The following is a 72089-nucleotide window of genomic DNA, read 5'->3' as shown; positions in this document are numbered from 1 at the left end:
CAGCCCTGTCCATAAGAACTACAATCCACTGACTCTTAGCCCCCCCTACGCTCTTCATTGCCCCTTGTCCTTTGAGAAGGAACTATATCCAACCCCCTTGTCTCGTTCATCCACAGCCAACTACCTCCTTAGGTAAGTCTCAGCTGCCGGATCCTCAAACCTCGCTAGTAGTGACAGTAAGCACTGGCCCAATGGATTCGACGAGGGATCAGGCCTCAGGAGGTGATTCAACTGCAGATATCTGGTCTCGCTTAAGTGAGCAGGAGGCCACACAATCTCAAATTGTGCAGTTCATGCAGAATATGTCCGAACGTCTTGATTCTCTCTGTGTTGCCATGACGGCCCCTCAAGTGTCTACATCTGCTCCCACATTAGCACCTCCGGTCCCGCTTCCTCCTGTACCAGTACCTCTTCCACGGTTGCATTTGCCATCTCCCAGTAAGTTCGATGGGAATCCAAAACAATGCAGCGGGTTTCTTAACAGGGCGCTGTATTGCATAGACCCAGGAGCTAATTCCCATTGCTATTCAACTCTAAGAATTGAATTCTGTCTCTCCTGGAGGTCATGTTGGGAAGTATGCTCTAGGCTCTGGGACAGCGCTAGGGTCCTCTAGGGACCCTTGTGCCCAGAGCTACAGCGCCCAGCCTGCACCTCCTCCTCACCAGATACGCCCCTATGTATTGTTCAATATATGAACCAAAACCCCATTGTTTATTATGGTGAGTGCTGATCTCTGCGTTTTATATATACATTATATATATATGTATATATTATAATATAAAGCAGGTGCCTTCCATTTTGTAGGGTACAGGTATCCAGAAAGCGGTGACAGCGCATAAAAGGCGACACTCAGAGACTTGTGATATGAAAAACAATCCTGTTTAATCCAACGTTCCAGGCGTCAGTTTTTCCTATCACAAGTCTCTGAGTGTCGCCTTTCTCGTGCTTTTATTATAATATAAGTAATATGTATATATACTGTATGTAGCTCTGATATGTGAAAACTGTACTTCCTTTCTGTAACAGAAACCGAAGGGCACAATGAGCGTGTAAGAGAACAACATGAACAACAGAATTACATTATCCTGTCCGAGAGCCGTCGCGCAGATCATTTTTTATTTTCTGGAGCTACAGTATAAGTATTACAGAAAGCTTTCAAAGCATGAATAGATCCTGTGCTATGATCAATTTAAGACTAGACTATCTCGGCATGTTAATATAATTATGTGGAATTATATAACAGTTCGCATTACTTGGGTAAATCACCCGGCATCAAGTCGGACTGGCCGCTGTTTTGCAAATTAAAGATGTGTAAATCGGAGGTGCGCAGCTGTTATTATATGATATAATACAGGGAGATTAGTCTACGGTGGAGACCATATACTGTACAGGATTGGAATTATAGTTGAATCCAGTGATTGAAGTGTTAAACCATAGCCTACTGCCATTCAGGAAGAGAAGAACATTAATAGAAAATGCTCTGCATGTTAGCAATATGCGCTGCGCAGTTTCTAAGGCAGCATGGAACTATACTTGTGGTCACATCGGCTTAGTTAGCCATGGGTTCCTCAGACATTTGAGCCAGGCCCCATGGCTAGTAAACAAAGGGCACTCACCATTCTATATAGGAGTCATTCCGAGTTGATCGAACGCTAGCAACTTTTTGCAGCGCTGCGATCAGATAGTCGCAGCCTATGGGGGAGTGTATTTTCGCTTTGCAAGTGTGCGAACGCTGTTGCAGCTGACGGCACAAAAAAGTTTGTTGCCGTTTCTGAGTAGCTCTGGACTTACTCATCCGCAGTGATCACTTCAGACTTTCCGGTCCCGGAATTGATTTCAGACACCCGCCCTGCAAACGCCTGGACACGCCTGCGTTTTTCCAACCACTCCCAGAAAAGGTCAGTTGACACCCACAAACGCCCTCTTCCTGTCAATCTCCTTGCGATCAGCTGTGAGAATGGATTCTTCGTTAAATCCATCACCCAGCACCGATCCTCTTTGTACCCGTACGACGCGCCTGCACATTGTGGTGCATATCCATGCGCAGTTTTGCCGAGTTTTAACCTAATAGCAGCGCTGCAAAAAGTTGCTAGCGAGCGATCAACTCGGAATGACCCCCCCATAAAGCCAAAAAAAAAGCACATTCAGAAGTTGCAGACATGGGAGAGTCCCCTGGGTGACAGAATATCTATGGTATTAAAGTTGGGCCTACCTGCAATAACATTTCTTATACCCCTATCAGACCTAAGCCCTGACTTAAACCATCTCTTTCTGTACTTTTCTCCACTCACACATGGGTGATGACCCGGATTATTCCTGGACTGTCACCCTTAACACCGGACCTGGGTCTTCCGGCTTGCAGTGGGCACTTGACGATTATGTCATCTCCAAGCACTATTGTCCCATACCCTCCAACATGACCCATTCCATTAGGTACAAAGGGGTAAGTGTATTATAGACGCACGGGCCGCTATAGCTTGTGCTGATGTGCTGTGCCCGGGATCTTGCACATGCGCAGTGGAGCCGGCCGGGGGAGACGCAGCGGATCAGCATTGAGCTGATGCGTTGTGTGCTCTGCGGGGATCGCTGGAGGAGGGAGTTTACACTCCCCCGCTCCGGGAGACAAGATGTTAGTACACCTTGACGAAGTGTCTTCCTGCTGCGACTCGTTAATGAGGTACGATCCGTGCTGCTATAATACAGGTACCCCACCATGCTCTGTACCTTTGTGTTCAATTGTTCAGGGAAGTTCAGACAATTGTGACAGGTGTGCGTCCTCTTTATTCCCTGGCGGAGAGAGGTGAAGGCGACGCCATTACCCAATAACCTCGCTGGGTTATAGAAATACATTTATTTTTATTAGACTGCAATCTTTCTATAACACTATACAGGTTTGAAGCAAGATTAGCAGCTCAGCCAGGACTTATTACATTATCATCACCGATATTCCAGCATAACCATACAGGGGGATACTGTGTTCATACCCAGGGGCGTATCTATAGAGGATGAGGCCTGTGCGCTGGCTCTGCCTGGTCCCTCTCCTCTCTAGCCGGCAGCACTATAGAGCTCTGTGCGCTATGGCTCTTAGGGGACCCTAGCGCTGTCTCAGAGCCCAGAGCGTATGCACAGATCTCTGGGAAAATGGTGTGGCGGCCATTATCCCAGTGATTTTCCTGTTGCGCATGCACAAAACACCGGAAAAATGGCGCCGCAACATTTTCCTGGTAATTTCTGCAGCGCCGCTGTTGTGTGACATCACATGCAGCCGCTCCGAGAAGAAAAATGGCGCCAGACCGCCTGCCAGCGCAGGCAGGGGTCGTCCTCTAATTGATGTATCACGGGGCGGCACATTACACACGCTGGCTGGCCTTGCCCTGTGCTGGGTTATCTACTCAGCATGTGAGTAGACACTGACGCAGATCTTGTTGCGGAAACAAGATCTGAGCACATCGCTGAATAGCCCCCATAGTGTTTTATTTGCTGGATCTGAGGTACACAGTCTCTCTAGTGTAGGCCATCTCTGGAGCAAAGGCTTACAATGGACAGTAACAGAGCCATATTCTCCTCAGTCCGCCTCTCATATAATAAACTGCAGGTGGAGCGCTGTATTACAGTCACAGACCGTCCCTCTGTGGCAGTCCCTGCCTGTCACACTCTTCCTCAGCTGGGGCCAGCGCTGGCTGACTGTAACAGGCAGTAACTAATCCTCAGCGGCTTCTCTCTTACATAGGGGTCTATTCATGAAGCAGTGAAAAGTGTGCTGATGTGAGCCAGTGGGGAAGTTGCCCATGGCAACCAATCAGCTTCTACGTATAATTTAATAGAATGCATTTTTTTTAAATGTTACCTCAACACTGATTGGTTGCCATAGGCAACTTCTCCACTGGCTCACTTCTCCACACTTTTCACTGCTTCATGAATAGACTCCATAGTGTACATGTGACAGAGAGGAGGGCTATAACCGTAAATAGAGGTCTATATAATGATTTACATAGGAGGCATATATCTGCGTGCCTCTGCTACCTCAGCAGAGTCCTCCCTCTCAGTGCAGGCTCCGGTGCTCATCCCCCTCCTTCCCGCCTCCGCTGCGAGCCAGTTCCAGAACATTTCTCCCTCACAGACAGTCTTGCGGCTCCTCACCGCTCCCCCACAGCTGCAGCAGTTAAGGGGGCGGAGAAGGGGGAGGAGTCTAGCGTATAAATCCCCTGCCCCTCAGATAAACTGTTTATTATAAATGGGAATCTAGATGATGAAGTGATCATTTATCTAGAACACTCTAAAAATGACAGCTAGAACTGATTGGTTTCTATGGGCAACTACCTTTGTCTCTCTCAAAAGTTTAATACATCTCCCCTGAGTTGGATAGAGGTACAGTGGCCGGGGATAAAGTACCAACCAATTCCATGAAGAGCCGCTATTACTGACTGACATATCTCTTACAAAGAATGCCCCTGAAGACATAAAGTAATCCCAGCTCCTGTTCAGTCCCAGTATGGCCCTCATTCCGAGTTGTTCGCTCTGTAATTTTCTTCGCATCGCAGCGATTTTCCGCTAATTGCGCATGCGCAATGTTCGCACTGCGACTGCGCCAAGTAAATTTGCTAAGAAGTTTGGTACTTTACTCACGGCATTACAAGGTTTTTTCTTCGTTCTGGTGATCGTAGTGTGATTGACAGGAAGTGGGTGTTTCTGGGCGGAAACTGGCCGTTTTATGGGAGTGTGCGAAAAAACGCTGGCGTTTCTGGGAAAAACGCGGGAGTGGCTGGAGAAACGGGGGAGTGTCTGGGCGAACGCTGGGTGTGTTTGTGACGTCAAACCAGGAACGAAACTGACTGAACTGATCGCAGATGCTGAGTAAGTCTGGAGCTACTCAGAAACTGCTAAGAAGTGTCTATTCGCTATTCTGCTAATCTTTCGTTCGCAATTTTGCTAAGCTAAGATTCACTCCCAGTAGGCAGCGGCTTAGCGTGTGCAAAGCTGCTAAAAGCAGCTTGCGAGCGAACAACTCGGAATGACCCCCTATGTCTTGTCAACATTGCTTCGTGTCAGTGTTTTCTCACCATTCCGGGCCTAGTGGCTGAATCGGTTCTACCGCCATTGCAGTCTGTGTGTTCAGAAGATGGCTGCACACGTTACGATAGTGCTTCTGACTCCACCTCCTATCATATCGGATAATAATCCTATTGGTTTTTATATGGGACCATTACCTGGCATACTCCAGTCTTTTGCAGTAGCCGATACTGCCTGGTATCAGCTCCAGTACTGCGGCATGTGTGGCACACTTACGTGTTCTGTACATTTTATTGTCGCTGCACTGCCCGCCATAATCAGCAATGCTTTCATACGTATGCAGCACTCACCCCTTCATTAAATATCTCTACCTTACTTGATCTGGAAGCGGGTTCCTCCTTCCCGGCCAGCTCCATCTTCCCGGTGATATTTAGGAAGATGACGCTGTCCACTAGAGAACAAAGACGGTGGCACAGTGCCAGCGTCTTTGCTTTCTATGTGCGGCGCCATCTTCCTGAAGATATCACCGTACAGGTATACTGAGGGGGGGAGGTTTAGCAGACCCGGGCCCTTCCAGCAGCTCGGCTCATTTGTACCTGCTGCCCCTCTCACCTCATCGCCGCTGCACACCGTGTGCCGATAGTCTGGTCCCGCCTCAGAACCAGACGCATGATGTACAAAGCCGGTGACCAGTGTTTCGGTCAGTTTGGAAACCTTGGTCCTATGGTCCTAAATAACCCGGTAACTCTGTGCTGCAAACAAGGGCCCTCATTCCGAGTTGATCGGTCGCAAGGCGAATTTAGCAGAGTTACACACGCTAAGCCGCCGCCTACTGGGAGTGAATCTTAGCTTCTTAAAATTGCGACCGATCTATTCGCAATATTGCGATTACTAACTACTTAGCAGTTTCAGAGTAGCTCCAGACTTACTCTGCCTGTGCGATCAGTTCAGTGCTTGTCGTTCCTGGTTGACGTCACAAACACACCCAGCGTTCGCCCAGGCACTCCCACCGTTTCTCCGGCCACTCCTGCGTTTTTTCCGGAAACGGTAGCGTTTTCAGCCACACGCCCCTGAAACGCCGTGTTTCCGCCCAGTAACACCCATTTCCTGTCAATCACATTACGATCGCCGGAGCGAAGAAAAAGCCGTGAGTAAAAATACTTTCTTCATAGTAAAGTTACTTGGCGCAGTCGCAGTGCGAACTTTGCGCATGCGTACTAAGCGGATTTTCACTGCGATGCGATGAAAAAGAACGAGCGAACAACTCGGAATGAGGGCCAATGTGAAAGAAACAACAATATGGAATATTCCTGCACTCATTCAACCTTAAAGAACACTGATAGCTTTCTAGAATTGTAATATGATAACAAAAATATATTTCACAAGGTAAGTGTATCATTAATATCGGCGCAAAACAGTTACCATTAACGTGGAAAATGAGAATCTCCGAATGTTTGATTAAACCCTTTTTTTTTGTGTTACATTCAATATACATTAACAGGTACCATAGATTTTGTTACGGTTCACTTCTGCTGGGATCTAATTTGCGCTTTGTTGTTCATTTGAATTTCCAAATATCTAATGTTTGACGTTTGCTGCGGGAAATAAAACTTCCGCTGATGGACGTGTAGAACAGATTGCCGGCCGCTCCTGTTAAAAGGCAATTTGACAACAAATGGGCTTATTTTTAATTTTGACCATCTAGGCACCATAAAAAAAGCTATTTGAATAAAGATAAATGCGGCCATTGATATTTGTGGCAAATGTTTATCACTGTTGTCTTTCGCGGGGAACTGCCGGGCTGATGTCTTCCATGGAAAGTGGAGTACCAGCCACAGGGCATCCTGCCTTTTTAGTCTTCACAAATTGCTGCAATTGTGAACTGTAATGTTCTGCGTCCTCCTCGTAAAAAGTTTGGAGTGTTTACAAGAGATTTATTTTTTAAATGTCATTTTGCGTTGGTTTCGAGTACACTCCTCGAAGTATGGAGGGAATTCGCAGTAAAAAAGTTTTCATAGGTTTTCTTAGGTATTGAGGACGTCAGGGGCTAAAAATAAATCCCTATATATCGTCTTACTGATATTATTATGCAGAGCCGTAACTACATGTGTGCAAAGTGTGCACTGCGAACAGCGCACTTGTACTTGGATCACATTGTGCGCCTTTGTCCCCGATTGGCTACCCTTGAGATGACAGCAGGCAGCGCTGACTTCTAGTACCGCGCGTCCTGCCGGGGGAGAGGCTCACAGTGGGAGGTGTCTGTGTCCCGTGCAGTGCCGGGTATGAAATCGACGGTAGCTGCGTCCTGGCACTGGGCGAGGACGGCGGGGCAATGGGAGCAGCAGCAGCAGCGGGGTAATGTATATCTCTTGGTAGTGCCCTGTGTGACAGCAGCGCTCTCCCTCCCGCTGTACAGAGCTGACAGTCTCAGTCCCTGTCTCCCCGGTGATAGCCTGCTGTAATGTGTAAAAAGAGGGACTCTGCTGCCGTAATGTGCAAAAAGAGGGACTCTGCTGCCATAATGTGTAAAAAGAGGGACTCTGCCTGCTGTACTGTGTAAAAGGGAGCTCTACCTGGCGTAATGTGTGACAGGGGCTCTACCTGGCGTAATGTGTAAAAGGGGACTCTACCTGGCGTAATGTGTGTAAGTGGCGCTACTGTGCGCTGTCATTTGAATAATGCAGACTACTGTGCAGCGTAATATGAATTGGTATTATTTTGTGGCCACGCCCCTTCCCCATGAAGCCATGCCCCTATATTTGTGTCGCGCACACTGGCCCTATTTAAAATTTGGGGGGGGGGGTGGCGCTGATGAGGTTTCTTGCACACAGCGCAAAAATGTCTAGTTACAGCACTGTAATTATGAGATGCACTTTAAACCTGGCGTTGTATATTTCGTCGACATTAAAAATGTTGTAATGTTGACAGTGACCATGACGACGCTGATGAAGTGTCGACACAAATAGAATGTTGGCAACACATTCTGGTGGTGTAGCGGTGACTTATCTGGTACAAGGGGTCCGGCTGATCCAGCTGGGTCTTCCGGCCCAGTGTACAGTGGATCCGGTGGAGAGTCCCCCATAACTCGTCCCCCTATTGCCTAACCCTAACTCTCCTTGCTTCATCGTAACCCTCTAGTCAATGTTTACTGTTGACATTTCATATGCCAACATTTCAAACATGTTGACTTACTGCCGGTGCCGACATATTCAAAGTTTACATTTGATCAATGTCTACATCATAACTGATGATATTGTGGTGTCGACATTATGAATTTTGACATTTTTAATGTTGACATGACTACATCCCCTGCAAACCTAACATACCTCCTAATATAAGCTACACCTTCAAGTCATCTTGATCATACCCAGATCCACCTTGATTGTGTTACTAGACCTTTTGCCCATGATAAACACAGCAATTTCCCAAGAATCTGGGATTTAGCTATGGCCCTCATTCCGAGTTGTTCGCTCCCTAGCTGCTTTTAGCAGCATTGCATACGCTAAGCCGCCGCCTACTGGGAGTGAATCTTAGCATAGCAGAATTGCTAACGAAAGATTAGCAGAATTGCGAATAGAAATTTCTTAGCAGTTTCTGAGTAGCTCCAGACTAATAGGCCCTACACACATGCCGATCTTTCTGCACGATATGAACGATCTCGTTCATTAATGAACGAGATAACGTTCATATCGTGCAGTGTGGAGTCACCAGCGATTAACGATGCGCGGCCCCGCGCTCGTTCATCGCTGGGGACATGTCGGCTGTGCATGCAGGCCAATATGGACGAGATCGTCCATATTTGCCTGCAAGTCTACGGAGCCGGGTGACGGGGGGAGTGAAGAAACTTCACTCCCCCCGTCACTGCCCCCTCGCCGCCGGGTCGCCCGTCGGCCGTATCGGCCGTCGGGCACCTCGGCGGCACCTCGTTAAATGTGTAGGGCCCATTACTCCTACACTGCGATCAGTTCAGTCAGTTTCGTTCCTGGTTTGACGTCACAAACACGCCCTGCGTTCGCCCAGACACTCCCCCGTTTCTCCAGACACTCCGCGTTTTTCCCTGAAACGCCTGCGTTTTTCCGCACACTCCCATAAAACGGCCAGTTTCCGCCCAGAAACACCCACTTCCTGTCAATCACACTACGATCACCAGAACGATGAAAAATCTTTGTTGGGCCGTGAGTAAAACACCTAACTTTTGTGTTAATTTACTTGGCACAGGCGCACTGCGAACATTGCGCATGCGCAGTTTGTGACAAATCGCTCCGTTGCGAAAAAACCTAACGAGCGAACAACTCGGAATGACCCCCTAAATACGTTTCTGTACAAATAGTGTACATTGCAAGTGTAACACCCAATATAAAGTTACTTAAAAATGCGTTTGCCTGCCACGTGCAACCCATATGGTAGCTACTATATGAGCTGTGGGGTTGAGACCACCAATGTTTGGATTTGTGTGGAAGAGTTTATGAAAGACCCCCACTGGTACCTGGAAGATGGTGGTGGAAGATGTTGTTTCAGATGCCATACCAGAATAGAATAGAAGTGTTTGATTGGCTACTGATCTGCTGACTGAGAAGGCCTTGCTCATAAAACAGATGGCTGATCACAGGCGCTCTGGGACTTGGGACAATCAATGTCATTCTGGAATAAAGCATTCTTGTCAAGATAGAAATGTGGGGGTGTTCATTGGGTGAACATTGTTATTTGGAGCATCTTGGTCTTGTTCCAAAACATTCCCTCTTATGGGGTGATGGCTCAGAAACAGGTTTATGGCTGTACACTGAGAAGTAAATAGACAGGGGTTATAAGAGAGCCCAATAGCATGTAGGGAGATAAGTAAGAGCAGCGGTGGGCAACAGATCCTAGTTGCAAAAGAGAACCTCGTATGGGCTCAGATGATGGCCTCACACAAGGCCCCAGAAAGATTTATAGAGCTGAACTACAGAGGGAGCCAGGCGTTGAGTACTTCAGAAAGCAGCAGGTTCATTACAGCTAGTTTACTCCCTAGGTCAGAGTGTAGATGGCTGATTGTCGTTCCCCCAGAGAGATGGTGACAGAGGTTGGTGGCAGCAGCTATACTGTTAATGTTGGGGAAGGGCAGTGAGCTTGTACATCAGTGGGGTGATTGCCACCGGAGTCTAGTGATAGGAACAAGTTACTACCCCATGCAGAAAGCCCTTTTTCTTAAGTGTGGAAGGCCTGGTGAGAAGGAGCAAGTAGTTGGTCCTGACCTGACCAAAGAGTCACCACTAGTGATGAGAGCCTGCACAGTTGGGTGCCCATAATGCACTAGTAGATCATCAACTGATATGGGGAAAATCACAGATGACTGGAGACTGAGCCCTGCCATATATGCCGACCTGAACCCATGGCCACAGCAGCCTAAACCATAAGGTACTGTTCTTGTCTGACCATAGAGCGCCAGGCTAGATACTGTGTATACTGTCCAGGCCCTGGTGACACCAACATTCGAATTTTGCACAATGACACTACAACACGTGGACCTCAAAAGATACTGCTTGTAGATGGGGGTGTCCTACTGAGTTACTGAGCTTATTGACCACTCTGGAGTGCATGACGTTAATGTGGGACAGAGTTATGCCGCCTGCAGCGTCAGTGAGAGTGTTAAACCCCTTGTGCCTTACAGTGGTTCCAGCTGCTGCCTGCCATGGTTGATGCCGTGGTGGGTGAGGAACTGCCACGGGAAGGGGGAACAAAGGTGCAAAGTGTAACTACCTCCTGGCCGCGGGTGGCACTGTCGGGTGGTGCCCTTCCTCGGCTGGCGTCCCTGGCGAGTGCCATCCCGGCCAATAGGTAGATACATCTCTGCCCCCAAGTAGCTCCCGGACTGCACAGACTAGCTGCCCTGGCAGGAGGCTATTCACCATGTTCTGGGTTGCAGCGTCTGCGTGTGACGTCACGTAGCAGCTGCGGCCCGCCCCATCAACGGTCCAGACACACCTGCGTTGTGCGGACTGTGCCCCCCCCATTAACATTCGAACACCGTTGCCACGCCCCTTCCGCCCCGCAACCGCCTGTCAATCAGACAGAGGCGATCGCAGCAGTGAGATGCTTTCGCATCTCACTGTGTGCGCACAACCAAAAGGGCTCCGGGCTGCGATCGCTATAGCTGCAGCTATCGGCTCTGAATTAGGCGCATAGACTCCTTAGGGTTATTGTGAAAATGACATTGGGCGGGATGCAGAAATGCAGCAAATGCGGCCAAACCTCTGACAATGCCATTTATGGCCACTTACTGCAAATGCACCAGGCTCCGGAATGCGATCCATTTTGTAGATTGTAAGCGGTGGTAAACGCCAGCTGTAGATGGAATCACCCTATGGAAGCCTACTATCCGCCGAATCCCTCCCAGCGACCCCCACGGCTGCGTGCGTCACTTTGCGCATGCACAGAAGAACTCCCGGGTCCTAAACGTGGAAGTCCTTCTATGGCACAGGACGGCTCTTACCGGGAGAGCTGACCTTTGTAATTATTTTTCAAGTATACAGCGTAAGTGAACACTCGCGATGCGTCATGCGACCCACCTTTTAAGGTTGCCGAGATGGGACCAGTAGTAGTTACCGTTACATTGTGTACTCATAACACAGCTTCTTTCTGACTACAAAGAAACCATTTCAATTATTTCCTATTTCCTTCTCTAAGCAGTCCAAACATCACTGCAGCTTAATGGCAGCTTCCAGCACCTTTCCCTGTAAGTACGGCAGACGTCACTGGAGCCTGCGGACTGCTACCCTTATGTAAGGCCGGTCGGATCTGTTACTTACAGCCACCACAGATACACCAAGAGATGACGGACTCAGATAAAATGGTGACTACTCGCTGGCAGTCGTACAAACCGGGATGTATGGGGACATAAAGTGCGCCAAGCACTCTCGCCTCTCGCTGATGCATTTTTATAGCAGTGCTGCTCAGACGTTAAATTATTTTACATGGTAATTTGCAGGAAGCATACAAGGATATTGACTCTTTTAGCATCAATTAGGCAGAATATTTTTCAATGTAAAACTTGATATTCAGATACAGCTATGACTTGCAAGTGACTCTCTTGTAAGCCCAGCCATGAATCTTAATCAAGTAACACTCTAAAGGTGCGAACTGCATTACATAGTTAATCTCTGCCAATTGCTGTCACTGTTTATTAGTGGTCTGACTCGTGAAACTGGATTCCTGGGTCAAGCGACGTCTATTGGCCGCGTCCCGCAGGTCCGGGCTGGCTGGCGGCGGCGCAGATGCAGGGGTGGCGGGCTGCGTTATCCTGTGTGTATGGCTGCAGCATACGAACAAACACAAATCGCTTGGTATATCAGTGGTAGTAGTAAGAGGACAGGCAGCCGAAAACACTAATTCCAGGCAGGGTTTTATTATCTTGTACTTCATCTTAATGCCATAAGCAGAGGTTGGTGGAGCGCAGTCCCTGTGATAAATTTCCCCGTCCACTCCTGGTTTTTAGAGTTGCGGGTTTGTTACTGTATATTATTATTTATGAACAATTGCGTATATAGCGCCGTATATTCCATCGTGCTTTACAATTGGGACAAAACAGTAATAAAACAAGACTGGATAATAACAGACAGAAGAGGGGCCCTGCTCGCAAGCTTACAATCTATAGGGGACTAGGCATCTGATACACAAGGGTAATAAGTGCTGCGTATTGCATATCGGTTCCGCAAGATTGCAGAGGTTCTTGGTGAACTGTTATAGTCACACAGCTCCAGCCAACCAGTTCCTAATTGCGGTGTTAAGGAGCCTACACACTGGGCAAAGGTTTCGACCATCGATATCATCGACCAACGATATTATCGATGGTCAATTTCACCTACATACTGGACGATATCGATGGTCAATTTGGACAATATGAGAGTACTTACATCTATATCGTCCAAATTGACTGTCACGTATCAACGATGATCGATTGCGGGCATGTGCATCGTTCATCATTGATGCATCCACACGGAAAGATAAGAGCAATTTATCGTTAAAACGATATCGTTCCTATCTTTCAAGATATCGCCCAGTGTGTGTTTGAAAAATGACAGTTAGGAGCTGATTGGTTGGTATTTTATCTCTGTCCAGTTTATCTTTATCCAAGGCTTAGTAAATAGACCCTTAAGTATGTAGACTTGTAGCATTATATATTCTGTTACTGCCAGGAATCCAGCACCAGTCACACGGGAAGCGGCTAAAATACAACTATTCGGGATCCCGGCGGTCACCATGCCGGCGCGGAAATCCTGACTAGTGGTGAAATGCCGCCGCCGGAATACCGGGGACACAGGCTATTCTCCCCCTGTGGGTGTCCCCGACGTGGCGAGTGCAAGGGGCTTCCTATCACTCACCCCGCTGCCGGCATTACGGAATCATGACGCTATCGGGATCATGACAGGTGAGATCCCGCCACCGGCATTTCATACTGATCCCAGTCACACTATAACGAGGAACTCCGCAGTGTGGTGCCCCCTGTTGTACTGGGAAGAGGGATGCCAAGACTTGTGGCAGGCCTGGGTTCTGGGATTACGTGGCAGATGGAGGGGTGCGGCTATGATCATGTGACCCCTGGTATATATAACTATGGCGTGCACACCAGGTGGCATGATCACATGATCGCAGGGAGCGGGGGGGGGGGGGGAGGAGGGGGGTAATTTAGACTGCAGCAGCAGCAATCGCAGTCTGAATTACTTTGTGGAGTGCGCAGTGCAGCGGTGTGCACACCCCGGGAGCCAAGTGAGATGCTATCTGTGATCGCCTCTGCCTGATTGACAGGCAGAGGTGGTCGCGGGAGGGGGCGTACCACCTCTGGTGGGGCGTGGTCCGGACAATGGAGGTGTGTCTGGACCATTGGGGTCTGCAGCTGCGTGACGTCACCCAGGTAGCTCCCTGCACAGGTAGGGAGCTACTTGCCAGGTACTAAAGCATCGCCGCTGTGTGTGTGTGTGTGTGTGGGGGAGGGGGGGTGGTAGTAGGGTTAGACGTGCAGGGTGGACTAGCCCTGGCCTGGGCGTCCCCATGCATGTCAGAGTAAATGATCGTAGATGTGCACAACTCTGAATTACCCCCCTGGTTACGTCTTCCCTGCACTCCTGGAGCTCTGTATCTCCTGCTGGATAGGGCGGTCATTGTGTAGAATGTAGGGGAGCCATACAGTGTGATTCATCCCAGAGACTAGCAGTCGTAGCTTGCACAGAAAAGCCCAGGACCATGGGGGTCATTCCGAGTTGATCGCTCGCTAGCAGTTTTTAGCAGCCGTGCACATGCTATGCCGCCTCCCACTGGGAGTGTATCTTAGCTTAGTGCGAACGAAAGGATCGCAGAGCGGCTACAAAATAATTTTGTGCAGTTTCAGAGTAGCTTCAGACCTACTCAGCGCTTGCGATCACTTCAGACTGTTCAGTTCCGGATTTGACGTCACAAACCAGCCCAGCGTTCGCCCAGCCACGCCTGCGTTTTCCTGGCACGCCTGCCTTTTTCCGCACACTCCCTGAAAACGGTCAATTACCTCCCAGAAACGCCCCCTTCATGTCAACCACTCTGCGGCCAGCGGTGCGACTGAAATGCATCGCTAGATCCTGCCCAAAACTACATCGTTTGTTGTGCCTGTACGTCGCGCGCGCATTGCGCCGCATGTGAAGAACTGCCGTTTTTTAGCCTGATTGCTGCGAACAAATGCAGCTAGCGATCAACTTGGAATGATCCCCCCATGTGCTGTGGTCATAACTAAAAACGGACTGGGTCAATGTTGTTCCATTATAATGAAAGAAGATCATCGTGAGGTCCATCAGTTTATTACAGCAAAACATAAAATGCACAGAAACAATTTTTAAATATATATATTTTTTATTTAAATACAAATCTCCTCATTCGCCCCTTCATCCCCCCGTTACCTGGGTCTCGCTTTACAAACCTATAATGTTGGGAGGTAATATGCATTTATCAGAATGGGAGAAATCCCCCCTATTCCAGTATGAGAGACGTCTTCAGTGGATTTGCCATCACGCTTTGCTGATATCTGAGATCATACGTGGAGATAACATTATCCATATTAGTATATATCAGGGGTGGGCAATTATTTCAGCTGGGGGGCCGCTTAACACTTCCAGCGAATATTCGAGGGCCACACACAAAATACTCAAAAAGAGATCCCTTTTTACACATTATGGCAGACAGCGTCCCCTTTTTACACATTACGGCAGACAGCGCCCCCGTTTTTACACATTACGGCAGACAGCGTCCCCTTTTTACACATTATGGCAGACAGCGCCCCCGTTTTATACATTACAGCAGACAGTGCCCCCGTTTTTACACATTATGGCAGACAGCGCCCCCGTTTTAATACATTACGGCAGACAGCGCCCCCGTTTTATACATTACAGCAGACAGTGCCCCCGTTTTTACACATTACGGCAGACAGCGTCCCGTTTTTACACATTACGGCAGACAGCGCCCCCGTTTTTACACATTACGGCAGACAACGTCCCGTTTTTACACCTTACGGCAGACAGCGCCCCCGTTTTTACACATTACGGCAGACAGCGTCCCCTTTTTACACATTACGGCAGACAGTGCCCCCGTTTTTACACATTACGGCAGACAGCGTCCCCTTTTTACACATTACGGCAGACAGCGCCCCCTTTTTACACATTACGGCAGACAGTCCCTACCCCCTGTCCCCCCCTCCCCTAAACCCATATTGCAGTTTTTAACTCCCCTCCCTCCCCACCCCTAAACCTACATGGCAGCTTAAGCATTGATTCATGGGCTGGCTGGACAGGGGGTTTACCTGTTTGTCACAGTGGCAGACGATCCCTGCTGTCCGATGATCTGCGCTGCTGCCGGTCGGAGTCACTACTGATGTGGCCTCCCCTGCTCCCGCTCGCTGCCCGCCGCTTCCTCTCCTCACTGGCCGCCGCTTCTCGGCCGCCGCTCCTGCTCACTGCAGTGCCCGCCCCCGTGCCTCCCAGCGCATGATAACAGAGGAAATCCCGGTCAGCTGACCCTGTGACGTGACCGGGATTTCCTCAGCGGCGCCGCGTCTGAGAGCAGTGCAATGACAAGCGGCATGTCGGGCCGCTTGTCATTGCACTCTGGTGGGGCACAGTGGGCCAGGCAGGATCGGTCCGCGGGCCGCCTGTTGCCCACCCCTAGTATATATGCATACAGGCAAACGTCTGATATAAACACAAGACTGGGCAGGAAGCAATCAGGTGTCACACCTGTAATTACTCAGCCCCCTCCCTGCATAGCACAATATGGCAGGGCACAGCACAAGGTGAGGTTCTCTCTGTCTGCTCTCCATCTGGACAGTGTTCACATTGCATTACAGTCAGTGATCAGAACACTGGGATATAACGTCATAGAAGACTGGGGGCCAAATGTAATAGAGTGAGAGCTTCAGAAAGTGAGAGATTTGGTAAGGGTTTTCAGTTTTTCTTAAAGTGGCAATCATTTACACTGCAAAACCAGGCTGATCTTGCTGTGTAAATGATTGCCACTTTAAAAAAATACCTGCAAAACCTTACCAAGTCTCTCACTCTCTGAAACTCTCACTCTATTACATTTGGCCCTGGGTGTTGATCTTTCACCCTTGCACCAACACAATCGGTGCTGGTGTGGCCACATCCTTGTACCAGGTACCTGCAAGCCGGCAGAGGCTGGGGATCAGGGGAAGACTGCTTGTCTTCACACGTAGATGCGTTATAGGGCACAACAAAGACTATATAATGCGTAGGTATTGTATGTATGTATGTATATGTATGTGTGTATATATATATATATATATATATATATAGAGAGAGAGAGAGAGAGAGAATATGGTGTCACGGACGGCACTCCAGCATATAAATAAATCCAACAGAAGCCAGTAGTATTTATTAGGGATGAGCGGGTTCGGTTCCTCGGAATCCGAACCCGCCCGAACTTCATGTTTTTTTACACGGGTCCGAGCGACTCGGATCTTCCCGCCTTGCTCGGTTAACCCGAGCGCGCCCGAACGTCATCATCCCGCTGTCGGATTCTCGCGAGGCTCGGATTCTATCGCGAGACTCGGATTCTATATAAGGAGCCGCGCGTCGCCGCCATTTTCACACGTGCATTGAGATTCATAGGGAGAGGACGTGGCTGGCGTCCTCTCCGTTTATAGAGAAGAGAGTGAGACAGTAGAGAGAGACACAGTAGTAATTTTGGGGAGCATTAGGAGGAGTACTAGTTACTTGCTGAAGTGATAGATAGTGTGACTGTATATTATCTGACTTGTGGGGGAGACACTGACAGTGGGGAGCAGTTAGAGTCTGAGAGCAGGACTCAGGAGTACATATAACGTACAGTGCACACTTTTGCTGCCAGAGTGCCACACTGCCATTGTGACCACACTGACCACCAGTATAATATATATTGTGATTGTCTGCTTAGGAGTACTACTTGCAAGTTGCTGATAGTGTGACCAGTGACCTGACCACCAGTCACCACCAGTTTAATATATATATATATATATATATAATTGTATATAATATATATATAATATTGTATACCACCTACCCGTGGTTTTTTCTTTTCTTTCTTCTTTATACATACTACTATAGTAGCTTACTGTAGCAGTCTGCGGTGCTGCTGAGCTGACTGTGTCCAGCAGGTCCGTCATCAGTCATTACATAATAAATATATATACCTGTCCGGCTGCAGTACTAGTGATATTATATATATATATTGATTTCATCTCATTATCATCCAGTCTATATTAGCAGCAGACACAGTACGGTAGTCCACGGCTGTAGCTACCTCTGTGTCGGCAGTCGCTCGTCCATCCATAATTGTATACCACCTACCCGTGTTTTTTTTTTTTTTCTTTCTTCTTTATACATACTACTATAGTAGCTTACTGTAGCAGTCTGCGGTGCTGCTGAGCTGACAGTGTCCAGCAGGTCCGTCATCAGTCATTACATAATAAATATGTATACCTGTCCGGCTGCAGTACTAGTGATATTATATATATATATATATTGATTTCATCTCATTATCATCCAGTCTATATTAGCAGCAGACACAGTACGGTAGTCCACGGCTGTAGCTACCTCTGTGTCGGCAGTCGCTCGTCCATCCATAATTGTATACCACCTACCCGTGGTTTTTTTTTTTTCTTTCTTCATTATACATACTACTATAGTAGCTTACTGTAGCAGTCTGCGGTGCTGCTGAGCTGACAGTGTCCAGCAGGTCCGTCATCAGTCATTACATAATAAATAGATATACCTGTCCGGCTGCAGTACTAGTGATATTATATATATATATATATATTGATTTCATCTCATTATCATCCAGTCTATATTAGCAGCAGACACAGTATGGTAGTCCACGGCTGTAGCTACCTCTGTGTCGGCAGTCGCTCGTCCATCCATAATTGTATACCACCTACCCGTGGTTTTTTTTTTTCTTTCTTCTTTATACATACTACTATAGTAGCTTACTGTAGCAGTCTGCGGTGCTGCTGAGCTGACTGTGTCCAGCAGGTCCGTCATCAGTCATTACATAATAAATATATCTACCTGTCCGGCTGCAGTACTAGTGTGATATAATATATATTGATTTCATCTCATTATCATCCAGTCTATATTAGCAGCAGACACAGTACGGTAGTCCACGGCTGTAGCTACCTCTGTGTCGGCAGTCGCTCGTCCATCCATAAGTATACTAGTATCCATCCATCTCCATTGTTTACCTGAGGTGCCTTTTAGTTGTGCCTATTAAAATATGGAGAACAAAAATGTTGAGGTTCCAAAATTAGGGAAAGATCAAGATCCACTTCCACCTCGTGCTGAAGCTGCTGCCACTAGTCATGGCCGAGACGATGAAATGCCAGCAACGTCGTCTGCCAAGGCCGATGCCCAATGTCATAGTACAGAGCATGTAAAATCCAAAACACCAAATATCAGTAAAAAAAGGACTCCAAAATCTAAAATCTTTAATTTTTCTTTGCGTCATGTGCTGTTTGGGGAGTGTTTTTTGGAAGGGCCATCCTGCGTGACACTGCAGTGCCACTCCTAGATGGGCCCGGTGTTTGTGTCGGCCACTAGGGTCGCTTATCTTACTCACACAGCTACCTCATTGCGCCTCTTTTTTTCTTTGCGTCATGTGCTGTTTGGGGAGTGTTTTTTGGAAGGGCCATCCTGCGTGACACTGCAGTGCCACTCCTAGATGGGCCCGGTGTTTGTGTTGGCCACTAGGGTCGCTTATCTTACTCACACAGCTACCTCATTGCGCCTCTTTTTTTCTTTGTGTCATGTGCTGTTTGGGGAGTGTTTTTTGGAAGGGCCATCCTGCGTGACACTGCAGTGCCACTCCTAGATGGGCCCGGTGTTTGTGTCGGCCACTAGGGTCGCTTATCTTACTCACACAGCTACCTCATTGCGCCTCTTTTTTTCTTTGCGTCATGTGCTGTTTGGGGAGTGTTTTTTGGAAGGGCCATCCTGCGTGACACTGCAGTGCCACTCCTAGATGGGCCCGGTGTTTGTGTCGGCCACTAGGGTCGCTTATCTTACTCACACAGCTACCTTGGTGCAAATTTTAGGACTAAAAATAATATTGTGAGGTGCGAGGTATTCAGAATAGACTGCAAATGAGTGGAAATTATGGTTTTTGAGGTTAATAATACTTTGGGATCAAAATGACCCCCAAATTCTATGATTTAAGCTGTTTTTTAGGGTTTTTTGAAAAAAACACCCGAATCCAAAACACACCCGAATCCGACAAAAAAAATTCGGTGAGGTTTTGCCAAAACGCGGTCGAACCCAAAACACGGCCGCGGAACCGAACCCAAAACCAAAACCCGAAAAATTTCAAGTGCACATCTCTAGTATTTATATGCTGGAGTGCCGTCCGTGACACCATATTCTACATCATCCTTTGGAAGGGCACCCAGATAAGTTGCCTTCAGCTACATTGGAGTGCCGGACATTCCCTGGCTTATATATATATATATATATATATATATGTATATACTGCTCAAAAAAATAAAGGGAACACTTAAACAACACATCCTAGATCTGAATGAATGAAATATTCTTATTAAATACTTTGTTCTGTACATAGTTGAATGTGATTTGGAGTCACACTCAAAATTAAAGTGGAAAAACACAGTACAGGCTGATCCAACTTTGATGTAATGTCCTTAAAACAAGCCAAAATGAAGCTCAGTAGTGTGTGTGGCCTCCACGTGCCTGTATGACCTCCCTACAACGCCTGGGCATGCTCCTGATGAGGTGGCGGATGGTCTCCTGAGGGATCTCCTCCCAGACCTGGACTAAAGCATCCGCCAACTCCTGGACAGTCTGTGGTGCAACGTAGCGTTGGTGGATGGAGCGAGACATGATGTCCCAGATGTGCTCAATTGGATTCAGGTCTGGGGAACGGGCGGGCCAGTCCATAGCATCAATGCATTCGTCTTGCAGGAACTACTGACACACTCCAGCCACATGAGGTCTAGCATTGTCTTGCATTAGGAGGAACCCAGGGCCAACCGCACTAGCATATGGTCTCACAAGGGGTCTGACTATCTCATCTCGGTACCTAATGGCAGTCAGGCTACCTCTGGCGAGCACATGAAGGGATGTGCGGCCCCCCAAACAAATGCCACCCCACACTATTACTGACCCACTGCCAAACCGGTCATGCTGGAGGATGTTGCAGGCAGCAGAACGTTCTCCTTGGCGTCTCCAGACTCTGTCACGTCTGTCACATGTGCTCAGTGAGAACCTGCTTTCATCTGTGAAGAGCACAGGGCGCCAGTGGCGAATTCGCCAATCTTGGTGTTCTCTGGCAAATGCCAAACATCCTGCACGGTGTTGGGCTGTAAGCACAACCCCTACCTGCGGCGTCGAGCCCTCATACCACCCTCATGGTGTCTGTTTCTGATCGTTTGAGTAGACACATGCACATTTGTGGCTTGCTGGAGGTCATTTTGCAGGGCTCTGGCAGTGCTCCTCCTGTTCCTCCTTGCACAAAGGCGGAGGTAGCGGTCCTGCTGCTGGGTTGTTGCCCTCCTACGGCCTCCTCCACGTCTCCTGATGTACTGGCTTGTCTCCTGGTAGCGCCTCCATGCTCTGGACACTACGCTGACAGACACAGCAAACCTTCTTGCCACAGCTCGCATTGATGTGCCATCCTGGATGAGCTGCACTACCTGAGCCACTTGTGTGGGTTGTAGGGAGGTCATACAGGCACGTGGAGGCCACACACACTACTGAGCCTCATTTTTACTTGTTTTAAGGACATTACATCAAAGTTGGATCAGCTTGTAGTGTGTTTTTCCACTTTAATTTTGAGTGTGACTCCAAATCCAGACCTCCATGGGTTAATAAATTTGATTTCCATTGATAATCTTTGTGTGATTTTGTTGTCAGCACATTCAACTATGTAAAGAACAAAGTATTTAATAAGAATATTTCATTCATTCAGATCTAGGATGTGTTATTTTAGTGTTCCCTTTATTTTTTTGAGCAGTGTATATATATATATATATATATATAGCTGAGGTTGTATTTGTGGCCCTGGACACTGTATTACCTCTTATATGGATGCAGTACAAAGCAGGGGGGAAAATAAGAATTTACTTACCGATAATTCTATTTCTCGGAGTCCGTAGTGGATGCTGGGGTTCCTGAAAGGACCATGGGGAATAGCGGCTCCGCAGGAGACAGGGCACAAAAAGTAAAGCTTTAGGATCAGGTGGTGTGCACTGGCTCCTCCCCCTATGACCCTCCTCCAAGCCAGTTAGATACTGTGCCCGGACGAGCGTACATAATAAGGAAGGATTTTGAATCCCGGGTAAGACTCATACCAGCCACACCAATCACACTGTACAACCTGTGATCTGAACCCAGTTAACAGTATGATAACAGCGGAGCCTCTGAAAAGATGGCTCACAACAATAATAACCCGATTTTTGTAACTATGTACAAGTATTGCAGATAATCCGCACTTGGGATGGGCGCCCAGCATCCACTACGGACTCCGAGAAATAGAATTATCGGTAAGTAAATTCTTATTTTCTCTATCGTCCTAGTGGATGCTGGGGTTCCTGAAAGGACCATGGGGATAATACCAAAGCTCCCAAACGGGCGGGAGAGTGCGGATGACTCTGCAGCACCGAATGAGAGAACTCCAGGTCCTCCTTAGCCAGGGTATCAAATTTGTAGGATTTTACAAACGTGTTTGCCCCTGACTAAATAACCGCTCGGCAAAGTTGTAAAAGCCGAGACCCCTCGGGCAGCCGCCCAAGATGAGCCCACCTTCCTTGTGGAATGGGCATTTACATATTTTGGCTGTGGCAGGCCTGCCACAGAATGTGCAAGCTGAATTGTATTACACATCCAACTAGCAATAGTCTGCTTAGAAGCAAAAGCACCCAGTTTGTTGGGTGCATACAGGATAACAGCAAGTCAGTTTTCCTGACTCCAGCCGTCCTGGAACATATTTTCAGGGCCCTGACAACATCTAGCAACTTGGAGTCCTCCAAGTCCCTAGTAGGTGCAAGGCACCACAATAAGCTGGTTCAGGTGAAACACTGACACCACCTTAGGGAGAGAACTGGGGACGAGTCCGCAGCTCTGCCCTGTCCGAATGGACAAACAGATATGGGCTTTTTTGAGAAAAAACCACCAATTTGACACTCGCCTGGTCCAGGCCAGGGCCAAGATCATGGTCACTTTTCATGTGAGATGCTTCAAATCCACAGATTTGACTGGTTTTAAACCAATGTGATTTGAGGAATCCCAGAACTACGTTGAGATCCCACAGTGCCACTGGAGGCACAAAAAAGGGGTTGTATATGCAATACTCCCTTGACAAAATTCTGGACTTCAGGAACTGAAGCCAATTCTTTCTGGAAGAAAATCGACAGGGCCGAAATTTGAACCTTAATGGACCCCAATTTGAGGCCCATAGACACTCCTGTTTTCAGGAAATGCAGGAAACGACCGAGTTGAAATTTCTTTGTGGGGCCTTCCTGGCCTCACACCACGCAACATATTTTCGCCACATGTGGTGATAATGTTGTGCGGTCACCTCCTTTCTGGCTTTGACCAGGGTAGGAATGACCTCTTCCGGAATGCCTTTTTCCCTTAGGATCCGGCGTTCCACCGCCATGCCGACAAACGCAGCTGCGGTAAGTCTTGGAACAGACATGGTACTTGCTGAAGCAAGTCCCTTCTTAGCGGCAGAGGCCATAAAACCTCTGTAAGCATCTCTTGAAGTTCCGGGTACCAAGTCCTTCTTGGCCAATCCGGAGCCATGAGTATAGTTCTTACTCCTCTACGTCTTATAATTCTCAGCACCTTAGGTATGAGAAGCAGAGGAGGGAACACATACACCGACTGGTACACCCACGGTGTTACCAGAACGTCCACAGCTATTGCCTGAGGGTCTCTTGACCTGGCGCAATACCTGTCCCGTTTTTTGTTCAGACGGGACGCCATCATGTCCACCTTTGGTATTTCCCAACGGTTTACAATCATGTGGAAAAAACTTCCCGATGAAGTTTCCACTCTCCCGGGTGGAGGTCGTGCCTGCTGAGGAAGTCTGCTTCCCAGTTTCCATTCCCGGGATGAAACACTGCTGACAGTGCTATCACATGATTTTCCGCCCAGCGAAAAGTCCTTGCAGTTTTTGCCATTGCCCTCCTGCTTCTTGTGTCGCCCTGTCTGTTTACGTGGGCGACTGCCGTGATGTTTTTCCCACTGGATCAATACCGGCTGACCTTGAAGCAGAGGTCTTGCTAAGCTTAGAGTATTATAAATTTACCCTTAGCTCCAGTATATTTATGTGGAGAAAAGTCTCCAGACTTGATCACACTCCCTGGAAATTTTTTCCTTGTGTGACTGCTCCCCAGCCTCTCGGGCTGGGCTCCGTGGTCACCAGCATCCAATCCTGAATGCCAAATCTGCGGCCCTCTAGAAGATGGGCACTCTATAACCACCACAGGAGAGACACCCTTGTCCTTGGATATAGGGTTATCCGCTGATGCATCTGAAGATGCGATCCGGACCATTTGTCCAGCAGATCCCACTGAAAAGTTCTTGCGTGAAATCTGCCGAATGGAATTGCTTCGTAGGAAGCCACCATTTTTACCAGGACCCTTGTGCAATGATGCACTGTTTTTAGGAGGTTCCTGACTAGCTCGGATAACTCCCTGGCTTTCTCTTCCGGGAGAAACACCTTTTTCTGGACTGTGTCCAGAATCATCCCTAGGCACAGCAGACGTGTCGTCGGGATCAGCTGCGATTTTGGAATATTTAGAATCCACCCGTGCTGTTGTAGCAGTATCCGAGATAGTGCTACTCCGACCTCCAACTGTTCCCTGGACTATGCCCTTATCAGGAGATCGTCCAAGTAAGGGATAATTAAGACGCCTTTTCTTCGAAGAAGAATCATCATTTCGGCCATTACCTTGGTAAAGACCCGGGGTGCCGTGGACAATCCAAACGGCAGCGTCTAAAACTGATAGTGACAGTTCTGCACCACGAACCTGAGGTACCCTTAGTGAGAAGGGCAAATTTGGGACATAGAGGTAAGCATCCCTGATGTCCCCGGACACTATATAGTCCCCTTCTTCCTGGTTCGTTATCACTGCTCTGAATAAGTCTCACCTAGCCTTCTGGCTTCAGTACCACAATATAGTGTGGAATAATACCCCTTTTCCTTGTAGTAGGAGGGGTAATTTAATTATCACCTGCTGGGAATACAGCTTGTGAATTTTTTCCCATACTGCCTCCTTGTCGGAGGGAGACCTTGGTAAAGCAGACTTCAGGAGCCTGCGAAGAGGAAACGTCTCTACATTCCAATCTGTACCCCTGGGATACTACTTGTAGGATCCAGGGGTCCTGTACGGTCTCAGCGCCATGCTGAGAACTTGTCAGAAGCGGTGGAGCGCTTCTGTTCCTGGGAATGGGCTGCCTGCTGCAGTCTTCTTCCCTTTCCTCTATCCCTGGGCAGATATGATCTTATAGGGACGAAAAGACTGAGGTTGAAAAGACGGTGTCTTTTTCTGCAGAGATGTGACTTAGGGTAAAAACGGTGGATTTTCCAGCAGTTGCCGTGGCCACCAGGTCCGATGGACCGACCCCAAAAAACTCCTCTTCCTTTATACGGCAATACACCTTTTTGCCGTTTGGAATCTGCATCACCTGACCACTGTCGTGTCCATAACATCTTCTGGCAGATATGGACATCGCATTTACTCTTGATGCCAGAGTGCAAATATCCCTCTGTGCATCTCGCATATATAGAAATGCATCCTTTAAATGCTCTATAGTCAATAAAATACTGTCCCTGTCAAGGGTATCAATATTTTTAGTCAGGGAATCCGACCAAGCCACCCCAGCTCTGCACATCCAGGCTGAGGCGATCGCTGGTCGCAGTATAACAGCAGTATGTGTGTATATACTTTTTATGATATTTTCCAGCCTCCTGTCCGCTGGTCCTTGAGGACGGCCCTATCTATAGACGGTACCGCCACTTGTTTTGATAAGCGTGTGAGCGCCTTATCCACCCTAAGGGGTGTTTCCCAACGCGCCCTAACTTCTGGCGGGAAAGGGTATACCGCCCATAATTTTCTATCGGGGGGAACCCACGCATCATCACACACTTTATTTAATTTATCTGATTCAGGAAAAACTACTGTAGTTTTTTCACATCCCACATAATACCCTCTTTTGTGGTACTTGTAGTATCAGAAATATGTAACACCTCCTTCATTGCCTTTAACGTGTGGCCCTAATAAGGAATACGTTTTCCATTCCGGTGTCGACTCCCTAGAGAGTGACATCACCATTACAGGCAATTGCTCCGCCTCCTCACCAACATCGTCCTCATACATGTCGACACACACGTACCGACACACAGCACACACACAGGGAATGCTCTGATAGAGGACAGGACCCACTAGCCCTTTGGAGAGACAGAGGGAGAGTTTGCCAGCACACACCAAAAACGCTATAATTATATAGGGACAACCTTATATAAGTGTTTTCCCTTATAGCATCTGTTTTATATATTTCTAATGCCAAATTAGTGCCCCCCCTCTCTGTTTTAACCCTGTTTCTGTAGTGCAGTGCAGGGGAGAGCCTGGGAGCCTTCCCTCCAGCCTTTCTGTGAGGGAAAATGGCGCTGTGTGCTGAGGAGATAGGCCCCGCCCCTTTTTCGGCGGCCTCGTCTCCCGCTTTTAACGGATTCTGGCAGGGGTTAAATATCTCCATATAGCCTCCGGAGGCTATATGTGAGGTATTTTTAGCCAAAATAGGTTTTCATTTGCCTCCCAGGGCGCCCCCCTCCCAGCGCCCTGCACCCTCAGTGACTGCCGTGTGAAGTGTGCTGAGAGGAAAATGGCGCACAGCTGCAGTGCTGTGCGCTACCTTTAGAAGACTGAGGAGTCTTCTGCCGCCGATTCTGGACCTCTTCTTACTTCAGCATCTGCAAGGGGGCCGGCGGCAAGGCTCCGGTGACCATCCAGGCTGTACCTGTGATCGTCCCTCTGGAGCTGATGTCCAGTAGCCAAGAAGCCAATCCATCCTGCACGCAGGTGAGTTCACTTCTTCTCCCCTAAGTCCCTCGTTGCAGTGATCCTGTTGCCAGCAGGACTCACTGTAAAATAAAAAACCTAAGCTAAACTTTTCTAAGCAGCTCTTTAGGAGAGCCACCTAGATTGCACCCTTCTCGGCCGGGCACAAAAATCTAACTGGCTTGGAGGAGGGTCATAGGGGGAGGAGCCAGTGCACACCACCTGATCCTAAAGCTTTACTTTTTGTGCCCTGTCTCCTGCGGAGCCGCTATTCCCCATGGTCCTTTCAGGAACCCCAGCATCCACTAGGACGATAGAGAAATTATGCTTTGTGCATGCAATTAATGACGACTGTATCTTTTACTGTACAACTTTTGTGGAACTAAAAGTCCCAGAATTTCCAGCCAGCCTCATGACAGCTGTTGTGCTTTAGGTTTCCTACCTGTTTAGATCAGAGGTTCCAAAACCTGGGCCTTTAAGGCACACTAACAGTACAGGTTTAGAAAACTTTTATGGGCTGTAACACACACTCCGGTTTTTCCCGGATGGCAAAAAGCCGGACAAACTTTGTCCGGCTTTTTGCCATCCGGGAGAAACCGGCAGTGTCTGTCACACAGGACGGCTTTTAGCCGTGTGTGATGCTGTGCGCATGCGCAGCATCATACACGGCTACAGTAAAAACCGTTGTGTGTGAAAGCTCCCCTTCACACACACGGTTTACTGGCTCCAAAGACGGCCCGGCGGCCGCCCGGCCGCCGGACCTTCCAGTGGTGAGACCCGGCTGCAACCCGGCAGCCGGGCCGGGGCCGTGCAGTGTGAAGGCACCCTAGCCCTCACACTGTTAACTACAATGCCGGCACGGGAAAAAGCCGTGTAGTGTGTTTCAGCCCTAAGGATATCCTTGGTTGAGCACAGAAGGTTAAATCAGATTAACGGATGTACTAATTAACCTACCTGTGCTCAATCATGGATATTCTTAAAACCTGGACTGTTAAGGTGCATTGAGGACTGAATTTGGGAACCTCTGGTGTAAATCCATCACTAATGGCATATAAATGCTACTTAACTACTTGTTGACGGATTCAGTATGATTTACCGCCGGCCAGGATCCCGACAGCTGGCAAATTAGAGGTATACCCTACCTGACTGCCTGCTGTATGTCTGTGTATATTATTAGCCTTGTGCTTAATATTAATTTAATCTGGGACACACCTATGAATTACACAGGTTCTGTGGCTGATTAAAACCTGGTGAAACATGGGCTTGCATTTAGCCAGCCACAGAACCTGTGTCATTCGGAATTGTCCCAGGTGGAAAGGATATTATAGCAAGCTAATGTATATACCTATACAGTATATCATTTTATTAAAAAGAATGACCGAGGTATACCAGCTAGGCTATATAAAAATTGTATTTTACTTTAATTTTAGCCCTAACTTGTATTTCCACCAGTTCGTCCTAAATGATGTCTGGGTAACATGCTCGCACCAAAAAAGGTGGATTTCTGCCAAATAAAATCCTAACCTTCCTTCCGTGCCGCCACGCTAACATAAAGCCCACATCTGAAGCCAGAAACACAGGGAGCGTCACCTTCCCTCCCGTTGTATGTCCCAAGGGGACACCTACACACACAGAAACCATTACACGTGTTAATCATGAACATGTGTGCCTGCAGCCGGCCAGGAGGAGAACATAGCTATGTCACGTGACCTGGCGACCACCCGCCGGGTGCTTCCATTGACTTACGATGTCCTGTGTAGCTCACATAGGACCCGGATCTTCCTGTGTGAATAAACTGCAGAATGAAATTCCAAGAGTCACGGTGAAATATGAAGCAAGATGTGGGAAAATCCTGAATCCCTTTACAGTAGCCTAGCTGTCACCAGAACATGGGGGCAGATGTATTAAGCCTGGAGAAGGAATAAAGCGGTGATAAGTGGAAGGTGATAACGCACCAACCAATCAGCTCCTAATTGTCATTTTTCAAACCCATAATGATTGGTTGGTGCGTTATCCCTTCTCCTGGCTTAATACATCTGCCCCGTAATCCAGAGCAGCGATGTTAAACTTTATTTAAGGCTACACTTACCTACTTTCCCGATATGTCATGGAAACCGCCATTGCCCATTTCTATGTATATACATCTCCTAGATTCTGTGTGCTACTTATACCCCGTTCACACTGCACCAAAAACCCGGTATCCACCTGATATTTTGCCGGGTGGTAGTGCAGTGTGAACGGGTCACTGCTGAATTCCCAGGTCGCCTGACCCGATAATTCAACCCAGGAATAAAGAAGGGTTATTTCCGGGTAATTACCGGGTCAAGCGCAGTGTGAACGGGTTACCCGGTTCGATGCGACCCGGCAACCGTTCACAGCATATGATGTCATCTCCAGCGCCGCCTCTGCCCCTGATGCCGCCTCTGGCCCCGCCCCCGGATGGCAACCCGACTCGGCCAATTGCCAGGTCGGGAAGCCACCCCATTCACATTGCACAGGTTCAATGCCGGGTCACACCCGAGAAGGACCCATATCCAATTCCTGGGTGTGACGCGGCAATGAGAGAACGGGGTATTAACCAGTGGTGTTGGATTTTTGATTTATAGCAGGTACAGCCGTACTCACTGTTACATGTACACTGGTGGTGGAGCATACCGGAGTTTCAAACAGGCCACCAGGTGGTGAGTGTACAGACTGGCACCTAATTATTAAACATTCAACTCCAAATACTGGGTCAATTCAATATTGCTCTGCTCCGGGGATGGCTGCTCCGAAAAGCATCCATCGCTGCAATACTTACCACTGCAGATTTTTGCCCTAATTAGTAGTTTAGGAATTGTGCACTGCCATGGCCGACTTGGCAGTGTTCCTGTGCATGCGTGATCTGAGGTCACACATGCGTGCAGCCGCAGGGGATGCAGGGAGAGAGAGGGCTGGGGATCACTCTGCACAACCCGGACCTTCTTCCCATAGCAAGGAGTGGGGCAGGTTCCCGCAGGCAAACGCTGACTAATGCACGGCCCCATCCGGCCCCTAATTATGAATGGGCCCCTTTCTATGTGTGCCAGAGGCCCAGCGGCTACTATGAACAGGCCCCTGGATGCACAAGAATGTGGCCTTATCGCTGCCATCCTGCATCTCATCGGGCAACTGCCCTGCAAAATTTGTATAGGTTACACAAGCTTTACGATCACTGGGGGTCATACCAGTTTGTCGCATGCACCAGCGCCGCAGTGTGCTGGTGCATGGCAGCCGTCGTTGCCTAGCGATCGCCTCTGAGGCAGAGGCGGTCGCTGGGCGGGAGGGGGCCCGATGACGGCGTTAAGCCGCCATTTAGGGGGAGCGGTCTGGCCAACGCAGGCGTGGCTGGACCGTTGGGGGTGGGTGGGCTGCGCTTGTCGGGAGCTACTCTTGAAGTGCAAAGGCATCGCCGCTGTGCGATGCCTTTGCACTTCTGTGGGGGGGGGGGCGCACTGACATGCGGGGCGGGATAGCCCATGCTGGGCGTCCCCCCACATGTCAGTGTGAATGATCGTAGCTGTGCTAAATTTAGCACAGCTACGATCAACTCGGAATGACCCCCATTGATTCTTCTTAAATGGACCCATAAGTTAGGTATGATATCCCTTTAATAGATATAAATAACATAAAAGGAGGATACACTCCTCATCGACTTGCTTACCCCCCCACCAGGACCGAGTCAAGAGACATTAAACACCATTCTATATGTGGATTTCTGCATTTGATGTGGATTAAGACAAGTGCATGCGGCTTCTGAGCAATAATAAACACGCCTCACACAGCTTTAAGAGTTTAATTTTAAGAAATGCAATTTGGGCAAGTTACACTCCCCGGGGGTTATAATCCTAATCAAATACCTTTTAAGAGTCTTACTTCTTAAACTATTTTGGGGGGTTTATCGCATCTGCAGCACGAGGCCTCATTTTCATATCCGAACAGATGGGCTGAATTGTCATTAACACAATCCGACATCTCTAAAACTGAAATATGGGCACAGAAATGCACCCAATGAATTATATCAATGTTATCGCAATGAATACTAAAATACCTAATAATGACTTGTAAAACGCATAGGCCCTTATTTCAAACCATGTACGTTTTATTGGTATAATTCTACCATTCAAAATGCGGCCTGGTTTTAATGCCTGGATGTAATATATTCCGAGTCGTGTGATGATATCATTGGATGGAGCCAAGTATGTGGAGAATTATAAGGAACCGGAGGTAAGGTGAGTATAATGAGGTTTAATGCAGTCAGCAGGCTCGGAGCCAAGGTGTCGTTCTCTTATAACACTGAACATTATAATAAAGATCTACTTTATGTGCTGGAATAAGTATTGGAATAGATCTCTACATATATATTTATAGACCCTATCTGGCAGTTTCTCTGCCTGTATTTATGTTGGGTATTTACATTTTAAAAACAGTGATATTTCTGGCAATCTCCACTTTTATTACAGCAGAAAATAGCTAATTTGAATACAGGCATTTACACTCATCCATCAAAATTAACTCTCAGCTGCTCCGCGGAATGTTTCGGCAAAGTTTGTTTACTAGCTCTTTCTGACAGTTCCACTAGTTTGTTCGGAGGTGAGTTTTATAGGCCGCCGATCTGTAGGGCATAGAATCAGGGAGATTACAGTAGGGTGTGCTGCGCAAAGCGCATCGCTACGCCGAGGGGGCGTGTTAAACTCTGCCCAAAGGGCATGTCTAGTTCCACAAAAGGGCATGTCTATACTTAAATGCTTGTTGTTTGTGAGAGATTTCTGTGTAACATTAGTAGCAATATATTTTGGGAAGTTTTGCAAGTATCCAAAAATATTCTGGTAGATTAATTGGCTCACAAGAAAATGAACCCTAGCGTGAATGTGTGTGCGTGTACATTGTACACTGGGGCAGCGACTGATGTGATTGGGCAATATTCTCTGCAAAGCGCTGTGGAATAGGTGTGCGCTATATAAATAACTGGTAATAAACAAATACTGATACTAACATTGCTGTTTGCAGTATATATTCGCTGTGATATTTTTTTTTCTCACTCAGCACAATAAACATGATACATGTGATGACTATGCAGTAAATTCCAAATGCAATTTGACCTTGTGTCGATTCATCCCTAAACATATAAGTATATTATGATTTTGGTGTATTAAATGTTATTTTATTGTGAACACTGAACGCCTGCATCTTGTAGGCACTACCTATATTTATTGGATGTGCAGCTTTCCAAACCATTACAGCATTAACCAAATCATTACAGACACCAGATACTCTACTTAAACAAATGTGTTTAACTACAGAAAGATTACGAACAACAATTCTTACCCTAACAATTCACAAGCAGCAGCAGCACGCTATGGATGAGTGCACACCAGCACAGATAAGAAGATCCTGTGTGTGATCATGTGCTGCTGTCTCTCGCTCCTGTCAGGGGTTCCCACAAGGGGAGGTAATGAGAGTCCTCAGCAGTGACTCCTGAGCAGCTACAGCAAATTACTGTTCTTGCAAAGCAATTCCTTAGTGTCACTCCTGGCAGAATCTGAAGAATCCGGGAGAATTGACCTACAAAGCAGGGCAACAGGAGATTTATGACTGAAACAGGAGCCTCCCGCAGGATGCAGGAGGGTAGGCAACTATGGAGTAGGGAGTGCAAATAAGGGGCTTTCTTTTAGTAGATAATAATGTAATGTCAGTGTCACCCGTATACAGGGGGTCATTCCGAGTTGTTCGCTCGGTAAAAATCTTCGCATTGCAGCGATTTTCCGCTTAATGCGCATGCGCAATGTCCGCACTGCGACTGCGCCAAGTAAATTTGCTATGCAGTTAGGATTTTTACTCACGGCTTTTTCTTCGTTCTGGCGATCGTAATGTGATTGACAGGAAATGGGTGTTACTGGGCAGAAACAGGCCGTTTTATGGGCGTGTGGGAAACAACGCTACCGTTTCCGGAAAAAACGCAGGAGTGGCCGAAGAAACGGGGGAGTGTCTGGGCGAACGCTGGGTGTGTTTGTGACGTCAAACCAGGAACGACAAGCACTGAACTGATCGCAGAAGCCGAGTAAGTCTGGAGCTACTCAGAAACTGCTACGAGGTGTGTAATCGCAATATTGCGAATACATCGTTCGCAATTTTAAGATGCTAAGATTCACTCCCAGTAGGCGGCGGTTTAGCATGAGCAAATCTGCTAAAATCCGCTTGCGAGCGAACAACTCGGAATGACCCCCACAGGGATATTGCTGGCTCCTAATGATTTGTAATTGATAGGCAGTATTCACATGACTGTCTGTTCTGTCAACGAGAAAATGAAGTAGGGAAGGCAAAAGTAAATTTTGGAGGATAGGAAAGGCAGAACTTCAGCTAAGAACACTAAAATAAGAAAGAGAACAATACGCAAAGGGAGTAATTTAGTTTGTGGCAGAACACAACATCACTGTTTTTTCTCCATACAGTCCGTAGATGTGCGCAGGAAAACTTGCAATGGGCAAATATATGTGCAGAAGGATGCTAGACAGCACATCGCATCTAAGATATTACACCTACTGTAGAGAGTACACAGGACGGAGCGGTGGGGAACCGGAAGCTGTCTGTTGTATTGTGTCATTTATAGTGTACTGTTTTATATGTGTACTGCATTTACTGTGGGTAACTGTATATTTATGTTATTGGTTATAGGATTGCAAAGTTGTTTCATAGGTAAAAGATATTGGGCATAATTCAAGGTTGATTGCAAAACAACATTTTCCTCTAATGGGCAAAACCATGTGCACTGCAGGTGGGGTAGATGTAACATGTGCAGAGAGAGTTAGATTTGGGTGGGTTATTTTGTTTCTGTGCAGGGTAAATACTGGCTGCTTTATGTTTACAATGCAAATTAGATTTCAGTTTGAACACACCCCACCCAAATTTATTCTCTCTGCACATGTTACATCTGCAGTGCAACATAGATTTGCCCAAAGGAAAGTGTGTGGTTTAAACAGTGCAAAGGAAAATGTGCAAGTAACCAGTGAGATATCCTAGGAATAGTACAGACATAGCCAGTGTATAATAACATCTTGTTATGTGTTCCTATTTCTGGAGATGTGGCGCAGTATACGGATCGCACATTGTGCATGGCTATTAGTAGTAATTATGAATATTAATTATTGATAGGTCGGCCCATCCTGTAATACCACAGACCTGTTATAGTGCTCTGGAGAGAGCCAGATTATACATGTTCTACTAATGGCCCAATCACTATATACTGATCTATTGTAACGTAAGCGATGTGTATATACTAGCTTAGTACCTATGTAGCGGCACACAGGATAAGCTGATGTGTATCGCAACCTCTTTAGTCTCATTTAATAAGACCGATCACCAGGTATATATTCTTATGTTCTGCACAAAAGTGCATACAAATACAGTAATTACTGCGGTGCTTTGTAATGGAGAGGAATATAATATTATACTCTGTATAGATGTATATTATACTCTGTGGGTGGTATTCAATTCTTTTCACCCCCTTCCACACCCGTTCTGTTTCTGCTGATGGGCGTGGTATAATCATTTCAGCTCGCTACCCCTGCGGTAGCGAAGGCACCCAACCCGTTACGCAGCTAAACCTGATTACTATAGGCGCGATATGTGCTTTAACGGGGATCACTTTAGAAAGGAGATTGGGCGTGATAAATCATTTGAATACCTCCCTGTGTGTGTGTGTGTGTGTGTATGCATCTAGGGCCTAATTCAGACTTGATCGTAGATGAGATAAATTTAGCACAGCTACGATCAGTCACACAGACATACGGGGGGGGGGGGGGGGGGGGACGACGCCCAGCACAGGGCTAGTCCGCCCCGCATGTCAGTGCTGCCCCCCCCCCCCGCACAGGTACAAAAGTATCGCACAGCGGCAATGGTTTTGTACCTGAGGAACAGGGAGCTACACGTCACTCTACGGTTCGCAGCGGCTGCATGTGATGTCACGCAGCCGCCGCGGCACGCCCCCCGCCCGGACCATGCCCCCAAAATGGCGGGCCAACGCCGCCAGCACGCCCCCTTCCGCCCAGCGACCGCCTCTGCCTGATTGATCGCTGGACTGAGATGGCCTTCGGTTGTCTGGCATGCGCAGTTCAGACCCGATCGGCTGCTGTGCGAAAACACACAGCAACGATCAGGTCTGAATTATCCCCATATATAATTAGTTACCAGCCCATCAAAATTATGGAACAATCTAACAGTAATGTCAGCACCAGCGGCTGTGTACGGGCGGACGGAGCAACAATTTAATTTCTCTGTCGTGCGCCATCTAGCGCCTGCCGGCGCGCAAACCACTTGTATTCCACCCATAGTGGTGAGGAGCAGCATTAGCCTTTCTCCGTCTACTTTATCTCTCTCAGAGGCTTAGTACATAGAACCCATAATCTCCTTCCAAACGGTGATAAATCTTACCATGGTATAGTATTGGTTAGCGTGTTATTATGGGAATACATATTAGAAAAGGAGATATATATATATATACACACAGTGTATGTATATGTGTGTGTGTGCGTGTGTGTGTGTGTGTGTGTGTGTGTGTGTGTGTGTGTATATATATATATATATATATATATATAATACACTGCTCAAAAAAATAAAGGGAACACTAAAATAACACATCCTAGATCTGAATGAATGAAATATTCTTATTAAATACTTTGTTCTTTACATAGTTGAATGTGCTGACAACAAAATCACACAAAAATTATCAATGGAAATCAAATTTATTAACCCATGGAGGTCTGGATTTGGAGTCACCCTCAAAATTAAAGTGGAAAAACAAACTAGAGGCTGATCCAACTTTGATGTAATGTCCTTAAAACAAGTCAAAACGAGGCTCAGTAGTGTGTGTGGCCTCCTCGTGCCTGTATGACCTCCCTACAACGCCTGGGCATGCTCCTGATGAGGTGGCAGATGGTCTCCTGATGGATCTCCTCCCAGACCTGAACTAAAGCATCCGCCAACTCCTGGACAGTCTGTGGTGCAACGTGGCGTTGGTGGATGGAGCGAGACATGATGTCCCAGATGTGCTCAATTGGATTCAGGTCTGGGGAACGGGCGGGCCAGTCCATAGCATCAATGCCTTCGTCTTGCAGGAACTGCTGACACACTCCAGCCACATGAGGTCTAGCATTGTCTTGCATTAGGAGGAACCCAGGGCCAACCGCACCAGCATATGGTCTCACAAGGGGTCTGAGGATCTCATCTCGGTACCTAATGGCAGTCAGGCTACCTCTGGCGAGCACATGGAGGGCTGTGCGGCCCCCCAAAGAAATGCCACCCCACACCATTACTGACCAACTGCCAAACCGGTCATGCTGGAGGATGTTGCAGGCAGCAGAACGTTCTCCTTGGCGTCTCCAGACTCTGTCACGTCTGTCACATGTGCTCAGTGAGAACCTGCTTTCATCTGTGAAGAGCACAGGGCGCCGGTGGCGAATTTGCCAATCTTGGTGTTCGCTGGCAAATGCCAAACGTCCTGCACGGTGTTGGGCTGTTAGCACAACCCCCACCTGTGGACGTCGGGCCCTCATACCACCATCATGGAGTCTGTTTCTGATCATTTGATTAGACACATGCACATTTGTGGCTTGCTGGAGGTCATTTTGCAGGGCTCTGGCAGTGCTCCTCCTGTTCCTCTTGCACAAAGGCGGAGGTAGCGGTCCTGCTGCTGGGTTGTTGCCCTCCTACGGCCTCCTCCACGTCTCCTGATGTACTGGCCTGTCTCCTGGTAGCGCCTCCATGCTCTGGACACTACTCTGACAGACACAGCAAACCTTCTTGCCACAGCTCGCATTGATGTGCCATCCTGGATGAGCTGCACTACCTGAGCCACTTGTGTGGGTTGTAGACTCAGTCTCATGCTACCACTAGAGTGAAAGCACCGCCAGCTTTCAAAAGTGACCAAAACATCAGCCAGAAAGCATAGGAGCTGAGAAGTGGTCTGTGGTCACCACCTGCAGAACAACTCCTTTATTGGGGGTGTCTTGCTAATCGCCTATAATTTCCACCTGTTGCCTATTCCATTTGCACAACAGCATGTGAAATTGATTGTCAATCAGTGTTGCTTCCTAAGTGGACAGTTTGATTTCACAGAAGTGTGATTGACTTGGAGTTACATTGTGCTGTTTAAGTGTTCCCTTTTTTTTTTTGAGCAGTGTGTGTGTGTGTGTGTGTGTGTGTGTGTGTGTGTGTGTGTGTATGTATGTATGTATGTATATATATATATATATATATATATATATAACTACAGAGGTGCGGCACTCCCGGACGGATTTAGAATAAAGCTCACAGACGCAGTTTAGCGGTAGTTCAACGTTTCAATCCTCAGCGGGTTGGACAGTAAGTCTATTGAGTGCCATTACACGTTCTTTAGTAGCTAGGAGATCTACAATCCGATAAGCCCTATGGACAAATTTATCAATTAAACAACCTATTTGGGTCGATGCAGTCTCGGTGTCGCTGTTAATTCTACGTATGCGAACCATTTGGGAGAATGGCAGACTCTTTATAAGACTTAGAGCAGGGGTGTCAAACACAAGGCCCGCGGGCCAAATCCGGCCCGCCAGACCTCGTCTGATGGCCCGCGGACTCACATTTCAAACATGGGTGGGTCCGTGGGACGCGCTTCGCTGCAGCCAATCCCTAGCCTGCCAGATTGATTGATGGCTCTGTGGCCCGGCTGCAAACTTTAAAAATAGGAGGTGGAGCCTTGCCAGTGCGGACTTGATGGCGCAGCTCTCCTCGATTTGGTGAGTTGTGCTTCGGACAGTGGATAACCTGCGGCTGGAGGAGGGTGTTGGGGTCTGAGAGCTGCCAGTGTTCCGCAGCCGGGGATCGGGGCTGGGTACTCCGTGATCCCGCGGCCAGCTCCGGGTGGTGATGCTGCTTTAGCTCTGAGCTGTTACAATCAGCGGTGACAGGGGGGCTGACTGTTCCCGCGGTGGGGGCTGGTTCAGGTCCCCGAGCTTCCGGCATTACAATGAGTCACTCTGACTCATTTAATGCCGCCACCAACGCTGCGCCTGTCTGCCCACCACCAGTGCCCCGGAGCCCTGTGCATTAAGACAGTCACTGCACAGTCAGTGACTCGGGTCCCGACTCCCGGCCGGAGGGGGAGAAGGAGATGCTCTGCTTTCAGCTCCTCCACCATAGACTCAAATGCTGCATGTGCCCGACTTGTTTAACTATTCCAAGTCCCTCTCTCTATTGCTGTTCACACGGACACCTGGCTGTTACACCCCGGTCCTGATTGTCACCAGCGCCAAAAGTTCATGGGAGGGATGCATAGAGTCACTGGCAGCCATCTCCATGCACAGTGACAGCCCCTGATTGTAAGCACTACTGATGCCAGGCAGGAAAATGCAATACTATTGTTGTACAAGTGGAAAGTGCTGCTCCTCCTCTCTCTCGCTCCTCTGCCCCCCCTCTCTCTTCATGTATCCCCCTCTATGCATCTCCTTCCTCTCTGTCTCTCCTCCTTTCTCGCTCTCTGTCTGTCTCCCCCCTTTCTCTCTCCGTCTCTCCCCCCTCTCTATCCCTATCTCCTCACTATCCATTTCCCCTCTCTGTCTCCCCCTCTCTGTCTCCCCCTCTCTCTGCTCCTCTCTCCGTCTCTCCCCCCTCTGCGTCTCCCCCCTCGCGCTCTCTCTCTGCGTCTCCCCCTTTCAGAGCTAGTTATTACTTACATTATTACAAAAAACAGTAATAATTGAATGCAGTGACATTAATTTATGATAATAAAGAGTGGACACATAGACCTACAGATACAACCGGCCCTTTGATGGGGACCAAACTGCTGATGCGGCCCCCGATGAATTTGAGTTTGACACCCCTGACTTAGAGGATGGCAACTATTAAAATATAATAACGTGTTACGGTCAGTTTCTTTTGAGAATAGAGTAGTGATAATTTCACCCTCATTTTTACAAATTTGTCTATACGCGTTGACGTCATGTTGCTGTGACAGTCTCTGGACCGGGACTCCAGCGCCGAAGGCCCCAGCCAATCTGAACCAATCCATGTTTATAAGGTATGTGAATTCGTTATGTGTTGCTTCCCTGACGACAATCCCGTTGAGGATTGAAACGTTGAACTACCGCTAAACTGCGTCTGTGAGCTTTATTCTAAAGCCGTCCGTGAGTGCCGCACCTCTGTACTCTTTATGTGCTGCTTCTGTGAGAGCACCGGGACCAGCTATCTGCATCTTGGAGTGCCGGGTATCGTGCTTATATATATATATATATATATATATATATATATATATATAATGTTCAAGCTGTGGAATATCAGTGTATAGAATAAAAGCCTGTGCTCTATCTAAAGGCCCATACACATTAGACGATGTCGCTCTGTGGGCGACATCATCTAACGTTTCCCCCTACCGGGCCGGCCGGTCGGCGGCCGCCTGTACGCACTGAGCGATATGACCGCTCATATCGCTCAGTGACGTCAGGCCCCCGCCAGCCCTGCATGAAGGTCGTGGACGACAGTCCACATCCTTCATGCATGCCCTACCGACAGCGACGATCGTTGCCGACCCGCGGGGCCGCGCATCGGTCGTCGCTGGCGGCATACACACTTGACGATAAAATGAGCGACGTCACTCAAGGAGGGGGAAAATGAGCGACGTCGCTCATTTTATCGTTAAGTATGTATGGACCTTTAGGATCTGGATTTATAGTTCCAACCAAGGCTCAAATGTAATTGTTCTTTTTAGGTTCCTTTTCCGCATTTCTGCTGGACATCAATAATTTGCTGCAATTCCAGTGACTTTCAGATGCAGATTTCAATGTGAGCCTCCGACTGCAATTGAATTGTAACGTGGAGATAAGAATTGGAAGGTGACTATGACGGAAGGTTACACCATGAATCTGCAGAATGACACCGGGCTGGAAGTGAGACACCGCGCCGCATTGCTCAAGGCTGAATTTAAAGGTAACCAGATTATATTATATTTTTAATGATATATTACCTTTAAACTGTATCATCTGTAATACTGCGGCCCTGGGGTGGGTTACCGACGCGGGTCAGATTTCCACAATTAATAATGTCAAATATATATTGTAATTTATTATTATTGAGTGTGCTCCAGGCTGTCTGAAAACACAGATTAACTTGAAGGATAAAAATGATTTATGGGAAAAATCTTAACTTTTCAGCCGGCTGCATTTTCCCACATCAAATACTGTTTAATCAGCGACCTGTTCCTATTGCTTGTGTCATGTCCATCACGTAGAATGAATTCCTTCCAGTATTGCAGATGTCTCGCTACCCGGTGTCTCACTTCATTCAGCAATCCGGGGATTTATTGCTAACCTTAAATGTAATTGCTAATCAATTCACAGAATTCCAAATATATTTTACATATCCGCATTGTGTTAAAAGGAAAAGAATCCGTATTAACGAGCAGAATTCCCGTATCGTATGTTTATATTATATCTATGTTACTTATGTGGGCGGCAGGGCATCCGGTGCTGGCCACGCCCCCAAACATAATACACCATGGCATCTCAATAAGGAATAGGCACCAGGGGGATTAGGGTTAGGCACGGGGGGAGGGGGGGGGGGGGTTAGCTCTAGCCAACACCCCCAAGGGTTGGTTGTAGCCAACACCCCTGGAGGGTTAGCCATAGCCACACACCCTTGGGTGTTAGGGTAGGAGATGGGGACGTACAAATACTTACCCTCTCAGATGTCGGGATCATCAGTTTTGGGATGTCGCTGTCGGCCGTGACCGTCGGCATTGCGAGCACTGGGACTTCCTATGCATTATAATGAAGCATTGAGTGTTACTTACAGTGGACAGTGGCGTAGACAGACTTTGGATTGAGGCGGTAACAGAGGGTAAACAATTGGCCCCACTCTCTCTTTGGTTCCTGGTGACTCTCCCTTTCTCCGCCAGTGCGGGGCCTTTTATATCCTCCCTTTCTGCGCCAGCGGGAGTTCTCTCCTTGTGCGCAGGCTGCTTAGGCCTCATAGGAGACGTACCCCCACTTTTCCTATTACCCCCTCACATCAGCTCCCAGGCATCACACAGTAGATGCAGTTTCTCCCCTCCACCAGTAGCAGGTGACATGTTGGTGGTGACCGCCTGCGGCCATCTTGCTGTAGCCTGGCTGTGCTGCCGAATGGTCTCTCTCTGGTAGCAATGAGAAGGTGCAACATAGGGCAAAATTTTTGTTTTGGGGTAGCATTCGCTCCACCTCCCCCCACACTGGCTCCGCCACTGACAGCGGGACAACCCCAATCTCCCATAACTCATTACTTTGAGCAATGGATGAGCATAAAGTGAGCAGTGTTGGGGTGCAGACGGTGAGTTAGGAGTCTGGTCTCCCCTGCTGCCGGTATTGCGCTGCCTCCGGGGAGGACCGGCCCGGACCATCTGTACGCAGCGTAATGGACAGTCCGGGGCTCTGCCAGCTTCTGTCTTTATGTTTCTCTCTGTAATTCTTCTTATTTGTACATTAAGGGAAATAGCACATGATAATAATAGTTTTTTGTTGCCATCTGGTAGAATAATTCACAGCTGCAGCATTAAATAACCTTGTTACAGTTTGCAGCAAAAAGATATTGATGTATATTTAACAGTGTTTCTTAGTCTGGCATCAGAATACGGATTGTTTGCTGGAGATCTATGTCTCTGTTGTAGTAACTGTTTGACTGGTGTCGTCCTAAGCGCGAGCAGCGTTCCAGCTGGTAGTCACCCGTGACCGCTGTGTGGGTGTATTCATTTCCCTCTTTCATTGTTCTTAAGGTGCATTTGTCTAGGGTTACAGCCAGGGGGGAACGCTGCATTGCTGCGCAGTCCTGCGGGACCGTATGATATTATATGCATGCGAGTTGAAGCCCGTACATAATAAGAATTTACTCACCGGTAATTCTATTTCTCGTAGTCCGTAGTGGATGCTGGGAACTCCGTAAGGACCATGGGGAATAGCGGGCTCCGAAGGAGGCTGGGCACTCTAGAAAGATTTATGACTACCTGGTGTGCACTGGCTCCTCCCCCTATGACCCTCCTCCAAGCCTCAGTTAGGTACTGTGCCCGGACGAGCGTACACAATAAGGAAGGATTTTGAATCCCGGGTAAGACTCATACCAGCCACACCAATCACACCGTACAACTCGTGATACTATATCCAGTTTTACAGTATGAAATATAACTGAGCCTCTCAACAGATGGCTCAACAATAACCCTTTAGTTAGCAATAACTATGTACAAGTATTGCAGACAATCCGCACTTGGGATGGGCGCCCAGCATCCACTACGGACTACGAGAAATAGAATTGCCGGTGAGTAAATTCTTATTTTCTCTGACGTCCTAGTGGATGCTGGGAACTCCGAAAGGACCATGGGGATTATACCAAAGCTCCCAAACGGGCGGGAGAGTGCGGATGACTCTGCAGCACCGAATGAGAGAACTCCAGGTCCTCCTCAGCCAGGGTATCAAATTTGTAGAATTTTGCAAACGTGTTTGCCCCTGACCAAGTAGCTGCTCGGCAAAGTTGTAAAGCCGAGACCCCTCGGGCAGCCGCCCAAGATGAGCCCACCTTCCTTGTGGAGTGGGCATTCACAGATTTTGGCTGTGGCAGGCCTGCCACAGAATGTGCAAGCTGAATTGTACTACAAATCCAGCGAGCAATAGACTGCTTAGAAGCAGGAGCACCCAGCTTGTTGGGTGCATACAGGATAAACAGCGAGTCAGATTTTCTGACTCCAGCCGTCCTGGAAACATATATTTTCAGGGCCCTGACAACGTCTAGCAACTTGGAGTCCTCCAAATCCTTAGTAGCCGCAGGCACCACAATAGGCTGGTTCAGGTGAAACGCTGACACCATCTTAGGGAGAAATTGGGGACGAGTCCTCAATTCTGCTCTATCCATATGGAAAATCAGATAAGGGCTTTTACATGATAAAGCCGCCAATTCTGACACTCGCCTGGCTGAAGCCAAGGCCAATAACATGACCACTTTCCACGTGAGATATTTCAGATCCACGGTTTTTAGTGGCTCAAACCAATGTGATTTTAAGAAGCTCAACATCACGTTGAGATCCCAAGGTGCCACAGGAGGCACAAATGGGGGCTGAATATGCAGCACTCCTTTCACAAATGTCTGAACTTCAGGTACTGAAGCTAGTTCTTTTTGAAAGAAAATCGACAGAGCCGAGATCTGTACTTTAATGGAGCCCAGTTTTAGGCCCATATTCACTCCTGCTTGCAGGAAATGCAGAAATCGACCTAGTTGAAATTCCTCTGTTGGGGCCTTTTTGGCCTCGCACCATGCAACATATTTCCGCCATATGCGGTGATAATGCTTTGCCGTAACATCTTTCCTGGCCTTAATAAGCGTAGGAATGACTTCTTCCGGAATACCCTTTTCCTTTAGGATCCGGTGTTCAACCGCCATGCCGTCAAACGCAGCCGCGGTAAGTCTTGGAACAGACAGGGCCCCTGCTGTAGCAGGTCCTGTCTGAGCGGTAGAGGCCACAGGTCCTCTGAGAGCATCTCTTGAAGTTCCGGGTACCACGCTCGTCTTGGCCAATCCGGAACCACGAGAATGGTGTTTACTCCTCTCTTTCTTATTATTCTCAATACCTTTGGTATGAGAGGCAGAGGAGGGAACACATAAACCAACTGGTACACCCACGGTGTCACTAGAGCATCCACCGCTACCGCCTGAGGGTCCCTTGACCTGGCGCAATATCTTTTTAACTTTTTGTTGAGGCGGGACGCCATCATGTCCACCTGTGGTTTTTCCCAACGGTTTACCAGCATCTGGAAGACTTCTGGATGAAGTCCCCACTCTCCCGGGTGGAGGTCGTGTCTGCTGAGGAAGTCCTCTTCCTAGTTGTCCACTCCCGGAATGAACACTGCTGACAGTGCTAGTACATGATTCTCCGCCCATCGGAGAATTCTTGTGGCTTCTGCCATCGCCATCCTGCTTCTTGTGCCGCCCTGTCGATTTACATGGGCGACTGCCGTGATGTTGTCTGACTGGATCAGCACCGGCTGGTGTAGAAGCAGGGATTTTGCTTGACTTAGGGCATTGTAGATGGCCCTTAGTTCCAGAATATTTATGTGAAGGGAAGTCTCCTGACTCGACCATAGTCCTTGGAAGTTTCTTCCCTGTGTGACTGCCCCCCAGCCTCGAAGGCTGGCATCCGTGGTCACCAGGACCCAGTCCTGTATGCCGAACCTGCGGCCCTCTAGAAAATGGGCACTCTGCAGCCACCACAGTAGAGACACCCTGGTTCTTGGAGACAGGGTTATCAAGCAATGCATCTGAAGATGCGATCCGGACCACTGGTCCAACAGGTCCCACTGAAAGATTCTGGCATGGAACCTGCCGAAGGGAATTGCTTCGTAAGAAGCCACCATCTTTCCCAGGACCCGCGTGCAGCGATGCACTGATACCTGTTTTGGTTTCAGGAGGTCTCTGACTAGAGATGACAACTCCCTGGCTTTCTCCTCCGGGAGAAACACTTTTTTCTGGACTGTATCCAGAATCATACCCAGGAACAGTAGCCGTGTTGTCGGAACCAGCTGTGACTTCGGGATATTCAGAATCCAGCCGTGCTGGTGTAGCACCTCCTGAGATAGTGCTACTCCCACCAACAACTGTTCCTTGGACCTCGCTTTTATTAGGAGATCGTCCAAGTACGGGATAATTAAAACTCCCTTTTTTCGAAGGAGTATCATCATTTCCGCCATCACCTTGGTAAATACCCTCGGTGCCGTGGACAGTCCAAACGGCAGCGTCTGGAATTGGTAATGGCAATCCTGTACCACAAATCTGAGGTACTCCTGGTGAGGATGGTAAATGGGGACATGCAAGTAAGCATCCTTGATGTCCAGGGATACCATGTAATCCCCCTCTTCCAGGCTCGCAATAACCGCCCTGAGCGATTCCATCTTGAACTTGAATTTTTTTATGTATGTGTTCAAGGATTTCAAATTTAAAATGGGTCTCACCGAACCGTCCGGTTTCGGTACCACAAATAGTGTGGAATAGTAACCCCGGCCTTGTTGAAGTAGGGATACCTTGATTATCACCTGCTGGGAATACAGCTTGTGAATTGCCGCTAGCACCGCCTCCCTGTCTGAGGGAGCAATCGGCAAGGCAGATTTTAGGAAACGGTGGGGTGGAGACGCCTCGAATTCCAGTTTGTACCCCTGAGATACTATTTGAAGGATCCAGGGATCCACCTGTGAGCGAGCCCACTGATCGCTGAAATTCTTGAGGCGGCCCCCCACCGTACCAGGCTCCGCCTGTGGAGCCCCACCGTCATGTGGCGGACTTGGCAGAAGAAGCGGGGGAGGACTTTTGCTCCTGGGAACCTGCTGTTTGTTGCAGCCTTTTTCCCCTACCTCTGCCTCTGGATAGAAAAGACCCGCCTTTTCCACACCTGTTTTTCTGGGTCCGAAAGGACTGAACCTGATAAAACGGCGCCTTCTTAGGCTGTGAGGGGACATGGGGTAAAAATGCTGACTTCCCAGACGTTGCTGTGGAAACTAGGTCCGAGAGACCATCCCCAAATAATTCCTCACCTTTATATGGCAACACTTCCATGTGCCTTTTAGAATCTGCATCTCCTGTCCATTGGCGAGTCCATAAGCCTCTCCTAGCAGAAATGGACAATGCACTTACTTTAGATGCCAGTCGGCAGATTTCCCTCTGTGCATCTCTCATATATAAGACTGAGTCTTTTATATGGTCTATGGTTAACAGGATCGTGTCTCTGTCTAATGTGTCAATATTTTCTGACAGTTTATCTGACCACGCAGCGGCAGCACTGCACATCCAAGCTGACGCAATAGCTGGCCTAAGTATAATGCCTGAGTGTGTATATACAGACTTCAGGATCGCCTCCTGCTTTCTATCAGCAGGTTCCTTGAGGGCGGCCGTATCCGGAGACGGTAGTGCCACCTTTTTAGACAAACGTGTGAGCGCTTTATCCACCCTAGGAGGTGTTTCCCAACGTGACCTATCCTCTGGCGGGAAAGGGAACGCCATTAGTACCTTCTTAGGAATTACCAATTTTTTATCAGGGAAAGCCCACGCTTCTTCACACACTTCATTTAATTCATCTGATGGGGGAAAAACTACAAGTAGTTTATTCTCCCCAAACATAATACCCTTTTTAGTGGTACCTGTATTTATATCAGAAATGTGTAACACCTCTTTCATTGCTTCAATCATGCAGTGAATGGCCTTAGTGGGCATCAGGTTAGACCCATCGTCGTCGACACTGGTGTCAGTATCAGTGTCGACATCTGGGTCTGCGGTCTGAGGTAGCGGGCGTTTTAGAGCCCCTGATGACCTGTGCGACGCCTGGGCAGGCACGAGCTGAGAAGCCGGCTGTCCCACATTTGGCATGTCGTCAAATTTCTTATGTAAGGAGTCTATACGTGCACTCATTTCTTTCCATAAGCTCAACCACTCAGGTGTCTGCCCCGCAGGGGGTGACATCCCTTCTAAAGGCATCTGCTCCGTCTCCACATCATTATCCTCATCAAACATGTCGACACAGCCGTACCGACACACCGCACACACACACAGGGAATGCTCTAACAGAGGACAGGACCCCACAAAGCCCTTTGGGGGGACAGAGTGAGAGTATGCCAGCACACACCAGAGCGCTATATAATGCAGGGACTAACTGAGTTATGTCCCCTATAGCTGCTTTTTTATATATAATTTATACAGCGCCTAAATTTAGTGCCCCCCCCCCCTCTCTTTTACCCTTTTCTGTAGTGTAGACTGCAGGGGAGAGCCAGGGAGCTTCCTTCCAGTGGATCTGTGAAGGAGAAATGGCGCCAGTGTGCTGCAGGGGATAGCTCCGCCCCTTTTCCGCAGCCTATTCTCCCGCTTTTTTCTGGATTCTGGCAGGGGTATTTTCCACATATATAGCCTCTAGGGCTATATATTGTGGTATTTTTGCCAGCCAAGGTGTTATAATTGCTTCTCAGGGCGCCCCCCCCCAGCGCCCTGCACCCTCAGTGACCGGAGTGTGAAGTGTGTGTGAGGAGCAATGGCGCACAGCTGCAGTGCTGTGCGCTACCTTGGAGAAGACTGATGTCTTCTGCCGCCGATTTTCCGGACCTCTTCTTGCTTCTGGCTCTGTAAGGGGGACGGCGGCGCGGCTCCGGGACCGAACAACAAGGACTGGGCCTGCGGTCGATCCCTCTGGAGCTAATGGTGTCCAGTAGCCTAAGAAGCCCAATCCGGCTGCAAGCAGGCGAGTTCGCTTCTTCTCCCCTTAGTCCCTCGCTGCAGTGAGCCTGTTGCCAGCAGGTCTCACTGAAAATAAAAAACCTAAAACTATACTTTCTTTCTAAGGGCTCAGGATAGCCCCTAGTGTGCATCCAACCTCGGCCGGGCACAAAATCTAACTGAGGCTTGGAGGAGGGTCATAGTGGGAGGAGCCAGTGCACACCAGGTAGTCATAAATCTTTCTAGAGTGCCCAGCCTCCTTCGGAGCCCGCTATTCCCCATGGTCCTTACGGAGTTCCCAGCATCCACTAGGACGTCAGAGAAAAGATAATAGCGGGGGCCGCAGTGCAGTAGCTATGGTGCATGGGTGTGAGAGGCAGAGCCACGGGCGTTTGCTCAGGTCTTGGTACAGGTGGGGGCAACACTTTGTGACTTTGACCTATCTGGGGACCTTTGCAGAAGCGGCATGTCGCTGCACAACTGCAGAGCGCACAGAGGGGCCATGCCACCTTCAGGACGTAGTTACGCCACTCTAGCAAATTCGCTCGTTTTTCTAGCCACCCCGCCCATTCCCCTCCTGTGAGGAGGAGAATGGAGGCAGCAGGAATCCACAGACTGAGAGTTATATAGTGGGAGGAGCAGGTTACCCAGCAGCACAGAGTATATCAGGAGATGAGTGATGTGTCAGTGAGGACAGGGCTGCATGTGACAGGGGCAGTGACATGATGTGAGGAGGGGAATGGAGGCAGCAGGAATCCACAGACTGAGAGTTATATAGTGGGAGGAGCAGGGTCCCAGCAGCACAGAGTATATCAGGAGATGAGTGATGTGTCAGTGAGGACAGGGCTGCATGTGACAGGGGCAGTGACATGATGTGAGGAGGGGAATGGAGGCAGCAGGAAGCCACAGACTGAGAGTTATATAGTGGGAGGAGCAGGGTCCCCAGCAGCACAGAGTATATCAGGAGATGAGTGATGTGTCAGTGAGGACAGGGCTGCATGTGACAGTGGCAGTGACATGATGTGAGGAGGGGAATGGAGGCAGCAGGAAGCCACAGACTTAGAGTTATATAGTGGGAGGAGCAGGGTCCCAGCAGCACAGAGTATATCAGGAGATGAGTGATGTGTCAGTGAGGACAGGGCTGCATGTGACAGGGGCAGTGACATGATGTGAGGAGGGGAATGGAGGCAGCAGGAAGCCACAGACTGAGAGTTATATAGTGGGAGGAGCAGGGTCCCCAGCAGCACAGAGTATATCAGGAGATGAGTGATGTGTCAGTGAGGACAGGGCTGCATGTGACAGGTGCAATAACATGATGTGAGTAGGGGAATGGAGGCAGCAGGAAGCCACAGACTGAGAGTTATATAGTGAGAGGAGCAGGGTCCCCAGCAGCACAGAGTATATCAGGAGATGAGTGATGTGTCAGTGAGGACAGGGCTGCATGTGACAGGGGCAGTGACATGATGTGAGGAGGGGAATGGAGGCAGCAGGAAGCCACAGACTGAATGTTATATAGTGGGAGGAGCAGGGTCCCCAGCAGCACAGAGTATATCAGGAGATGGGTGATGTGTCAGTGAGGACAGGGCTGCATGTGACAGGGGCAGTGACATGATGTGAGGAGGGGAATGGAGGCAGCAGGAAGCCACAGACTGAGAGTTATGTAGTGAGAGGAGCAGGGTCCCCAGCAGCACAGAGTATATCAGGAGATGAGTGATGTGTCAGTGAGGACAGAGCTGCATGTGACAGGGGCAGTGACATGATGTGAGGAGGGGAATGGAGGCAGCAGGAAGCCACAGACTAAATGTTATATAGTGGGAGGAGCAGGGTCCCCAGCAGCACAGAGTATATCATGAGATGGGTGATGTGTCAGTGAGGACAGGGCTGCATGTGACAGGGGCAGTGACATGATGTGAGGAGGGGAATGGAGGCAGCAGGAAGCCACAGACTGAATGTTATATAGTGGGAGGAGCAGGGTCCCCAGCAGCACAGAGTATATCATGAGATGGGTGATGTGTCAGTGAGGACAGGGCTGCATGTGACAGGGGCAGTGACATGATGTGAGGAGGGGAATGGAGGCAGCAGGAAGCCACAGACTGAGAGTTGTATAGTGGGAGGAGCAGGGTCCCCAGCAGCACAGAGTATATCAGGAGATGAGTGATGTGTCAGTGAGGACAGGGCTGCATGTGACAGATGCAGTGACATGATGTGAGGAGGGGAATGGAGGCAGCAGGAAGCCACAGACTGAGAGTTATATAGTGGGAGGAGCAGGGTCCCCAGCAGCACAGAGTATATCAGGAGATGAGTGATGTGTCAGTGAGGACAGGGCTGCATGTGACAGGGGCAGTGACAGGATGTGAGGAGGGGAATGGAGGCAGCAGGAAGCCACAGACTGAGAGTTATATAGTGGGAGGAGCAGGGTACCCAGCAGCACAGAGTATATCAGGAGATGAGGGCTGTGTCAGTGAGGATAGGGCTGCATGTGACAGGGGCAGTGACATGATGTGAGGAGGGGAATGGAGGCAGCAGGAAGCCACAGACAGAGTTATATAGTAGGAGGAGCAGGGTCCCCAGCAGCACAGAGTATATCAGGAGATAAGAGATGTGTCAGTGAGGACAGGGCTGCATGTGACAGTACGTTGCATCTGGGTCCTTTTTTCATTACACATGTTACTGTACAATCCAGGGGACTGACTAAACTTTACACAACTAGGCGTAACTATCTATATACAGCTGGGCAGACTGCGCGGCCATATGTTATAATAAGCGAAAAACAGGTTAAAGATTATTTGTCTCTCTCCATAAATGAGAAGTAAAATTTATTAATAAATTCATGCACTTGTTTTTCTTAATTCCTAATTCTGTCTCGTACCACATAGCAACAGTGTGCAGTAATTAGCACCGCTCAGCTCTGGGCTTCCAGCAAACAAAGATGGTTGAAAAACAGTGGTGGATCCAGCCATCTGGTGGTCTGCTCACATCATGCTGTCATCTCACTTCATGTAGATTACAGTTGTATACTTAATGCAAAATTCTGGGAGTTTTTTTTAAACTCGTTTTCTCCATATATAGGATAATATTGATCGAGAAACCTTTTGCAGTAAGTAGTGAATATTGTGGATTGTGATGATGTTCTATGGGAAAAATAGGAGATAGAGCGCAAGGTGTAGTACAGTATGGCAGCACTTATATTGAGCTCAGAAGGTCGAGGCTGGTGCAAGATTTCTTGGCACCCTAGGTAAAACTTCAGCCTGATGCCCCCAATACCCACTTCCCAGCCCCGCCCTGGGGTGGCAGTGCATCTTATAAGTTCCACAGCTGACTCCTACATAAAGTAGGTCATTCTGAGTTGTTCCCTCGTTATTTTTTTTCGCTACGGAGCGATTAGTCGCAAACTGCGCATGCGCAATGTACGCAGCGCGCCTGCGCCAAGTAAATTAGCAAAAAAGTTTGGTATTTTACTCACGGCGTAACAAAGTTTTTCCATCGTTCTGATCGTAGTGGGATTGACAGGAAGTGGGTGTTTCTGGGCGGAAACTGACCGTTTTCTGGGAGTGTGCGGAAAAACGCAGGCGTGTCAGGCAAAAACGCGGGAGTGTCTGGAGAAACGGGGGAGTGGCTGGGCGAACGCTGGGCGTGTGTGTGACGTCAAACCAGGAACGAAACGGGCTGAGCTGATCGCAGTGTAGGAGTAAGTCTCGAGCTACTCAGAAACTGCTAAGAAATTTCTATTTGCAATTCTGCTAATCTTTCGTTCTCAATTCTGCTAAGCTAAGATACACTCCAAGAGGGCGGCGGCTTAGCGTGTGCAATGCTGCTAAAAGCAGCTAGCGAGCGATCAACTCGGAATCACCCCCAAAGTACTACAAGGATGTCACATTCAGAGACATCCTTAAGTTTGCGATAGGCGTACTCAGTGGTGAACCCTCAGATCCCGGGGCTCTAGGCAGCTGCCTAATTGAAGAGCCCGCCCTGCGCAAGGTATAAAGCCAAATTCTTATGCACATAACTGGAAAATGCATGAACCTATCTGAAAAGGATTCAGCACAAAGGTCATATCTCAGAAAGTCCCAGTTTCCCCATCAGTGGTCTGATATGCAGTATAATAGTGTCTTCTAGTGTGTTACCAAAAGTCACCAATTCATTAAAAACTCTCTACACAAAATGTGCTCACAATAATAATAAAAAAAAAAGTTCCTAGGCGCATAGCCAAATAGCTGTGGGGGGTTCAGTATGGTATGCCGGCGGTCGGGCTCCCGGCGACCAGCATACTGGCGCCGGGAGCCCGACCGCCGGCTTACCGACAGTGGCGAGCGCAAATGAGCCCCTTGCACGCTCGCTGCGCTCGCCACGCTACGGGCACGGTGGCGCGCTCCACGCTATTTTATTCTCCCTCCAGGGGGGTCGTGGACCCCCACGAGGGAGAATAAGTGTCGGTATGCCGGCTGTCGGGATTCCGGCGCCGGTATACTGTGCGCCGGGATCCCGTCAGTCGGCATACTGAAGACCACCCGCTGTGGGTTTTACCCGCATCTAATTGGCGGCACTGCCCTATTCAATTATTTTTTTATGATTATTATTATTATCAGCTATTCACGTAGCGCACACATATAAGGCAGCCCTTTACAGAGAATATTCGGCCATTCACATAAGTTACTGCCCCAGTGGAGCTTACACTCTTTGGGCCTAATTCAGACCTGATCACAGCAGCAAATTGTTCTCTAATGGGCAAAACCATGTTGGACTGCGTGAGGGTCAGATGTAACATGTGCAGAGAGAGTTAGATTTGGGTGGGTTATATTGTTTCTGCGCAGGGTAAATACTGGCTGCTTTATTTTTACACTGCAATTTAGATTTCAGTTTGAACACCCCCCACCCAAATCTAACTCTCTCTGCACATGTTACATCTGCCCCCCTGCAGTGCACATGATTTTGCTCATTAGAGAACAAATTTGCTGCTGCGATCAGGTTTGAATTAGGCCCTATGGGCCTAATTCTGAGTTGATCGCAGCTGCAAATTTGTTAGCAGTTGGGAAAACCATGTGCACTGCAGGGGAGGCAGATATAACATGTGCAGAGAGAGTTAGATTTGGGTGGGGTGTGTTCAATCTGAAATCTAAATTGCAGTGTAAAGATAAAGCAGCCAGTATTTACCCTGCACAGAAACAATATTAACCCACCCAAATCTAACTCTCTCTGCACATGTTATATCTGCCCCCCCTGCACTGCACATGGTTTTGCCCAATTGCTAACAAACTTGCTGCTGCGATCTACTCAGAATTACTCCCTATGTTCCCTACCACACATACACACTGGGAGTCAACATAACAGTATACCCAGAGGAAACCCACACAAATATGGGTGGAATATACAAACGCCACACGGTTAGATCCATGGTGGTTATCAAATCCATGACCTCAGTGCTGTGAGAGAGTAATACTAACCACTACACCATCCGTACTGCCTCTAAATGCTGCATGCTAATGCAACGCGCGGGGAAACCTATTAAATTCCGCATTGTACGCTGAATCAGTGTCTTTCCGCACATTACCAGATGTTTTACCGCATGTGGAAAGTTCGAAATAATTGAATAGCTCCAGATGGAACTGTCTCCATGCAGTAAACTTGCGCTTAATTGAATGGGCCCCATAGACTTCTCTGTAAAAAAAAGACCTATGGCATGGGTGCCTCAGCTCTTTAGGTGGTCTTAGCAGGTCCACAGATATTTAGTTTCATCCCAAGTTCAGAAGCACAAAACATGGGGGGACACCCTATGCGTTTCAATGCTAGAACTTCACCAGGGGTGTCTATTTTCTTTTGCTGGATTATGTTGTATCAGAGTAAGGACGGCAGGAAGAAGTGAACACGTCGGAGCGTCTTCAGATGGAAATACTGTTATTTTTTCTTTTTTTTCTTTTTTCTTTTACTGCAATTAGCATAAGACGCCAGCTATTGCTGTGGGACAAAAAGCTCAAGTAAAGCAGAGCATGCCAGTTATATTCCTTCAAACTTACCAAGACGTCGCAGCTAATGTTTATAAATTCACCAGTATGAGCAGAACAGTTTAAGTAGCTGATGATGTTCTGCTTTTATTAAATGCACTTAATCATAAGCATTTGAGCCTTTCTTGTTGGTGATGTGACCCGTCACGTGTGAAGATAATCTACACCAGATCGCAGGTGACAATTTTCATGTTAAAATCTTTTCTTTTTTTTCCTTTAAATAGTGCTGGAACAAACCGAGAACTATACACAAATGCAGCTGGAGACAAATCAATGTTCTGATCTGTGCCCCTCTTCTCACAAATCTCTGCTGTTCTGTACAGAAATACTTCTATTCAGATAATCAAGAAGCTGCAATTAAAATGAGAACGAAACAATGGAGAGTTTCTGTGTAAAGCTTTCATCAGTACAGCCCTGTCAATACTCGCTCATTCATACGCAGTTTATTAAAAAAAAAAGAATACAAAAAAATTCCAAGATTTACTTGGTAACCATTATTGACACTTGTCCATTAAACGTCCGCATTTTACAAACGGGGCCCTGAAAACTGTGAATTGTTTTCAGTGCTTCACCCTTAACTGACCCGACATATATTTTCCAAGTTGCGTTAAATGACGTACAGTACTGTACATTAGGTGGTAAAACAAAGGGAACAAAGAACTGTTATAACAAAGATGCAGAATACATTAGTTAAACCTGCCTGTTTTAATCTTTTTAAGTGCAGCTAAAGTCAAACAAATGCAAACACTTAGCGGCTGATGCACACTGAGAGCTACGCGGGTCTGCATGTGCTACATTTTGCTACTAAGTCTGCAGCAGAACCTTCATTTAATTTTCCACGTAATAGAATCTGTGAAGGGGCAGGGCCACACAATAGTACCCCAAATTCAAATCATGCCACACAGTAGTGCAACCTTATTCACATTACACCGCGCAGTAGTGCTCCTTACTCATGTTACGCCGCACAGTAGTGCCACTTATTCGCACAGTAATACCCATTATACCATAGCCAGATTAAGGGGGGGTGCAGGGCATACTGTACCCCGGGCCCCCCTTTGTCAGGGGGCCCCCCGGCCAGAGCACACTGACGTCACTAGCTTTCCCTCTTAAGCAGCAACAGAACCAGCAGCCAGAATGTGAGCAAAATAGTATGCAGTGCAGGCAGAGACACACGAATATCATGTTTCATGAGCTACTGACAGAGCTTTCTGACCAGAGGAGAGATAGGAGGGTGGAGAGAGAGAGAGCTGTAAGTGACACATGGATCCCAGCTTCTCCTCCTACCTGCCTAGGTGTCTGAGTCCTGTGTCACCTGTTATGCAATTAAACCATTTAGGTCTAGAGATAGAGACACACACAGAGTCCTCCTGAGTCTTGTCCCAGTGTGTAAGTAGTACAGAGGCTGCTGCTATTCTTGCATGTGACAAGATAAATTATTTTAGTTTTCTATATGTATTTTAAGGTTAAGTTGTCTTTGTTCCACTACAAGAACATTTTATAAAATAGTTGTCTTTCAATTAGGTGGAGCTATAAACAGTACACAGCCATTACTAAACTATTAGTTTAAAACAAATATACATCATTGGTTTAAATTTAATATACAAAATCCATACATCCCAATACATCCAGGAGGGACGACATGCTCTCTACATGAACTTCCTTCTTAATTTATGATTACAAACACCTGTGTTGAAATATCTGTCTTATCAATTAAATAGTTCAACACAGGTGACGCCAATCATATATTAAGTGGAAAGTCCAGGCAGAGAGCATTTTGTCCCTTCTGGAATGAGACACATTGGGAGGTATGCACAATCTAATATACATCAACTCGGCCCCCCTGTCTTAAGTGCCCCGGGTAACCCCAAGGCTTAATCCGGCCCTGCATTATACACTGAGTGAATACGACACAGTAGTGCCCGCATTGTGCTGTCATCTCTCTCCCCATCTGTATGTCCTGCATTGTGCTGTCATCTCTCTCCCCATCTGTATGTCCTGCATTGTGCTGTCATCTCTCTCCCCATCTGTATGTCCTGCATTGTGCTGTCATCTCTCTCCCCATCTTTATGTCCTGCACTGTGCTGTCATCTCTCTCCCCATCTGTATGTCCTGCATTGTGCTGTCATCTCTCTCCCCATCAGTATGTCCTGCATTGTGCTGTCATCTCTCTCCCCATCTGTATGTCCTACATTGTGCTGTCATCCCTCTCCCCATCTGTATGTCCTGCATTGTGCTGTCATCTCTCTCCCCATCTGTATGTCCTGCATTGTGCTGTCATCTCTCTCCCCATCTGTATGTCCTGCATTGTGCTGTCATCTCTCCCCATCTGTATGTCCTGCATTGTGCTGTCATCTCTCTCCCCATCTGTATGTCCTGCATTGTGCTGTCATCTCTCTCCCCATCTGTATGTCCTGCATTGTGCTGTCATCTCTCTCCCCATCTGTATGTCCTGCATTGTGCTGTCATCTCTCTCCCCATCTGTATGTCCTGCATTGTGCTGTCATCTCTCTCCCCATCTGTATGTCCTGCATTGTGCTGTCATCTCTCTCCCCATCTGTATGTCCTGCATTGTGCTGTCAACTCTCTCCCCATCTGTATGTCCTGCATTGTGCTGTCATCTCTCTCCCCATCTGTATGTCCTGCATTGTGCTGTCATCTCTCTCCCCATCTTTATGTCCTGCACTGTGCTGTCATCTCTCTCCCCATCTGTATGTCCTGCATTGTGCTGTCATCTCTCTCCCCATCTGTATGTCCTGCATTGTGCTGTCATCTCTCTCCCCATCTGTATGTCCTGCATTGTGCTGTCATCCCTCTCCCCATCTGTATGTCCTGCATTGTGCTGTCATCTATCTCCCCATCTGTATGTCCTGCATTGTGCTGTCATCTCTCTCCCCATCTGTATGTCCTGCATTGTGCTGTCATCTCTCCCCATCTGTATGTCCTGCATTGTGCTGTCATCTCTCTCCCCATCTGTATGTCCCGCATTGTGCTGTCATCTCTCTCCCCATCTGTATATCCTGCATTGTGCTGTCATCTCTCTCCCCATCTGTATGTCCTGCATTGTGCTGTCATCTCTCTCCCCATCTGTATGTCCTGCATTGTGCTGTCATCTCTCTACCCATCTTTATGTCCTGCACTGTGCTGTCATCTCTCTCCCCATCTGTATGTCCTGCATTGTGCTGTCATCTCTCTCTCCCCATCTGTATGTCCTGCATTGTGCTGTCATCTCTCTCCCCATCTGTATGTCCTGCATTGTGCTGTCATCTCTCTCCCCATCTGTATGTCCTGCATTGTGCTGTCATCTTTCTCCCCATCTGTATGTCCTGCATTGTGCTGTCATCCCTCTCCCCATCTGTATGTCCTGCATTGTGCTGTCATCTCTCTCCCCATCTGTATGTCCTGCATTGTGCTGTCATCTCTCTCCCCATCTGTATGTCCTGCATTGTGCTGTCATCTCTCCCCATCTGTATGTCCTGCATTGTGCTGTCATCTCTCTCCCCATCTGTATGTCCCGCATTGTGCTGTCATCTTTCTCCCCATCTGTATGTCCTGCATTGTGCTGTCATCTCTCCCCATCTGTATGTCCTGCATTGTGCTGTCATCTCTCTCCCCATCTGTATGTCCTGCATTGTGCTGTCATCTCTCCCCATCTGTATGTCCTGCATTGTGCTGTCATCTCTCCCCATCTGTATGTCCTGCATTGTGCTGTCATCTCTCCCCATCTGTATGTCCTGCACTGTGCTGTCATCTCTCTCCCCATCTGTATGTCCTGCATTGTGCTGTCATCTCTCTCCCCATCTGTATGTCCTGCATTGTGCTGTCATCTCTCTCCCCATCTGTATGTCCTGCATTGTGCTGTCATCTCTCTCTCCATCTGTATGTCCTGCATTGTGCTGTCATCTCTCTCCCCATCTGTATGTCCTGCATTGTGCTGTCATCTCTCTCCCCATCTGTATGCCCTGCATTGTGCTGTCATCTCTCTCCCCATCTGTATGTCCTGCATTGTGCTGTCATCTCTCTCCCCATCTGTATGTCCTGCATTGTGCTGTCATCTCTCTCCCCATCTGTATGTCCTGCATTGTGCTGTCATCTCTCTCCCCATCTGTATGTCCTGCATTGTGCTGTCATCTCTCTCCCCATCTGTATGTCCTGCATTGTGCTGTCATCTCTCTACCCATCTGTATGTCCTGCATTGTGCTGTCATCTCTCTCCCCATCTGTATGTCCTGCATTGTGCTGTCATCTCTCCCCATCTGTATGTCCTGCATTGTGCTGTCATCTCTCTCCCCATCTGTATGTCCTGCATTGTGCTCTCATCTCTCTCTCTGTCTGTATGTCCTGCATTGTGCAGTCTGTTCCGCCATATGTATGTCCTGCATTGTGCTGTCATCTCTCTCCCCATCTGTATGTCCTGCATTGTGCTGTCATCTCTCTCCCCATCTGTATGTCCTGCATTGTGCTGTCATCTCTCTCCCCATCTGTATGTCCTGCATTGTGCTGTCATCTCTCTCCCTGTCTGTATGTCCTGCATTGTGCAGTCTGTTCCGCCATATGTATGTCCTGCATTGTGCTGTCATCTCTCTCCCCATCTGTATGTCCTGCATTGTGCTGTCATCTCTACCCATCTGTATGTCCTGCACTGTGCTGTCATCTCTCTCTCCATCTGTATGTCCTGCATTGTGCTGTCATCTCTCTCCCCATCTGTATGTCCTGCATTGTGCTGTCATCCCTCTCCCCATCTGTATGTCCTGCATTGTGCTGTCATCTCTCCCCATCTGTATGTCCTGCATTGTGCTGTCATCTCTCTCCCCATCTGTATGTCCTGCATTGTGCTGTCATCTCTCTCTCCTCATCTGTATGTCCTGCATTGTGCTGTCATCTCTCCCCATCTGTATGTCCTGCATTGTGCTGTCATCTCTCTCCCCATCTGTATGTCCTGCATTGTGCTGTCATCTCTCCCCATCTGTATGTCCTGCATTGTGCTGTCATCTCTCCCCATCTGTATGTCCTGCATTGTGCTGTCATCTCTCTCCCCATCTGTATGTCCCGCATTGTGCTGTCATCTCTCCCCATCTGTATGTCCTGCATTGTGCTGTCATCTCTCTCCCCATCTGTATGTCCTGCATTGTGCTGTCATCTCTCTCCCCATCTGTATGTCCTGCATTGTGCTGTCATCTCTCTCCATCTGTATGTCCTGCATTGTGCTGTCATCTCTCTCCCCATCTGTATGTCCTGCATTTTGCTGTCATCTCTCTCCCCATCTGTATGTCCTGCATTGTGCTGTCATCTCTACCCATCTGTATGTCCTGCACTGTGCTGTCATCTCTCTCTCCATCTGTATGTCCTGCATTGTGCTGTCATCTCTCTCCCCATCTGTATGTCCTGCATTGTGCTGTCATCCCTCTCCCCATCTGTATGTCCTGCATTGTGCTGTCATCTCTCCCCATCTGTATGTCCTGCATTGTGCTGTCATCTCTCTCCCCATCTGTATGTCCTGCATTGTGCTGTCATCTCTCTCTCCTCATCTGTATGTCCTGCATTGTGCTGTCATCTCTCCCCATCTGTATGTCCTGCATTGTGCTGTCATCTCTCTCCCCATCTGTATGTCCTGCATTGTGCTGTCATCTCTCCCCATCTGTATGTCCTGCATTGTGCTGTCATCTCTCCCCATCTGTATGTCCTGCATTGTGCTGTCATCTCTCTCCCCATCTGTATGTCCCGCATTGTGCTGTCATCTCTCCCCATCTGTATGTCCTGCATTGTGCTGTCATCTCTCTCCCCATCTGTATGTCCTGCATTGTGCTGTCATCTCTCTCCCCATCTGTATGTCCTGCATTGTGCTGTCATCTCTCTCCATCTGTATGTCCTGCATTGTGCTGTCATCTCTCTCCCCATCTGTATGTCCTGCATTTTGCTGTAATCTCTCTCCCCATCTGTATGTCCTGCATTGTGCTGTCATCTCTCTCCCCATCTGTATGTCCTGCATTGTGCTGTCATCTCTCTCCCCATCTGTATGTCCTGCATTGTGCTGTCATCCCTACCCATCTGTATGTCCTGCATTGTGCAGTCTGTTCCGCCATATGTATGTCCTGATTTGTGCTGTCCACCCCTACCCATCTTTCATTGAGTCAGTGACACTCGTCGGGCAGGCGCACAGCATCTTAGTGGGTAATAATAAGTAGGGTGGTATGGGTGCCAGTTCATACCACCTTACTTGAACCACTGCACAGCCGATCCTTTAGGCCTGTTATCATGGGGGGCTCTAGCTGCAGCTCCACCCACCCCATTGTTAATCCGGCCCTTCACTGTAGGAGTCCCTCAACCACACTAGTGTGGAGTGCGAATGGGAACCGGGTAGGCGGGTATCTGGAGTGTGGAGAGAAGGATCCGGGCTCACCGGTGGCAGCCGGTTCTGTACCCAGGTATCCTGGCCTCTGTGTGGCGGCACAGGCCACACCATTCTAGATTATGACCCTGTTAATATTTGCCGCAATTCTGGCTGGTCAGCACAGTAGGGGGGCAGTACGGGTGGGTGTGATGTGACATGGGGGGTACGGACATGTCACATCATAACGGGAGATACAAGGGGCACGGTGAACGTCACCACGTCATTGTGGCCCAGCTCCCACCATCCAATGCCAAGATTACAGGCATCGAACAGTGGTGGGCGTGACTTAGATGGTGCGATTCAGCCTGAATCGTATCATCAGCCACACGGATGGCCCACTTCACTCGGTAAGTGGGTGACATGTTGCAGCTTCCACCGGAGACTTTCCCACTCTTCCAGTTGGCTGGCAGTGCCACACAATTTTTTTTAATTACATCCATTTTTGGCCACAGGTGATATAATAAGAACCTCCAGTTAATATGAATTAAAAACTATCTGTGCTGCACCATGGACATCTTAAAAACCTTGACTGTAAGTGCTGGTTGAGGACTGCGTTTTAAAACCACTAGGTTAGTGCATTTCTAAACAAGAGCTTCATCATGAAGATCACTGAATTTTGAAGTGAGAAAAAAAAAATGATTGAAAAGCAATGAAAGGAAGGATCAAACACTTTCATTATACCCCTGGGGCACTTTCATAAAGAAATGGAGTGCTCAAGGGAATATTCTTTCCATACTGCACTGGCCACGGACCATACATTGTTTAGGTTTTGCACCAAGACTGTAGATCCTTGAAGGTGCATTCATACTTTCCTGTCTATGGAGACGCCTCTGTAAATTAGAAGGTGTAAGAATATGCAGAGGCTAACTTTGCAAAAGTGTAAGGGTCATTAGGCAATCTCCACTCATTTAAAATCACCAGTTTCAAAGTTTTCTAAAAACTTTGTAAAATTGAGCTTGATTTAGTCACACGTATGAGGGGACTTCGTTACAGTGTTTTCTCTGGTCTTAAAGCTCTTTGTTTTACATAGGGTACATACGTAAGTACATCTAGAAGGTGTCCGTTCACATGGTCGACCATGTTATGGTCGACAGTCATTAGGTCGACCACTATTGGTCGACATTGACATGGTCGACATGGACACATGGTCGACACATGAAAATGGTCGACACATGAAAAGGTCGACATGCGTTTTTTAACTTTTTTCTTTTGGGGAACTTTTCCATACTTTACGATCCACGTGGACTACGATTGGAACGGTAATCTGTGCCGAGCGAAGCGGTAGCGGAGCGAAGGCACCATGCCCGAAGCATGGCGAGCAAAGCGAGCCATGCGAGGGGACGCGGTGCACTAATTGGGGTTCCCAGTCACTTTACGCAAAAAACGACACCAAAAAAAGTAAAAAAACTCATGTTGACCTTTTCATGTGTCGACCTTTAACGTGTCGACCATTTTCATGTGTCGACCATGTGTCCATGCCGACCATGTCAATGTCGACCAATAGTGGTCGACCTAATGACTGTCGACCATAACATGGTCGACCATTCATACCGGAACCCATCTAGAAATGTCCACCAAAACGCAATTAGAACATACAAAGCACATCCCGTTGATACACTGTAGGCCAATACCTGCTCACCGCTAGCTTTGAGTTTTTGCATAATTCAAGTATTTTTCCCATGTAAACATGGCTGTGGGTTTTCTTCAAATCAGGGAATACCTAAAAGTCCCCTCTCCACCACTTTGTCCTTTAAGTTTTAGCTGTCTTGTACTGTAAAGTGATTTTAACGCTACATACACTGGCAGGGGCGTAGCCAGAACTTTGTGGGCCCCATAGCAACATTTTGAAGGGGCCCCTGTCCAGAGCCAGCCTTGGGCATAGGCAAACTAGGCAAATGCCTAGGGCATTTGCCATACCTAGGGGCACAAGCAGCTTCTGCTGATTAAAATGATATGCGGCATGCCTATATTCTGTGTGTGACTGCAGCTGTATCTGCATACGAAATGCTACTTTACAGTGTATTCCTGGAAATCACTGTAACATAGCATTTTGTATGCAGATACAGTCACGGTCGCACACAGAATATGGGCATGCCGCATATCATTTTAAACAGTAGAAGCTGCTCGTGCATCCTAGCCATATAATAATGCAAATAAGATACATTTTCATAAAAAAAAGGCGCCCAACGTTAGCAGAGCTGCCAGCTGACTCACGCCAGGCATCTCCTGCTGCATGGCGTATTGAGGTAAGATGTATGAGGACACATTTGTATCCAAGCAGAGGCAGAGGTCGCAGTGGTAGCGGCCGTGTGAGAGATGTTTGCCGGTGGGTTACTTGTGCAATAGTGTTCAGCATATGTGTAAGGGGCATTATGTGTGTGAATAAAGTTGCACTAGTGTGTGGCATAATTTGAATTGGGGGAACTATTGTGTGGCCATGCCCCTTCCCAGCAAGAACACACCCCTTTTTGGACAGTGCGCCAAATGCGCAATGTTCCTATTTAAAATATAGAGGGTAGGAACACCAAAATGAGGACTGCTATGGGTGAAGGGTGATGGTGCTGGTAAAGGGGTGCAGGGGCAGAGGCGGAACTAGCGGCGGTGCTAGGAGGCACCAGCCAAAATATTGCCTAGGGCATCATATTGGTTAGGGCCGGCTCTGCCCCGTCCCAATGGTTCTAGAGACACTTCTCTGCAGCAGTTGTTAATGTAATACCTTATAATGGTGCCCTAGTTCATTGTCTGAACCATAGCAGAGCCTTATTTAATGTTATGCCCCCTAGTAGTGCCCTAATTTATTTTATGAATGGCAGTAGTGCTTAAGTTCCCCCTATGTCACATTTCAGAGCTGCCAATACACATTATGGCGCACAGTACCCCCAATTCACATTATGATATATAGTGCTCCCCGTTCATATTGTGCCTCATTATAGTGCCCCGGATCATATTACATAACATTAAACTGCCCTCCAGTTCATTTTATACCACACTACAATGAGCAGGTCCAGAGGCATACCTAGATATATTGCAGGGCCCTAGGAAAAAGTTTGAAAGGGCCTCTACATACCAACCAATGGTGAAAAATGTATATAACACATGTAACTGTGAAAGGGAAGGTGGCCCCTCTCAGCTCTGGGCCCCATGGCAGCTGCACTCCCTGCACCTATGGTAGCTACACACTGTATATAACACATGTAACTGTGACAGGGAAGGTGGCCCCTCTCAGCTCTGGCCCCATAGCAGCTACACTCCCTGCACCTATGGTAGCTACACCCTGTATATAACACATGTAACTGTGACAGGGAAGGTGGCCCTCTTAGCTCTGGGCCCCATAGCAGCTGCACTCCCTGCACCTATGGTAGCTACACCCTGTATATAACACATGTAACTGTGACAGGGAAGGTGGCCCCTCTCAGCTCTGGGCCCCATAGCAGCTACACTCCCTGCACCTATGGTAGCTACACCCTGTATATAACACATATAAATGTGATAGGGAAGGTGGCCCCTCTCAGCTCTGGGCCCAATAGCAGCTGCACTCCCTGCACCTATGGTAACTACACCCTGTATATAACACATGTAACTGTGACAGGGAAGGTGGCCCCTCTCAGCTCTGGCCCCATAGCAGCTGCACTCCCTGCACCTATGGTAGCTACACCCTGTATATTACACATGTAACTGTGACAGGGAAGGTGGCCCCTCTCAGCTCTGGGCCCCATAGCAGCTGCACTCCCTGCACCTATGGTAGCTACACACTAGAGATGAGCGGGTTCGGTTCCTCGGAATCCGAACCCGCCCGAACTTCAGGTTTTTTCATACGGGGCCGAGCGACTCGGATCTTCCCGCCTTGCTCGGTTAACCCGAGCGCGCCCGAACGTCATCATCCCGCTGTCGGATTCTCGCGAGGCTCGTATTCTATCGCGAGACTCGGATTCTATATAAGGAGCCGCGCGTCGCCGCCATTTTCACACGTGCATTGAGATTGATAGGGAGAGGACGTGGCTGGCGTCCTCTCCGTTTAGACTAGAGTACTAGAGAGAGACACAAATTTTGGGGAGCATATTATTAGGAGGAGTACTACTTGCTGCTGATAGTGTGACCAGTGACCACCAGTTTAATGAATCCGTTCTCTGCCTGAAAAAAAACGATACACAGTGTGACACAGTCACATACCATATCTGTGCTCAGCCCAGTGTGCTGCATCATATGTAATACTATATATCATTATCTGACTGTGCTGAGTGCTCACTGCTCACACAGCTTAATTGTGGGGGAGACTGGGGAGCAGTTATAGCAGGAGTACATATTTTAAGTACAGTGCACACTTTTGCTGCCAGAGTGCCACTGCCAGTGTGACTGACCAGTGACCACTGACCACCAGTATTGTGATTGTCTGCTGACCACCAGTATATTGTGATTGTCTGCCTGAAAAAGTTAAACACTCGTCGTGTGGTGTTTTTTTTTATAAACGCATTCTGCAGACAGTGTCCAGCAGGTCCGTCATTACATAATATATACCTGTCCGGCTGCAGTACTAGTGTGATATATATATATATTTTAATTTTATCTCATTATCATCCAGTCTATATTAGCAGCAGACACAGTACGGTAGTCCATGGCTGTAGCTACCTCTGTGTCGGCAGTCGCTCGTCCATCCATAATTGTATACCACCTACCCGTGTTTTTTTTTTTTTATCTTCTTGATACTAGTAGCTTACTTTAGGAGTCTGCAGTGCTGACAGACAGTGTCCAGCAGGTCCGTCATTACATAATATATATACCTGTCCGGCTGCAGTACTAGTGTGATATATATATATATATTTTAATTTTATCTCATTATCATCCAGTCTATATTAGCTGCAGACACAGTACGGTAGTCCACGGCTGTAGCTACCTCTGTGTCGGCAGTCGCTCGTCCATCCATAATTGTATACCACCTACCCGTGGTTTTTTTTTTCTATCTTCTTGATACTAGTAGCTTACTTTAGGAGTCTGCAGTGCTGAGTCTGACAGACAGTGTCCAGCAGGTCCGTCATTACATAATATATACCTGTCCGGCTGCAGTACTAGTGTGATATATATATATATTTTAATTTTATCTCATTATCATCCAGTCTATATTAGCAGCAGACACAGTACGGTAGTCCACGGCTGTAGCTACCTCTGTGTCGGCAGTCGCTCGTCCATCCATAATTGTATACCACCTACCCGTGGGTTTTTTTTTTCTATCTTCTTGATACTAGTAGCTTACTTTAGGAGTCTGCAGTGCTGACAGACAGTGTCCAGCAGGTCCGTCATTACATAATATATACCTGTCCGGCTGCAGTACTAGTGTGATATATATATATATATATTTTAATTTTATCTCATTATCATCCAGTCTATATTAGCAGCAGACACAGTACGGTAGTCCACGGCTGTAGCTACCTCTGTGTCGGCAGTCGCTCGTCCATCCATAATTGTATACCACCTACCCGTGGTTTTTTTTTTTTCTATCTTCTTGATACTAGTAGCTTACTTTAGGAGTCTGCAGTGCTGACAGACAGTGTCCAGCAGGTCCGTCATTACATAATATATACCTGTCCGGCTGCAGTACTAGTGTGATATAATATATTTTATTTTTATCTCATTATCATCCAGTCTATATTAGCAGCAGACACAGTACGGTAGTCCACGGCTGTAGGGTCGCTTAGCTTACTCACACAGCTACCTCATTACGCCTCTTTTTTTCTTTGCGTCATGTGCTGTTTGGGGAGTGTTTTTTGGAAGGGCCATCCTGCGTGACACTGCAGTGCCACTCCTAGATGGGCCAGGTGTTTGTGTCGGCCACTAGGGTCGCTTAGCTTACTCACACAGCTACCTCATTGCGCCTCTTTTTTTCTTTGCGTCATGTGCTGTTTGGGGAGTGTTTTTTGGAAGGGCCATCCTGCGTGACACTGCAGTGCCACTCCTAGATGGGCCAGGTGTTTGTGTCGGCCACTAGGGTCGCTTAGCTTACTCACACAGCTACCTCATTGCGCCTCTTTTTTTCTTTGCGTCATGTGCTGTTTGGGGAGTAGTTTTTTGAAGGGCCAGCCTGCGTGACACTGCAGTGCCACTCCTAGATGGGCCAGGTGTTTGTGTCGGCCACTAGGGTCGCTTAGCTTACTCACACAGCTACCTCATTGCGCCTCTTTTTTTCTTTGCGTCATGTGCTGTTTGGGGAGTGTTTTTTGGAAGGGCCATCCTGCGTGACACTGCAGTGCCACTCCTAGATGGGCCAGGTGTTTGTGTTGGCCACTAGGGTCGCTTAGCTTACTCACACAGCTACCTCATTGCGCCTCTTTTTTTCTTTGCGTCATGTGCTGTTTGGGGAGTGTTTTTTGGAAGGGCCATCCTGCGTGACACTGCAGTGCCACTCCTAGATCGGTCAGGTGTTTGTGTCGGCCACTAGGGTCGCTTAGCTTACTCACACAGCTACCTCATTGCGCCTCTTTTTTTCTTTGCGTCATGTGCTGTTTGGGGAGTGTTTTTTGGAAGGGCCATCCTGCGTGACACTGCAGTGCCACTCCTAGATGGGCCAGGTGTTTGTGTCGGCCACTAGGGTCGCTTAGCTTAGTCATCCAGCGACCTCGGTGCAAATTTTAGGACTAAAAATAATATTGTGAGGTGTGAGGTGTTCAGAATAGACTGAAAATGAGTGGAAATTATGTTTTTTGAGGTTAATAATACTTTGGGATCAAAATGACCCCCAAATTCTATGATTTAAGCTGTTTTTTAGTGTTTTTTGAAAAAAACACCCGAATCCAAAACACAACCGAATCCGACAAAAAAAATTCGGTGAGGTTTTGCCAAAACGCAGTCGAACCCAAAACACGGCCGCGGAACCGAACCCAAAACCAAAACCCGAAAAATTTCAAGTGCACATCTCTACTACACACTGTATATAACACATGTAACTGTGAAAGGGAAGGTGGCCCCTCTCAGCTCTGGGCCCCATAGCAGCTACACTCCCTGCACCTATGGTAGCTACACCCTGTATATAACACATGTAACTGTGACAAGGAAGGTGGCCCCTCTCAGCTCTGGCCCCATAGCAGCTGCACTCCCTGCAACTATGGTAGCTATGCCCTTATACAGTGGAACGCCTGTTCTGCACTAGACAAGAAGTTATTGCACCATAGCAGTCAATGCAGATAAATTTATACTCCTTCGCAAGAATCACCGTTCTGCCATAGCACACCAATGCAATTTGGCTGAAATCTAGCCTCCACATAAACAAGGTGCAGAATATCACCAAAAGAGGATTTTGCGGTGCACCATGGTCATTTTGTGCTTCATAATGAGGTGCAGTAAAGGCAGCCATTTTATGTCCGGAGACAATGTTTTGTGTCTCAGGTTTGCTTTATAGACTAGTCATTGGCTGTTTATCTCTTTTGATTGGACACGTGTTTGTGTTCCCCTGTGTGCTGGAATGGGTAAAGTTTAGGGTAAAATTGGCATATCCAGATTATGACATCTGGAAGCTGGTGCAAACAGGGATATCTATGGGAGATTTTGAAGGAGGTGGAATTTTTAGGGATTTTACCACTGCAATTGATGTTTGTGCTAGGAATTATGGCCATGAAAATACATTTTGGGCCCCAGCACAGCAGTTTCTTGGGGTCCTCTCCATAGATGCTTAGGGGGACATTTACTAAGCAGTGATAAGAGCGGAGAAGTGAGCCAGTGGAGAAGTTGCCCATGGCAACCAATCAGAACTGAAGTAACATCTTTAATTTGCATACTATAAAATGATACAAAGCTGCTGATTGGTTGATGGGGCCACTTCTGCACTGGCTCACTTCTCCGCTCTTATCACTGCTTAGTAAATGCCCCCCTTAGTGAAGAAGTTGTGTGGCACCAGAGTAGGCATGTCCATGCAACATTGGAGTATTCCTGTGCCTTCTAGTGAATGAAAAGTGTTGGGCAACCCCTGCAAATAAAACCCTGCAGTTCCTGGAAATCATTGGGGGATGGATAAGTTATACATCATGTCGGACTGGGGCATGAAGGGAGGAATGTGGGTATGGGCCCATGCTTAAGGTTTATGACCAGCCACCAGAGGGGGTGTGGCCAGCCAGACTATGCATTCTCTAATGGTAAGAAAGGTTCTGTGGTGGTTGACCACACCTCCTCTGGCGGCTGGTTGCAAACCTTAAGCATGGGCCCATACCACTGCATTCCTCCGGTCCACATCGATTGGCAGTAGGACGAGTCTTGGTGTAGTTTCCGTAGACGTGAACTAAGCACCGATGTTCATCAGTGGTCCTGCTCCACCAGGTAACTGGCCCTCTAAAGTGTATAATTGGAGTGCACTCTGTAACCTGATCCCTAGAGGAGGGTGTGGGTCCCTCAAACAGATAGGGCCCACTGGGAATTTCCCCTGTACCCTGGTGGGCCAGTCAAACCCTGGTTACACACAACCCGCACACTGCCCAGACAGGCCTTGGCCTAGTCGCCCTCCCCGAACAGCTTCCAGGCGCCCCTGATTCTGACTGCCCCAGTAGTTGAGTCACTGAAGTATTTCATGTCATGCTTTGTAGATCTGCATAAGACCAGAAACGGCTGCTCCGTATCTGTGTAAGAGAAGACACACCCCAGCTATGGTAAGGCAACGCTGTCTCCTCAGGACGGTGCGGTGTGAGCAGCTGGAGGCATTTGTGAGTGAAAGAGACACCCAGCTGTTCGTCCTGACAGTACGTCTTGAATACAGTCGAGCAAATATTCCGGAATAATCCGTATCCCAGTGAGATGAAGTTCAGTGGTGTTTACAGCTGTATCACTGGCATAGTCCTCGAGATGAATGTGACGGAGCGCGGGGAATCATTGCTGGATGCCAGCAGGTGAAGGAGGGAGCGTTTTATAAATAAATCAGACCGTATTAACGCGGCATGTGAGTAATTAAATGCTCCCTCCTTTAACATCTGTGTCAAGTGTCTAGAACCCTTTGCTCATATTTGATACGTCTGGAAAATGTCTCTTATGATGGCGGGCATGCAGCAAGGTCAGTTGCGCTGCTTGTTTGCAGGATGTGCAGGGGGCCTTTTCCTTATAAAGTCCTGGAGAGAAAACACGTAAGGGTCAGGTTCTCTTTTACGCATTTGTGTAGTTTATGGTCTGCTTACTTATATGTATTTATATTAATAAGGGAGACTAACTTAAGAATTCTGCATATCGAAAGTTTGTACAGAGCATAAGTGGCCAGATAACTGATGTAGGACTACACATCTCAGCAAGCCCTGCCACATTTTTGTTATCGGGGCATGCTGAGTTATGTAGTTTATTCCCATCATTTTTTTTACGGGAATGGCAACCTGGATAACTGTAATGCTTCAAGCTGCAATGACCAGAGTACAGTACCGCGGTACGATCGGTGGGGGGGGGGGCTTTTCAGATTTCACCGGTATCAAGTTATTGTCACATGTGCAGCCTTAGCGATGCGTTCGCCCAGTCAGGTCAGCCGGGGAAAGGAACCAGATGTGAAGACTTTTGCCGCTGCGATCGGTAAGTGTCGAAAAGCATTCTCATTGGATTTGGATTTGCCGCAACGGTCTCTTATCGAAGGCGCTATCCGGTTGACTACTGACTAGGATCGTAAATTCATCCAAAAATACAGTTGTTATTGCTATGATGGGCAGTGATATAGATGCTACACACTGTATGACCGGATAAAGGGTCATTGTGCAGTTACCACTGATAAAGTCTGTTATACAGTGGTGTGGATTAGGGTTTGTAGTAGATTTGTCCCAGTGATGATTTAGAGGAGATCCGGGAAAGAATGGAAGTGTTGCTGGGAAACACTGTATATATAACATATGCGGCTGGTTAGTAAATACTGCTGGCCCTTTCCAACAGTCCCACAGGATAATTCCCAACAAAAATTCAGAATTGATGCACAGGCACAGCCATAGTTATCCTGTAAGATGACAACATGGCTGCAGGGGTCATCATGTGACATGGGACTTTGTATGAGACGTATTTATCCCTAAGTACAAAAGTAGCATGGGAATATATAAGTGCGCCCACAGTTCTGGGCATTGCAGTGCCAACTTGTTGCTGAATATGGTTCTCTTCAAGTAACAAACATGCATTAGAAGATGGTGGCTTAGACTCCACTGTGACCGTGTGAACGTCATAACATGGCCCTAAGGGGGCCCATGCCACAGGTCATATAGTTGTCCACCAGTCTGGCCCGGCCGGATTGGGGTGACATTCCATTTTCAGTGAGTGGTGCATATAGGTGGTCATTCCGAGTTGTTCGCTCGGTAATTTTCTTCGCATCGCAGTGATTTTCCGCTAATTGCGCATGCGCAATGTTCGCACTGCGACTGCGCCAAGTAAATTTGCTAAGAAGTTTGGTATTTTACTCACGGCATTACGAGGTTTTTTCTTCGTTCTGGTGATCGTAATGTGATTGACAGGAAGTGGGTGTTTCTGGGCGGAAACTGGCCGTTTTATAGGAGTGTGTGAAAAAACGCTACCGTTTCTGGGAAAAACGCGGGAGTGGCTGGAGAAACGGAGGAGTGTCTGGGCGAACGCTGGGTGTGTTTGTGACGTCAAACCAGGAACGACAAGCACTGAACTGATCGCACTGGAAGAGTAAGTCTCAAGCTACTCAGAAACTGCACAGAGAAGTCTTTTCGCAATATTGCCAATCTTTTGTTCGCAATTTTGATAAGCTAAGATTCACTCCCAGTAGGCGGCGGCTTAGCGTGTGCAAAGCTGCTAAAAGCAGCTTGCGAGCGAACAACTCGGAATGACCACCATAGTGTATGTTTTAATGGTAATGGGGCACTGTAATGTAGCGTGATCTGAACCAGGCCTCCTGGGCACGCGCATGCCAAAAAAGGGGGATGCTGTGATTGCAAGCCACGCCTCCCATTTTCCGCAGCGAGTGAGAGGGGGCCTCCCAACTTCCCTCCCACTGCGGGATGCTCACAGAGAAATAGGACTGTTCCGCGAAACTTGGGACAGTTGGTAGGTATGTTGGAGTTGTGCTTATCATTCCATTTCTATGTACTTAGGCCCTCATTCCGAGTTGTTCGCTCGGTAAAAATCTTCGCATCGCAGCGATTTTCCGCTTAATGCGCATGCGCAATGTCCGCACTGCGACTGCGCCAAGTAAATTTGCTATGCAGTTAGGAATTTTACTCACGGCTTTTTCATCGGTCTGGCGATCGTAATGTGATTGACAGGAAATGGGTGTTACTGGGCGGAAACAGGCCGTTTTATGGGCGTGTGGGAAAAAACGCTACCGTTTCCGGAAAAAACGCAGGAGTGGCTGGAGAAACGGGGGAGTGTCTGGGCGAACGCTGGGAGTGTTTGTGACGTCAAACCAGGAACGACAAGAACTGAACTGATCGCAGATGCCGAGTAAGTCTGGAGCTACTCAGAAACTGCTACGAGGTGTGTAATCGCAATATTGTGAATACATCGTTCGCAATTTTAAGAAGCTAAGATTCACTCCCAGTAGGCGGCGGCTTAGCGTGAGCAACTCTGCTAAAATCGCCTTGCGAGCGAACAACTCGGAATGAGGGCCTTAGTTTCCTCTGGTAAATCTTATTTCATGCAGTTTCCGTCAATATTTTAAACTGGATCTTTCATGCAGCCTCCGACGTCTCCTAGTTTATATTAAGTAGCCGATCATCTACAGTTACTCGTACCTACCTGTTCTGCTTATATTAGATGTTTTGTTATTACCGTCTGGTGTTTGTCTGTAGTAACTAATAACCTGACATCAGGCACGCCAAGAGAGAGGGGGGGGGGGGGGGGGGGAGTGTGTACTAATTGCCTGGGCTTGTTGGATGGGCCTGGTATTGTCACGGAATTGCCCCTTCCTCCTTACCTGCCAGCCGCAGAAGCCTCTCTCCGTAGCCCAGCAGTCTCCTCTATCCTTCCTAGATCTCCCCTCTCTGTGCCGCTCCAGGAAAGCGGTTTTGTTTTGTACGGGGGGTGCGGTACGGTGCCTGCTGGCGTGCATGTATACACTCGCACCCTCTCACCTTCAGGCAGTAAGATGAACTAACGGTCCTGGTAAACCAAATGGACACGATGATCTAGGAGGAAGGAGATGAGGGGAGTACCGTCCTTCTCTAACGCAGACCCATGCGCCCATTGAACCAAGATGTGTTTTCCAAATAGGAATGCCGGGCCTAAGTGGAGGTCATCCCCGGCACTCGTGGCCTCAGAGCCCGAATTTTCACCTACAGTATTGATAGTCACGCACCTGGTGTGCAAGGTGCACTCTCCGCACAGGAGGAAGGTAGATAGGTAGGAAGGAACACACACATATATATATATATATATATACACACACACACACACACACACACACACACACACACACATATACACATACACACACATACACACACACACACACACACACACACACACACATATATATATTTATTATTATATATGTGTATATATATATATATATATATATACACACACCATACACTCATACACACACACACACACACACACACACATATATATATATATATATACACACACACACACACATATATATATATATATACACACACACACACACACACACACACATATATATATATATATATATACACACACACACACACATATATATATATATATACACACACACACACATATATATACACACACACACACACGGTTCTCACGGTCACCAATCTTATACTGACTGCTTTCCCCCTTACAGGTCCCTGTTGCCATGCAGGGCTTAACTCTAACTGAGGGGTCTATTTACTAAGCCTTGAATGGAGAGAAAGTGGACAGATATAAAGTAGCAGCCAATCAGCTCCTAACTGTCATGTCACAGGCTGTGTTTGAAAAATGACAATTGGGAGCTGATTGGCTG

General features: G+C 47.9%; 1 protein-coding gene and 1 long non-coding RNA gene across 2 annotated transcripts in view; one reads left to right on the top strand and one right to left on the bottom strand.

The window, feature by feature from the left end:
* Positions 1-4147, bottom strand: part of ZNF536 (zinc finger protein 536) — a 1069084-nt gene extending 1064937 nt beyond the window's left edge. The window contains exon 1 of the mRNA XM_063946047.1: positions 4025-4147. The gene's annotated coding sequence lies outside the window, so the exon portion shown is untranslated. The remainder of the gene's footprint in view (positions 1-4024) is intronic.
* Positions 4148-39329: 35182 nt separating this feature from the next.
* Positions 39330-53197, top strand: LOC134970281 (uncharacterized). The gene is made up of 2 exons (XR_010189759.1): positions 39330-39542; positions 53044-53197. It is a non-coding gene; the product is annotated as an uncharacterized LOC134970281 (long non-coding RNA).
* The last annotated feature ends 18892 nt before the right edge of the window (positions 53198-72089 follow it).

This window comes from Pseudophryne corroboree, chromosome 11, assembly GCF_028390025.1.
Source record: "Pseudophryne corroboree isolate aPseCor3 chromosome 11, aPseCor3.hap2, whole genome shotgun sequence".
In the NCBI taxonomy this organism is placed as follows: domain Eukaryota; kingdom Metazoa; phylum Chordata; class Amphibia; order Anura; family Myobatrachidae; genus Pseudophryne; species Pseudophryne corroboree.
Note: the sequence above shows the minus strand (reverse complement) of the source record. Positions and strands in the feature narration are given on the sequence as shown.